Source organism: Quercus suber, unplaced genomic scaffold (genome assembly GCF_002906115.3).
Source record: "Quercus suber isolate HL8 unplaced genomic scaffold, Cork oak 2.0 scaffold_312, whole genome shotgun sequence".
Classification (NCBI taxonomy): Eukaryota; Viridiplantae; Streptophyta; class Magnoliopsida; order Fagales; family Fagaceae; genus Quercus; species Quercus suber.
The window spans coordinates 175,750-234,336 of record NW_027069768.1 but is presented as its reverse complement, the minus strand read 5'-3'; the positions used below and the strand labels follow the sequence as shown (position 1 = coordinate 234,336).

Below are 58,587 nucleotides of genomic sequence, written 5' to 3'. Positions count from 1 at the left end.
ACTTGAATCTTCAAGTGTTTTCAAGGTAGAGGTTCAGGTTTCAAATTCCCCTTCTCTCATTGTTATAACCATCAAATTATCAAATAATAATAATACAGTGAAATTTAGGACTTTAAATTTTTACAACTTTGTTTGGTTGGGCGGAAGGGGAGACAAGGAAAGAGGAAGAAAACATTTTCCTTTGTTGGCTTAGGATTTTCCATGAATCCCACCAATTTTTCACTTTTTGCTCTCTCCAATTTGGAAGAAAATGTCTAACTAGTCCATAAAATTACTCTTATACTCTTGGAACATTTTGATAATCTTTTATGATAATTTTTTCTTTCCAAATCTCTTTTTTCCTTTACATCAAAACACACATGGAGAAGTATGTTCTTTCCATATTAATTTCTCTTTCTCTTCCTTTACTCTTTTCTCTTCTTTTCCCTCTCAATTCATGCAGGCTAACATAGTGTAAGTGCGTGTTCAAATTCTACTTGAAAATTAGGAACTGAATGGGTTCTAAGTGCATTTAATTTCAATTATAACCATTATGAGGTGTGTTGGGTTATAGATTGACTCCAGTTAATTAATCCAACTACCCCAATTGATTAATTAGTCAAATTATATACATATCAGATTAAGACACAATCAATTTACCAAACTAAATTAAGTGCAACAGAAAATAAATTTGACACAACAACTTGATCACGATAGGGAAAACCCCATTAGGTGAATTTCAAGCTATCAATCTTGAAAAATCCACTAACAAGAAAACATAGTTACAAGTACAAGAAATCTTACCTTATAAGTCTATCTCCAAGTACCTACCTACAATAGAACCTACTAAGCTATATCAATCTCAGCTCCAAACCCCAATTAGACTATTGATCTTGTAGAAGACTTCTTTTTACACGAATCTTTCTATCCGTGACTAACTCCACATCGTCCCTTTTGATTGTTGTAACTTTGCAGAGTTCTTCAATCCACATTTAGATGAACCAAAAGTAGCTTGACACAAAACCCTATGCGCACAAATGTAGCAACAACTCCTATTATACGCGTGTCTCTCTATCTTTATAATGATGGCTATAAAATATGTCTTTATATGCGTTGGAACCCTAGTGTATGAATTCTTAAAAATCTAAGTTATCATGGGCCGAAAATAGAACTTTACATTTAGTTTTCTCGAAGCTCAATAGATTGAGAGGTGTCGAGCTTGGTATTGAATTCATTAACTCTTGATAGATCGACAGTTATCAAGCAAGGTATTGAGACCAACAAATTCAACTTTTCTTAAGTAGTTTCTTGAGCAATCTTGAGTCTTCATTAATACCATTTTTAAGTAGCATTATTACAGACTTAAATTTGAACTCAATTACATAAAAAGTTTCTTTTGATCTCAGATATTCCAATACATAAAAATATATTCCCCACCATTCTCCACTTGACTAATTAGCTAGACCAAGTCTTAGAAACTCATAACTAGGGGCGTGCATGGGATGGCTTGATTGGGTTGGAGAGTATTCCAACCAAACCCAACCTTGTCAAGTTGATAAATTCCCATCAAAAACTCCACCCATCACATGTGTAGAAATCACTCATATGGGTTTGGTTGGGTTTGGTGGGGTCGTTGAGTTATGTAGATGCATTTCATGCCTCGTGAAAAATTAGGTTTTCATCAATTAATTTAACTACTTTTTTAATAAATTATTATAATTCACATTATATACTTAAATTATATTTCAAATTTCCAAATTCATAGAAAGTAATTCTCAAAATACCAAAATCAATAAAAGTAAAAATGAAAATAAGGTCAATAAAATAAACTAATATATATGGTTGGTTGGGTTGGGTCAAATAGGTTGAAAGAACTATCAACTAGAACCCGATCCAACCCGAAACTCAAAATAAAATTCCAACCCTCCAATCCATGAAAAAACAACAAGAGATATCAGGTTGGTTTGAGTTGGGTTGGTTCATTGAGTTAGTGGGTTGAATGCAGACCCCTAGCTATATCCCATGCAAACGAAATACCTATTGATTATAACATATAAGTGTACAAAAGAAAAAGTAGTAAACTCCAAATTACCAAAGAAAACTCTCTTACAAAAACACACGACATGACAATAAAATTTACTTGTGCCATAGCTTGAAGTCCTTGTATTTGAAAACAACCAAAAGGCTAAATACAAATATGGAAAGTATAAAAACACAAAAATTTGACACATGTTGATGTGATAAATTGTTAGTAATAGGTAAAAAGTTATGTTAGTTGTGTGCTCAAATAAAAACCAATAAAAGCTTATCAACTCAACTAGTATGAAAAATATTGTCAAATTTTTTTGTGTTCATAGCATTATTCATCCACATATCTTCCTTCTTTTTTTCTTTTTTTTTAAAGATCAACAAAGTGAGCAATACCAAAACACCAAGTCTGATAGAAGTGGGATTTCTAAATTCTAAGTGCACCTTAAATTTAAGCCACGTATTAATTAAAACAAGAAACATGGCAGATGGCACTCTGCATGCAATTATAAAAAATATTCCGTCACTATCCTAACCATTTTCCTTGAACATTTGTTAGGAGTCCAGTATCCTCGTCACCAACGAAATATTAATGTTAATGCATGCTCAGCCAATCGAATGCATATGCATGTTGATTTTTCAACTGGTCAGACTGCCTCTTCATCTGGCTATAAACCAAAGTCATTCATTTCGATCAAGCTAGAAGATTGTAGTACATTCAAGCTTAATTTGTGTGAAAAAATGTTGAGTCTCCCTTATTTCTTCTCTCTATTTTTGGTTATAAACATAGCAGTGGTTGTAGTCCTAGGGGCTGATAAATTTAGCAGAGATGACTTCCCACCTGGATTTGTGTTTGGTTCTGGGACCTCAGCTTATCAGGTTAGCTTATTAATTAATGGTTTTATACTTTCTTTCTAATTTTTTTTCTTAGAGAAACTTTGAAAAGAACAGTGATATTGTTTTGTTATTTCATTACTAAAAGTAGAAAGAGGGGGAAAAAAATAAGAGGAGATTCTGATAGATATAATTAATATTCTCTCGATTTCTCTAGTTTCTTAAAAAAATGTTTATATATGAAAGGTTGAAGGTGCAGCAAACCATGATGGGAGGACACCTAGCATATGGGATTCTTTTGCCCATTCTGGTAAGCTTTTGTTTATTGTTCATTTTTTAAAAAAGTATATTCATGTTTTTTGTTAGAAGAGTATGTTCATGTTCTAATACAACCAACTTGTTGGTAATTAAGAGTTAATTCGTAATTACCCTTAATAGCAACCATTTTTTGTGAAATATTTTATTCTCTGGTAAATCTGTATAAATAAAAATGAGATTATTTGTATTAAAATATACTAGTATAAATAAAAATGAGATTATTCATAATTACCCGTAATTAGTGCTTATAACTAAAATTGCACATTTTCTTTAAAATATAATTGATAGCTGAGGGAGGGGGATTTGAGCCCTCGATCTCTCTTGAAAACATTACAAGGTTCCGATTGAGTAGGGGTGTCAAATGAGTGGGTTTGGGTAGGTTTTGGGTGGGCATAATTGGGTTGGATATATAAAACTTATTTACCTATTAAAATTCATTTAACTAAATTGCTTCTAACCCAAACTCAACCCAACCCAATTATTATGGGTAAACCCCAACCCACCAAATTACCCAATTATCAAAATTACCAAAATGCCCCTAAAGTGTGAATGACCAAAGTACTCTAAAATCTTCAAAAATGACCAAAATACCCCCAAAACCCAAGTAAATGACCAAAATACCCCAAAACTTGAAAATTACCAAAATACCCCTAAAACCCAAAAAATGACCAAAATATCCCAAAACCTTAAAATTACCAAAATACCCTCCAAAACCCAAAAAATGACCAAAATACCCCTAAAACTAAAAAATGACCAAAATACCCCAAAAACCCAAAAAATGACCAAAATACCTCTAAAACATAAAAAATGACCAAAATACCCCCGAAATTCAAAAAAATGACCAAAATACCCTTGGAACCTAAAAATTACCAAAATACCCCAAAAACTCAAAAAATTACCAAAATACACCCGACACATAAAAAATAACCAAAATACCCTAGAAACATAAAAATGACCAAAATACCCCTGAAACTTAAAAATGACCAAAATACCCCCTAAACCCAAAAAATGTCCAAAATACCTTAAAAACCTAAAAAATTACTAAAATACCTCTGAAACCTAAGAAATGACCAAAATAACCTCGAAGCTTAAAAATTGACCAAAGTAACTCTGAAAACTAAAAATGACCAAAATACTCCCGAAACCTCAAAAATGGCCAAAATAACCACAAAGTCAAAAAATTGACCAAAATAACATAGAAACCTAAAAATGACCAAAATAGCCCCTAAACCTAAAAATGACCAAAATGCTCCTTAAACCCAAAAAATGTCCAAAATACCTCCAAAACCTAAAAAATTACTAAAATACCTCTAAAACCTAAAAAATGGCCAAAATAATCTCAAAGCCTAAAAATTGACCAAAATAACCCTAAAAGCTAAAAATGAACAAAATATTCCCGAAACCTCGAAAATGGCCAAAATAACCATGAAGTCTAAAAATTGACCAAAATAACCTATAAACCTAAAAATGACCAAAATAGCCCCTAAACCTAAAAATGACCAAAATACCCCCTAAACCCAAAAAAATTTCAAAATACCTCCAAAACCTAAAAAATTACTAAAATACCTCTAAAACATTAAAAAATGGCCAAAATAATCTCGAAGCCTAAAAATTGACCAAAATAACCCTGAAAGCTAAAAATGAACAAAATACTCCCGAAACCTCAAAAATGGCTTTTAGGTTTCTAGGTTATTTTGATCAATTTTTAGGCTTCGGGGTTATTTGGGCTATTTTTTAGGTTTCAAGGGTATTTTAGTCATTTTTTAGGTTTTAGGGTTATTTTGGTAATTTTTAGGTTTCTAGGGTATTTTGGCCATTTTTTGGATTTTAAGAGTATTTTAGTCATTTTTAGGTTTTGGGGGTATTTTGGTAATTTTATGGGTTTTATGAGTATTTTGGTCATTTTTTTGGGTTTCAAGGGTATTTTGGTCATTTTTAGGTTTCGAGGTTATTTTGATCATTTTTGGGTTTCGGAGATATTTTGGTCATTTTTTGGATTTCAGGGGTATTTTGGTCATTTTTTGGGTTTTAGGGGTATTTTAGTCATTTTTAGGTTTCGGGAGTATTTTGTTCTTTTTTTAGGTTTCAGGGGTATTTTGGTCATTTTTAGGTTTCGGGAGTATTTTGGTCATTTTTGGGTTTTAGAGATATTCTGGTCATTTTTTGGGTTTCAAGGGTATTTTGGTCATTTTTTGGGTTTGAGGGTATTTTGGTCATTTTTTTTGTGTTTTGGTGGTATTTTGGTCATTTTTTAGATTGAGGGGGTATTTTGGTAAGTTTAGTAGTTTTGGGGTTGGGTAATTGGTACCCAATTAAAACCCAATAAACATTAGTGTTAATTGGGTTTAATTGGGTTAATATCCATTTAGCCCAACTAATAATTGAGTGGGTTTGGGTGGGCAAATGGGTTTGGGTTGATTTTGCCACCCCTACAATTGAGCGACAAAGCTCTTGCTTCACCTAGACTTCTTCCATAAAGTGAATGATTATGCACGGTTTTAAAAATCGACCAAACTGGACCGGCTTGTCCAACCGGTTGAACTAAGAACTAGCCACTAATTTGGTCCGGTAAAAAGCACTATAATCAGTCAAAAATCAGCCAAAACTTGTTAAAAAAAGGGGTAAAATAGAGAAATGGACCTAAAACTGGTTCTTTGACTGGTTTGGTTTTTAAAACCATGTGATTATGACTTAAATTAGAAATTTAACTGAGACATAATTAAGTTATTAATTATTATAAATTTTCCATGAATATAATGGTCAATAGACCGTGGGTATAATATACATACATACATATATATATATATATATATATATATTTATTTATTTATTAATAGCCAAAAGTTCAGAGAAAATCCAAAATTAGATTTTAAATTGAATTTCAATTGGAGTCTAATTTTCCACCACTTGTTCATTTAAATTTTTAATTTTTATAGCAAATGAATTATTGGATGCAAAAATCGAAATGTATAAAGCCAATTAAATTCTAAATCACCCACACACACACGCCCTTGATTTTAACACACATATATATATAACGAGAAACCATTATATATTTTAGAAATGTATGGTTTAAAAAAAGTGTAAGCTAATATCATATATAATTTGAACATCTTCTAAAAAAAAGGTATAGTTTGAACCGTATAATTGTGATTTTTTTTTTTTTAAATTATATCATGCATATGCACAGAACTACATACTACTTACATGAATGCTAAGGGCTTATAGTTCAATGGTATTGCCAAATTCTGCTCATGAGAGAATTTGGGTTTAAATCCCATGCTGTACTTTAAAAAAGGTCGTGCCTAGTGCATAAAATTTCAACCTGCCACTTTTAGTGGAACACTGCTTCTCTCCATTAGATGATTAAAATCTTTTATTTTTTTTGATAAATAATGTAATTTTAATCTTTAGTTCCTACTCCATGACGATTGCTCTTTCTTATTATGTCAAAATATTAATTAGGTTTTGGTTTAAGTGGTGGTGTTCAAATCTCAAATCTCTTGTTCGATAACAACAAACTTTACTAATTGAGGTAACTAGAACCAAAAATTAATATCATTTGGACTTACAAAATACAATCAGATATGCATTACATATTTGGTATAGCGAGCTATTGAATGGGCAGCCACGTTACAGTGTCTTCTCTGATGTTTATCCTAGAACCACCTCATGTTTGTTTGTTGACAGCCCCTGTGCATTGTCAAGGATATGTCCCACTGGAGACAACCTATGAGTGTTGTCCCTTTGACTCCTTCATTAGAGTTTCTGAATCGCCCTCAATGACAGCCTCTCTATCGTGCCTATTTCAATAGCAATTGCACTAACCATTGCTTGAATTTCCTCAGCTGTTTGGATGTACAAAACTCTTACGCTGAGTGCAGCTCGATCAGTCACCTATCCCTTGACCAAATTGACATAATTAATAGTTGGAAGAATCAAATTGAACTTTGCTTAATAGTTGGAAATTAAACTGGTAATTTAATCAATTCTTTTCATCTATCTTTCTCCACCAAAACAAACAAAGATGAGCATATATGGGAAAGACAAAAATCTTATTGTATTGAACTGTTTAAAATATTGTACAAGAGACTGCCTCTTTATGCAGGCAAAATATGTGTACATTACAAGAAATAGGAGTGTAGTACAATGGGCCTAAGCCCACTGGGCTTATATTCACCATATTCAATTCAACTCAACTAGGCCTTAATTCCAGCCTTATAAATTTTTTTCCTATCTAATCAAGGTATTTGAGAGAGAGAGAGAGAGAGGTAACCTTTTTTGTGTAGAAAACTATGCATAGAATGAAAAGAGAAATGTCAAATTTATAGTAATATGTTGAGAATAAGAAGAGTCAAAATAAAGGAAAACAAAAAGGTAGAAAAAGAATGATATTAAGGAAGAAAGTAGTGGGGAGATGAAGAGGTAAAAGGGAGGGAGAGTTTTGGAAAATTAATAATAAAATTAATGGTTAAAAGATATTTAAAATTTTCAATAATAGAGTTTTTAAGTCATCTTAAATGAGAAAATGTTTAAGAAATATATATAACAAAAATTGGAAATAAAAAATGATGATGAGGCTGATGATGTGGCTCAATGTGAGTGTAGCAACATTAAACACTACGCTTCAGTTTTTAGTAATATATAGATTCATGTCATTGGTCAAACTTGATCACTGGAATCACAAACATAAGCTTAGCAGATGGACACTTGACAGGAAAATGTGTATCAGGACTGATCTCCAACTCAAATTTGCAGGGAAAACGAATGGAGCAAATGGTGACATAGCATGTGATCAGTATCACAAATACAGGGTATGTAGAATAATTCCTTTCCTATAATTTTTTTTTTTTTTTTTGCTTGCATAGGAACAAAGGATTTGTGCAGGACAAACGTTCATTACATCATTTTTGTGCTCTGCATGATTAGATTGATTCCACTCTTGCAGGATGATGTCCAACTTATGGTGGACACTGGTTTAGAAGCCTATAGATTTTCCATCTCATGGTCCAGACTTATTCCAGGTATGATCACAAAGTTCTTTCATTAACCGAGCAAGAAGTGATGTCTTGTCCTTTTTCTCATACTTAAGCTTCTCATTTTCTAATGTTTCAGATGGAAGAGGACCTGTTAATCCAAAGGGTCTACAGTACTACAACAATCTTATCAATGAACTAATCAGCAATGGCCACTGTCCATTTCCATCAAAAATGATGTTAGTACAATTTTCTTTGCATTGATTGAGTACTTCCATTATGCACAATAACCCATGCCATTTTTTCCTGCTGATGTCATTTGTTTCTTGATCAAGCAGGAATCCAACCTCATGTTACATTACACCACAGTGATCTCCCACAGGCACTGGAAGACGAGTATGGAGGATGGCTTAATCGAAATATTGTGTATGGTTTTCATCCTTCATATAAGTCATAGACAACTATTATGCTTGAGTCTATATCAAAACATTCAGTGCACCAAGCAGAAAACATGGCAAGGAATGTGATTTAACAATCTAGATGTGATTTAACAATCTAGTCTTCTTCAGGAAGTTTGGTGATAGAGTGTTACATTGGACTACCATGAATGAGGGCAATGTGTTTGCGGTTGGGGGTTACATTAATGGAAGTCTACCACCTCAGCATTGTTCTCTTCCGTTTGGAGTAAACTGCACCAGAGGCAACTCCTCAACTGAGCCATACTTCGCAAGTCATAATATCTTATTGGCGCGCACATCAGCTGCTAGATTGTATAAGGAAAAGTACCAGGTATTATATAAGCTATTCATATAATTTATTGAAATGCCTTGGGCAATTTAATGAATTGATCAATGTTATGCCTTAACTAGATGGCCAAAAATGAAGATCCTGCTTGGGCATTTCAGCTTGATAAAAGAACCACCCTCTTCTGAGTACTTTATAATCCATAATTACCATTTAGGCCTTTGTTCTATAGATTTAGGGAAAAAAAAAAGCAGATTTAAAAAAATTGGGAACGTTAACATATACATGAACAGAATTACTGATCAGGAATACAAGTAAATGTTCTTTACGTAAGTGTGGTGTGGCCAATGCAGGACAAGCAGCATGGATTTATATGAATCAATCTCCTTGCTTTCTGGTTTATTCCTCAAACAAACAAAACTGAAGATGCAATTGCCACTCAAAGAGCCAAGGACTTCCTGATTGGTTGGTAAGTTGCACATTCACGAACAATGACCTTGACTTTTGTCAATTTATCATGGCATTTTTGGCAGTGTAATCTTAATATGGTATGACCCTAAAGCAAATAGTCATTACATATTTTGGGGTTCTTTTGTTATTTTTTATTTTTATTTTTTAATTGTTAAAACATTTGGTTGGAATTTATTTATTTTTTAGGCTATGATGATCTCCTTGGCATTGCAGGTATGCAGATCCGTTGGTTTATGGAGACTATCCTGATGTATTGGAAAAAATTGCAGGCTCAAGACTTCCAGCCTTCACCAATCTTGAATCAAATCAGGTTAAGGGTTCATTTGACTTCCTAGGATTAAATTACTACTTTGGGTTGTACATCAAGGACAATTCCAGCAAACTAAGCATGGAGGTCAGAGACTTTTTTGCAGACATGGCAATAGAGGTCTCAGGTATGTTCTTTTATATATAAAGACTCAGCACCATGTGGACTAATTTCACCAATTCAACCCTGCTTGTATGTAATTGAAAATTTGCTAATTTAGGCTTCATTATATTATTTTATATGTGATGCTCCTCAATAATTCACCCTTTTGTTACCAAGTCTCTAGAGATGAATCTGAAGTACCTTACTGCTTTTCCTATGGTGCAGATTTCCCAAAAAATATATCTGTAGTTGAGGTGAGAAAATGAGCATAGAGTGTGGAGATGGTTTACTTTCGATGGTGATATCAGTGTCCTACTAACTAGCTTGTTTGACTCAGTTTCCAATTGTGCCTTCGGCTTTGCAAGAACTGCTGCAGTATTTCAAGCAAGCTTATGGAAATCCTCCTATTTACATTCACGAGAATGGTCTTTCTCTCTCTCTCTCTCTCTCTCTCTCTCTCCCACACACACACACACACACACTGAATGTTTCTATGTGGGCTTCTTGCTCCTTTTAGTAGTGAAAAATAATTGAAAGTAATGCTAGTGGGAATTTAACACAGAATTTTCTTTTCATGATTTTAATCTACTTAAGATAAGTTTCACTATTTTACAAGTGATGCATATTGCTTCCTCATTTTGAATAAAAAATACTAGGAAACTACAAAACTACAGAGTAAATAAGCCTCTTCCTAAACGAGATGAATTTCTTTTTATCAGATACAACATTCAATTGGCAGCCTGCTTAGAGGACGTCTATTCATAAAATAAATGTTTGATATAGTGTTAAACCATTTTACTTTGGCCTTCAATGTTTTCACCATATAAAGTCAAAATGAACAAACCACGAACAATTGAGTTACTTAAAAAAAAAAACCTCATTGAATCTTTCATATTTGCTTCCATTCAAATGCCATTTCTTCTAACTTATGGATTATTATTCATGTTTTGGGGCATTAGGTGGCAAGGTCAAAAATCCAAATTTTCTTATCATTTTGAAGTGATCATATAATTGAGAAACTTAAATCTTGGTTGTAATGTTTTTGCAGGTCAGCCAACACGACGCAATTCATCAATTACTTGCATGGAAATATTGGGGCTTTGCTTGATGCACTGAGGTATGCCCATTTTCTATTGAATTCAGTTTAAATCTTATAATATAATCTGAAATTTATTAAGCATTATAATATTCACTATAATCTGAATGTTTGCAACTCTAGGCATCTTCATAGTTGATCCTACCTCAGTGGTTTAACAGAAAGATACAACTTGGTCACGTTTGCAGGCAATGAGAAAAGTTCAAATTTCATAAATTAGGGAGATCACAAAAGTGGCTCAAAACACTAATTTGTAATTCTCTGCCGCAACACGTGGCAAGGAGAGAAAGTTCATAAAACTGAACTCACTGTTGGCTAATTTGTCGACACAAAGTTAAACAATTTCATCACCTAAAGGCACAAGCTGTGGACATAATTATATCACACAGAAAAACATGGAAAGAGTCTAGAATGTTGGGTTGTGTCTGATGCTCCATGCACCCTCACACAAATTCAAGCCACATAATCAACACAATTAATTCCATTTCATATACTTGTAAAACTAGATTGATGGATTAGTGTTAGATATCTAATATGTATATTCCCTTTGGTTTTCCTTAAAACTAAGTTGGCTAGAATTTTTTGTACAAAAACAAAAAATCATCAGTTAATTAATACATTACAAAGCATTATTCTAGGTTTTTACATGTTTCTTTACATTAACGTATGGTTATTACTTCTTTGACATAACTCCTCCTCCTTTTTCTCTTTCTCTAACTTTGGAAGGAATGGATCAAATGCAAGAGGCTATTTTCAATGGGCCTTCTTGGATGTATTAGAGTTGTTGGATGGCTATGAATCAAGCTATGGCCTTTACTACGTAGACTTTGATGACCTAGATTTAAAAAGGCAACCAAAGCTTTCTGCACACTGGTACTCCCATTTCTTAAAAAGCGAAGTGTCAGCTCATATGGTTTTATCAAAATTGAGAAGAATTTGACTGCACTTTCCCATGATCACTTCTCTCAGTAGATCCTGTCAATCATTGATGCATATTTACATGATGGTCGACGTGGTGGTGCTTCTGTTTTTTGTTTTCTAGAAGTATATTTTTTACCATAATGCTAATTTACTGCCGTTGTTTTTTTTTTTTTAATCAAAACATATAATACAAATATACAATATCCTTTAGCTTTCTTCAGTCTCAATTCCAAACAACATATTACATGTTTCTTTAGGTTCCTTCAGTCAGTTACAATTATGTTACATCAAAATGTGTTGTTGCAATAGGTAATATTTTATTTTACATCGAACTATATTGTTAGTATAGTTCCTTACAAAAACAAAAAATCATCAGTTAATTAATACATTACAAAGCATTATTCTAGGTTTTTACATGTTTCTTTACATTAACGTATGGTTATTACTTCTTTGACATAACTCCTCCTCCTTTTTCTCTTTCTCTAACTTTGGAAGGAATGGATCAAATGCAAGAGGCTATTTTCAATGGGCCTTCTTGGATGTATTAGAGTTGTTGGATGGCTATGAATCAAGCTATGGCCTTTACTACGTAGACTTTGATGACCTAGATTTAAAAAGGCAACCAAAGCTTTCTGCACACTGGTACTCCCATTTCTTAAAAAGCGAAGTGTCAGCTCATATGGTTTTATCAAAATTGAGAAGAATTTGACTGCACTTTCCCATGATCACTTCTCTCAGTAGATCCTGTCAATCATTGATGCATATTTACATGATGGTCGACGTGGTGGTGCTTCTGTTTTTTGTTTTCAAGAAGTATATTTTTTACCATAATGCTAATTTACTGCCGTTGTTTTTTTTTTTTTTTAATCAAAACATATAATACAAATATACAATATCCTTTAGCTTTCTTCAGTCTCAATTCCAAACAACATATTACATGTTTCTTTAGGTTCCTTCAGTCAGTTACAATTATGTTACATCAAAATGTGTTGTTGCAATAGGTAATATTTTATTTTACATCGAACTATATTGTTAGTATAGTTCCATATGGTTTTTGAATTGCAAAACAGGTTAATAAAAAAATTATTATTCAAGAAAATGATTTATTTATTTTTAAATTTTTTTTGATAAAAAAATCAACCTCTTGCAATGAGATTTTTTCAACCTATTGCCTCAAAGTTTATTACAATGGCTTACACCGACTTTTTTGTCATTGCAATAACACCTATTGCAACAAGATTTTCAAAATAAATCATTGCAATATGTGGTACTTGTTGCAATGAAAATCTAATGTTGTATAAACCTATTGCCTCGGAGTTTATTACAACAGCTTGTATCGATTTTTTTATCATTACAATAACACCTATTACAATGACATTAGTTGTTATTGCAACGACTTATTATTTTGTATTAAATCTTTTTTCTTGTAGTGATTGTAACTTTTGTAACTCTTGGTGCTTCCAAAATTTCATATTGGATTTGATATTTCATATGTGATGCGCACGACATGTAAATCAGTTTGAGATAATCCAAGATACATATTGCATGGCTACAACTAATAATTTGCACTAGGTAGCTATTATTGTTATACGCTCCTGTTGAGCCACATCATCGGCCATGTCACTATTTTTTTTTTTTTTTTTGCTAACTTGATTTGGAGGAAAAATCATATTAATATATGCCTATTTTGTGTTGTTGTCAAGTTTTAGTTTATTTGGAAAAAATACAAGATAGTCTAGACAATATAATGAAGAACAGTTTGTACAGTTGAAGAAGATGGTCTTTATGTAGTTTCCTTTCACTGTTTATAAATATTTTGTTTAACAAATTAGCAATTATTATTCCTTATCTCATTGGTGCATTTTTTTAAAGATTTTTAAGAAAAAAAATTCAATTTTGTATTTAAAATTTTGTATTTATCTATTAATTATTCCCATATTGGATTAGATTATGACAATATTTACACAACACTTCTTCTTTTTGTCAAAAAATTTTGTCTACTTTTTCCTTCGATGGAATTGTAGTCTTGGTTTATTGATTTATTTTTACATTTTATTTATTTATTTTAATATTATTAACAAAAGAAATTTTAAAATCATTACATTTAAAGCTACAACCAGCACTTTGCTTAGAATCAACCACCTATTTCTATTGTGTAACTTCAAAACCTTATTAAAATTTTTAAATTTAATTGTGCATTTGATATTTGGCTTGATTACATCACATTTGATACGTTTTACATATTGGGAAGAAGTTTGATTATGATGTGAGTTTTATTTTTCTCTTTATCTTTTATTTTAAATTATAGTTTTGTTGAGTTTTATTAATTTTTTAGATATATTTTTTTGGTGTTTTTGGTGTGTAGGATAGAAGAAATTGGGTTTAAGAATTTTCTTTTTAAACCTAAAAGAATAATTTCTAAATTTTATATACTTTTTAATGATATACAAAATGTTATAAGCAAGTTTTATAAATAAAAAAATGAATATTTTTGCTAACTTACTTTTTGAATTTTTGGGAAAAATTGTATTGTTTTCATTTTTATACAACAAAAATTATATATTACATTTGTGATTTTTCCTATATCAAATGAAAATATTATTATAAAATATGTTATTCTTAATTAAATTAGTCGAATTTTCTATTAAAAAAAATTAAAAAAAAAAAAAAAAAAAAACATAGTGAGACCTCCCTAAAAGGATGATCACGCTCAACGCGCGGGGCCACGACTAGTTAAATTAATTATAATGTCAGTGCAATCTCAGTTGAAACTTTTGTCCAATTTCAAAAATCTTGAACTTCATCATTTTTCCTGTCCTTTGAATGGTTTGATTTCAAAATCAAGATCTTTCCATTACATTTATTTTTATTTTATTTTTAATTTTTTGATACAAGATAGAATTCTATTTTAGTTTAATCTAAATGTATATGTATGTAAAGTTTCTTCTTAGAGACTTGAACATTGATCCTTACTCCCACACCTTATAAATATTTATACTTGTAAAGTAACTACTGCACTAAAGATGCATGATGGTTTTTTTTTTTTTTACAATATTGGTATTATTCACTTAACCAAGAGGCAAGATCTGTTCATAAATTAAGCTGTCTTCAAGGTCTAAAGTCTAAACAAACCAACAAACACCACGAATGCAAGTGCCAAAATATTCCGTCATTTTCCTCTTTAACATTCGTAAGAAGTCCAGTATCTTGAGTCGGCAACTAGAACAAGTCGGTCTCTTTTCACATTTCTCAATGTACTAACTTTTATGCACAACAAATACGTTGCATGTCGATATTTCTACTGGTGGGTGGGACCCACTCTTTGTCTGGCTATAAAATTAAAGCTATAGAGAGGACAATAAACATGCATGCTTTGAAAGCATTGCTTTGAGATACATCACTTGCTGCTTCTCCAATTGCATCAACCGGGTCCTCATCCATTGCTTCTTATCCCAAGGACTCTTAGCCCCATCTTGAACCATACTCACCAATTCACATCTCAATTGTTGCATTAACTGAGCTGAACCATTACTAAACACTCCCTTCCTAGCCCTTTTATTCCTTGAAGAACTCCTTTCTTCATTATCATCCTCATCTTCATGTAGTACCCCATGCCCACTATGACCCCTAGAACCATCTTGATCCTCTTCATCCTCATCCTCGTCTTCATCTTCATCAGAACCATCATCATCACCATCATCTTCCTCATCCTCTTCATCTCATTTGTATGGTCTCTCTCATATCTTTCTGATTCTTCTGATACATATATCAGTGGTTGAAGTACGAGGGGTTGATAAATTTAGCAGAGATGACTTCCCACCTGACTTTGTGTTTGGTTTTGGGACCTCAGCTTATCAGGTCTGTTTATTAAAAAAGTTCTGGGACCTCAGCTTTTCAATTTTTTCTTAAAGATAACTTCTTCTTTTTTTTCTTTATAAATGTGCTATTTGTTTAGTTATTTCATTACTAAAAGTTGCAAAGAATTGATGATTTCTAATAGATAATTAATATTCTCTCTATTTCTTCATATCCTTCAAAAAAATGTTTATATGTGAAAGGTTGAAGGTGCAGCAAATGAAGATGGGAGGGGGCCTAGCATATGGGATTCTTTTTCCTATTCTGGTAAGCTTGTTTATAATTAGTATTGCATTTTAAAATCACATGCGTGCTCATGCACAAAGAGTTTGTCTGTATGTATGCTTCTTGCTCCCTTAGAACTGAAGAATCATTCATCGAAGTAATGCTAGAGGGCATTTTGATAGAAATATGGTTTTTGACGCAGAATTTTCTTTTCATGATCTTAGTCCTCTTAATATAAGTTTCTTTACTTTAAATGTGGCTCTTGCTTCCTCATTTTGAATCACAAATATTAGGTAACTATGGAGCGCATAATAAGCCTTTATTGGCAGACTTAGTTGCAAATGAGAAGAATTTCTTTTACTCTATCTTCAATTTTAATGTTTGTAAAACCTGTCACTAGTTTTGGTATATGGACTTGATAGATGGACATAGAAATATACCGACTGCCATCACAATTTGGCATTTTATAATACATTATCTGAAACAACAATCAATTGGCAGCCTGCATAGAGGATCAATATCCATGAACTAAATGTTTGATAGAACGTCAACCATTTTACTCTCGTTTTCAAATGTTTGCACCATTCAAAATAAAGTGATCAAACAATAAACAAATGCGTTACTTAAAAAAAAAAAGAAAAAAAAGAAAAGGAACTCCTGATTGAATCTTTCATATTTTCTTCCATTGCCCTCTCAAATACCATTTGTTCTAACTTATGATTTTTGTTCATGTTTGGGGGCAGTACGTAGCTAAGTTCAAAATCCAATTTTATTTTCATTTTAAGTGATCCCTTAATTGAGAAACTTAATCTTTTTTTTTTTTTTTTTTTGGTTAGGGAGAAGCTTAATCTTGGTTTTAATGTTTTTGCAGAACACCAAACACCACACAATTCATCATTGGAAGATGAGCCAAGGGTGAACTACTTGCATGGACATATTGGGGCTTTGCTTGATGCACTGAGGTATGCCCATTTTCTATTGATTTCTGTTTAAATCTTATAAATAATCTAAAAATATTTTAAATATTACCTTCACTATAATCTGAGTGTCTGCAATTCTAGACATCCTGATCCTATCTCAGTGGTCACATCACAAATTAGGGAGATAATAGAAGTGGCGCAAAATACTAACAGAACCCAAAACTTAATACATCAGAAGAGTTCTCTAACTTTCTCTTGTCTAATACCAATAATACAACAAGATATTTATTTTTATATTTCTCTGCCACAACATGTGGCGAGGAAAGAAAGTTCATAAAACTAAACTCACTGTTGTCTAATTTGCCTACACAAAATTTAACAAACTTATCACCTAAAGTCTCAAGTCCTGGGTATAATTAGTTGTCACACCAATTTAAGACACAGAATCATCACAATTAATTCCATTTCATACACTTGTAAACCTAGATTGATGGATGATCTGATTTGTATATTCCTTTATGTTTTCCTCAAAACTAAGTTAGCTAGCAAAATTTATTTGTACTAAAGACTAAAAAGTCATCAGCTAATTTATACATTGGAGAGCATTATTATAAGTTTCTTAATGTTTCTTTGCATTGATATATGGTTTTTACTTCTTTGACATAATTCCCCCTTCTTTTTCTCTTTCTCGAATCTAATTTTGGAAGGAATGGAACAAATACGAAAGGCTATTTTCAATGATCCTTCTTGGATTTATTAGAGTTATTGGACGTCTTTGAATCAAGCTTTGGTCTTTACTACATAGACATGGATGACCCGGATTTAAAAAGGCAACCAAAGCTTTCTGCTCATTGGTACTCCCATTTCTTGAAGACAAAAGGTGTCAGTGTCAGCTAAGATGGGTTTATCAAACTTGATAAGAATTTGACTGCATTTTCCAATGCTTACTTCTCTCGGTAGATCCTTCCATTCCTTTTTGCATAATGGTGTGCTAGTATACCTTGGTTCTGCACTGCTGCTCTTATTTTCTTTTCTTTTTTTCTAAAAATATATTATTTACCAATATACTACTTTGGAGCTTGTTTTTGTCAAAAAACTGTAAAACATCCTGTAACCTTCTTCAGTTTCAATTTCAAATAGCATAATTCAGGTTTTTCCAACCTCATTCAGTTAGTCACATGTGCACGCGCGCATTCACACACAGTTTCAGTCATTTGTTTGAAGATAATATGTTTAGAAGTATATCTGCTTTCATAAGACAGACAATGGTAGCGCTTATCAAACTGTCGGAGTTTTAGGTCAAGTACTAACTGTTAAGACAGGAACGAGATAGTCATATATGAGTGGAAATGGCTTCAAATTTGTACAAGAAGACAAACATACTGAACTCTGTTACACTCCTTTCTGTTACTACAAGCAAGCAAAGGTTTTGGAGATTTTTTTTAGGTGATGAACAAACAAGTAATAGTTTGTTGTACAAGGCTGTTCTAGGATTTGGAAAAGGAACTCGATTAAAATAAGCTTGGACATTCTGTTAAAGCATTAAAATCTATCTTGAAATTCTCTGATTTTTTTTTTAATCTATTTTTTATTTTATTTTTTAAGTTCAGCTTGTAATTCATTTGAAATTGAACAAGATAACCATTCTATCTTGCACATGAAAGATCGAGTTGGAGACTGAAATTTTAAAGCAGGAAAACAGAGTACCGAATAGTGCACTTTGTTTTCCGTTCGGCACTCATACCATTACAATGGAATATAGATCAATCAATAATTACAAATAAATTTATCATAGACTTCGACAACACTAAAAATCCCAAGAAACTCAAATTCCAAATACAACTCAAAAAGGTCTCTCTCTCACCACAACTAATAGTCCACAAAAATTCTTAATTCTACAAAAAGATGTGCCTAAGATCAGCGTTGTTTGTTTTCTCTCTCTCTCTCTAAAACAACCAGAAAGCAGCGCATCTTTTTGTGTACGAGGTTTGAAATTCCCTACTAAAAAAGACAAAGGTTGGTAAACGGCAAAATCAACATTGGCCAAAAAAATAGGTATGCTAAGTCGTGAAAGAGAAGCCCTAGATAGACCTAAATTGTTCATTTACGGCAGGCACAAAGGGCTCCTACCTCACAGTGTTAACGGTGTGCCGCCCCCACCGATCCAAAGACCAAAAAAAGAATTGCTCCTCCTGAATCGGAAGGCAGGAAACCCCTTGACATCGGAGCGCAATATAATAATATTCCTTTTTGAGGAACTATATGAGGTTCCACTCCGGACCCATAGGAATTGGGTCATTCCCCTAAAATGAAATGGCGAATCATAGGTATATAGCTAGACTCTCCAAGTTAGCTTAGAGGGTCTAACAATACAAGTCCCCCCTCTCCAGTGGGCGGCGATCGGAAATTATCCTCCCACCCAAAATAGTCCCTCCGGGGGGCAATACGATTTACCCCCTGTGGGATATGGTGGGCTTCTCTTGAACTCCTCAATCAACGCCGGCACTATGACGACGAGATATTGAATTTACCCATTATCTAAAGAATGAAATGAAACAATGAGGAGGATGGTGTTAATAGAAGAAAAAATGGTAGCCGAGGAGAAATAAAGGTTCAGGAGGCACCGAGACTTACACTAGCACGGGTGAAACAATTCCCTAACTCGAAATGTAATTTTGGGTGGGATCCTGAAGGCAAAAGACGCAGAAATCCGAGAGGTGTGAAGTGCTTTTGAAGAAGGGAACTCTCCGGAGGCTCTGAGCATAATCTGATTGTTATGAATGTGTGTAAGTGAGAAAAGTAACTGCCTAGAGAGACTTATATATGGGACAAATGGAGCGGTCTCATTCATTTCGCTCGAATTACGAGGGCAAACCCTACCCGTTTGATCAATAATCCACCGTTGGATGCAAGGGACACAGCCGCCTGAAGTAATTGATGCGCTACTTTGGGAAGGAGAGATTTACAGCGGCAATAATGAGGTGCGCGTCTCCATAATCTTGCGCGTGTAAACAGGGGCATTTATGACTTTTTACTTCTGTTGATTTCTTTTGTTTTATTTTATTTTCATTTTATCCATTCATTCCCCGGTATCAAATCAAAATCTTATTCTTTTTCCCGTTTGCGTTGGAAAAAATAAAATTTTGAGGGGCTATTGTGGGGAAAAAGGGGTCAGGCCCAAGTTAATGGCCGAATGCCCACGAGAGGACTGTTTCACATCCGAAAAGAGGGATGCGGAGAAGACAAGGCCCAGACTGGAGTGGAATCCTCTTGGTGAAGGATCATCGCTGCCCGAGGACATCTCCATTCCGAGGAGGACATCTCCTGTCCGAGGAGGATGTTTTGCTCTGATGTAATATCGAAGACTAATTGAGTAGGGGAAAAGCCTGAATGACAGCCCGAGGACTCACCTGATCAAGATAAGCTCAAAGCATATTCAGGAACGATAAGGATGGGGAAATATCTGAGGGAAAGGCTGCTGCCACCCTATTCAATGCATTGCAACAGCTTTTCTGGCCGTATTTATGTGGAGAAGACCTCTGAACAGTGCATCCTAACCTACCGCCACTCACACAGAGATGAAAAGAAGCTGCCTGACGTGACAAGTACTTGAGCAAGTTCATGGATGGGGAGCACGTGGACGATGGAGATGAGGGTAAGAGTGACTATAAAATGGAGGGGAGCACCTGTCAATAGGAGGAGGAGAAAAAGAAAGGAAAAAGGGAAGAAAAAGAGGAGAGTGTTAAAAACTATCAATGTATAAAACTGATCAATACACAGTTGAAATGGTGAAGATCCATTGTTATTAATCCCTTGCTAATTCTAGTTTTTGACCCATACTCTAAAATTAATTGTCTTTGGGTTTACATAAAGAATTTGAACCTACACATACCACTACAAAAAAATAAATAGGATTGAATTGAATTTCACACTCCAAACTTTTTGGTTTTGTGTTTTCAAGTAATTTTTCCCTTTTTTTTTTATTGTCAAATGCTATCATATTGCATTATAAAGATAGAATATAAGAATATAATGTTATTTAATTACATAACATGACTTGGATAATTTGGTATGACTATATCTTTTATTTTAACTATTCTTCTCATCTTATTTTCTATATATTTATCCAATTCAGGTCTCTCCCGAAAAATGTGATTATTCTCTTTTTCAATTATTTATTCTTTCTTGCAACTTAACTTTAGGTTAATGAATCATTATATTTTTTTTATAACACTATTTTGGGTTAATATACAATTTTATGTGTGTTTTTGAGTTCTCCATCACAAGCCTTCTCTCTCCCTCATAGCTTTTGTTTGATTTTTGTTTGACATTATACTTAGTTATTTTGAAAGTGAAAATTAGAATTTGTATTAAAATACAATCTCACTATGTATTTGAATGTGTTTCTCAACTATTTGAGTAATATCAGGTGTAATGTTGTGATGAGTTTTGATTATCATGATATCTTATTTAAGAAATGAGAATTTTGAATAATATATTTGAAACGAAAGATGGATAAATGAAAAATAATTTTAGAATTTTTTGATTTTTAGAGGGAACATATTATACATCGTACCACAATTTCAAAGTAATAATATATTCCCACACATTGCGTGGGTCTGCAACTAGTAATATATAAACTTGGTGCCCCTCAAATTCAAGCCACAAGGCAGATGACACTGTTGAGTCTAGATTTTTGGTTGGCAAACCGTGAACAAAAAATAATGTCTTATATTTTTCTAGAAGTATATTTTCTTAGACAAGCATATCAAATTCAAGTTTTTGTAAGTTTGATAGTTTTTGATGGCTAGTCGATCAATCAAGCTTATTTTAGTCCACTTCTCAAAAAAAAAAAAAGAAGCTTATTTTAGTCCATTTAGCCTATCAAGTGACTAGGGTTTCACGCATCTAAGTTTAAAGTATACAAGAAAACCTAGAGCACGTGGAAAATACTTTTAGAGAGCTACTTATTGTAAATTTGAAGGTACTTTGCCTCCTGCTATCAGTATTCGATACTGGGTCATTCATAGCATTACTATACTTTCCTTTTCATTGCGGGTTGGTTATTCGTCAGCACGGGTTTAGCTTACGATGTATTTGGAAGCCCTCATCAAACGAGTATTTTATAGAGTCGACAAGGAATTCCATTAATAACTGGCCGTTTTGATCCTTTGGAACAACTCGATGAATTTAGTAGATCTTTTTAGGAGGCCCCAATGACCATAGATAGAACCTATCCCATTTTTACAGTGCGATGGTTGGCTGTTCACGGATTAGCTGTACCTACCGTTCAAAGTCTATATTGGTGATCAGCTTGAAGAAAATTCAAAATGGGTGATGTTGAAATTGTTGTTGCACGGTACGGGGTCCGAGCCCTTTGGGCCTGGCCCGGCCCTGTGGTACGGCCCATAACCTCAACCCATTGTACGGGGTTGGGCCCCTAGGCCGCTAGGCAAGGGCCCTAGCCACATCGCAACGCCTGACCCAGTGCCCATTGGACCTATAATCTTAACCCGAAACATTTCAGGGGCCAACCGGGCCTGCCCCGACCAAATGCAGCTTGGACGAGAACGTGATTGCTCGAGTATCATATCTTGGCTGCCTGGCATTGCCTTGGAGAATATCGCTGTCGAACAGCCTTTTGAGGTGGGAACCAGTTCCAATGCCATAACTACTTCTACCATGGAACACTTACTTAGAAATGATGGAATTGGACCCCCATTCCCACTAATGATCAGGAATAATCATAACACCTCCACTTATCTCAGGCTATAAATAAGAGAATAGAAGAAAGAGAAGGGGTTGGCAAGTCTGGGGAAACACACAGTGAGAAGAATGGCTACTCCAAAAGAAAAGGGAGGGGCTGGAGAGAGAGAGAGAGAGAGAGAGAGAGAGAGAGAGAGAGAGAGAGAGAGAGAGAGAGAGAGAGAGAGAGAGAGAGAGAGAGAGGAGCTAGCAAAAACAAGAGTGACGGGGTCTCTGGGCAAAGGACTACTCATAGTAGAAACCCAAAGCCCACAATACAAATAGATTGTGAGCAGGTAGAGCCGTTAATCCTATTTTGGGTACGCACAGTTGCATATTCCAGAAATTAGAATGTTGAACCAGATTCTTCAAGCAAGTGAAGTCATGGATAGAGGTTCACATGAAATAAATTCTATAATTGAAGAGTCGTGAATTCAAAGTTGTATTGGGTAACATTATTTAATAAGTACTACTATAAGTTGTAACAATTTAGAAATAGGTAATTCTTCTTCACTATTTATTCTCTGCTTCTTCTTTTGTTCTTCATATTTTAGTCTCCTGCATTCAGTTTAGGTAAATGCTTTGTTTCCAACTTTATTTTGCCTTTTAATTTGTTGAGCCTAGTATGTGACAATGCATTGGAAATAACCAAAAACAAAAAAAAAAAAGTTTGACAATTTCTATTAAGGGTACTCTTAGAGCAATTGTTAATAAACTACATTAAAAAAGTTTTAACATCATTTTTATAGAAATATAAAAGTTATCAGAGAAATTTATTGCTTTATCAATTTCCAATTAAATGTTAACATTTCCCTCTAATTTATGATACACCAATGTTTTGTTTACTTGTGCCATTTTTGGCTTTTTTTATCGTTATTATTATTATTTTTGTTTATATTTTTTTNGCAAAATCAACATCGGCCAAAAAAAAAAAAAAAACCAATGTCGGGCAGGAGTGGGATTTCTGAGTCTGGATTATGTAACAAATTATAAATATCTTAAAGCTGAAAAGTAGTATTTATTGTTGCTATACTTTTGTTGAACCATATTAGCCACCATATCACTTACTTTTTTTTTTTTTATATATATATATATATATAAGATAGAATTTATACTCTAACTTAAACTAAGTGTATATATGTATAAAACTCCCTCTTGAAAACTTAAATATTACCCTTACTCCCCATACTCCACAAGCACTTATATTTATAGAGTGACTATCGCACCAAGTTGTGCAGTGTACTACTTATTTTCAATCATTTCTCTTTTTATTTTTTAAAATTATTTATTTATTAATTAATTTTGTAATTTATGGTTAATTTTCTCAACTTTTCCCATTCCCTTTTATCTTTTCATCTCCCACTACTATTAACATTAATATCACTTTTCCTTTATTCCTTCATCTTCCTTTTATTTTGACTATTCTTATCCCCACCTTCTTACTATAAATTTACTAATCTCTTTCACTCTATACATATTTTATCACACAAAAAGGTTATTACTCTCCCTTTCTCGTGTTTTTCTTTTTCTTTTGGTAGTTTTTTTTTTTTTAATATTTTTTGTATCTTTATTTTATATTGATGAATTTTCATGTTCTCTAGAACTCTACTATTATTCCCTCCCTCTCATATATATTTTTTTTCTTTTTTGTGTGGTTTTTTTTATGTTTTATATATTTACTTTAGGTTGATGAATTTGTGTGTTCTTTAAAACTCTACTTTAGGTTGATGCATACCACTACAAAAAAATAAATAGGATTGAATTGAATTTCACACTCCAAACTTTTTGGTTTTGTGTTTTCAAGTAATTTTTCCCCTTTTTTTTTTATTGTCAAATGCTATCATATTGCATTATAAAGATAGAATATAAGAATATAATGTTATTTAATTACATAACATGACTTGGATAATTTGGTATGACTATATCTTTTATTTTAACTATTCTTCTCATCTTATTTTCTATATATTTATCCAATTCAGGTCTCTCCCGAAAAATGTGATTATTCTCTTTTTCAATTATTTATTCTTTCTTGCAACTTAACTTTAGGTTAATGAATCATTATATTTTTTTTATAACACTATTTTGGGTTAATATACAATTTTATGTGTGTTTTTGAGTTCTCCATCACAAGCCTTCTCTCTCCCACTCATAGCTTTTGTTTGATTTTTGTTTGACATTATACTTAGTTATTTTGAAAGTGAAAATTAGAATTTGTATTAAAATACAATCTCACTATGTATTTGAATGTGTTTCTCAACTATTTGAGTAATATCAGGTGTAATGTTGTGATGAGTTTTGATTATCATGATATCTTATTTAAGAAATGAGAATTTTGAATAATATATTTGAAACAGAAAGATGGATAAATGAAAAATAATTTTAGAAATTTTTGATTTTTAGAGGGAACATATTATACATCGTACCACAATTTCAAAGTAATAATATATTCCCACACATTGCGTGGGTCTGCAACTAGTAATATATAAACTTGGTGCCCCTCAAATTCAAGCCACAAGGCAGATGACACTGTTGAGTCTAGATTTTTGGTTGGCAAACCGTGACAAAAAAATAATGTCTTATATTTTTCTAGAAGTATATTTTCTTAGACAAGCATATCAAATTCAAGTTTTTGTAAGTTTGATAGTTTTTGATGGCTAGTCGATCAATCAAGCTTATTTTAGTCCACTTCTCAAAAAAAAAAAAAAAAAGAAGCTTATTTTAGTCCATTTAGCCTATCAAGTGACTAGGGTTTCACGCATCTAAGTTTAAAGTATACAAGAAAACCTAGAGCACGTGGAAAATACTTTTAGAGAGCTACTTATTGTAAATTTGAAGGTACTTTGCCTCCTGCTATCAGTATTCGATACTGGGTCATTCATAGCATTACTATACCTTCCTTTTCATTGGCGGGTAATTTATAATTATTATTATTATTGCATTGATTTTTAAAACATTATAATGAAAATTGTGATATGAAAAATAGATTTAAAAAATGGTCTTTATATTTACCTGGACTATTTAAGTCAAATTTTATTTCTGTACTAATTTAACATATTTATTTATATTTATAATTATTATTAAATTAATTATAATATCCTCATGATTTAATCTCGGGTGAATCTCGTCCAATCTTAAAAATCTTGAGCTTCTACCTCTTACCGTCATTTGAACAGTCCGATTTCAAATACATGATCTTTCCACTAAATTTATTTTTATATTTTACAATATTGGTATTATTCACTTAACCAAGAGGCAAGGGCTGTTCATAAATTAAGCTGTTTCCGGGTTCAAAATATTCTGTCATTTTCCTTTTAACATTTGTAAAAAGTCCAGTATCTTGAGTCAGCAACCAGGACAAGTTTGTCTCTTTCCTCATTTCCCAATGTACTAGTTTTATGCACAACCAATCCTTTTTGCTTGTCGATTTTTCTACTGGTGGGACCCACTCTTTGTCTGGCAATAAATTAAAGCCGTTCATTTGGGTCAAGCTATAGAGGATACATGCATGCTTTGCTTTCAAAGCATTGTTTTGAAAAAAAAGAAAAAAAAAAAGAAAAAAAAAGAGGATGTTGAGTTTCTCTCATGTCTTTCTATTTCTTCTGATAAACATATCAGTGGTTGAAGTACTGGGGTTTGATAAATTTAGCAGAGATGACTTCCCACCTGACTTTGTGTTTGGTTCTGGGACCTCAGCTTATCAGGTCTGTTTATTAATAAAAGTTTCACACATTCTTTTCAATTTTTTCTTAAAGATAACTTTTTCTTTTTTAAGTGTTATTTGTTTAGTTATTCCATTACTGGAAGTTGTAAAGAATTGATGATTTCTTCATATGTGAAAGGTTGAAGGTGCAGCAAATGAAGATGGGAGGGGGCCTAGCATATGGGATTCTTTTTCCCATTCTGGTAAAGCTTTTTTGTAATTAGTATTGCATTTTAAAGTCATATTCTAAACATTTTCCCCCAATTAGTATAACTAACTTGGTTTATAAGTAGTAACATTTTTATGAAATAGTTTATTCCCTGGTATTTGTTTATTGAATAAAAATGAGATTATTTGCTTTCAAATTGATTAGTATATCAAAAGTACTATTAGTGCTCATAATAGTCCCATTTTTCAAGTGCTAGAAAATCAAAATCTCATCTATTCCTTATAATGCAAATGACTATATATCACTTGGATCAATAAAATTAGAACTGAAATGAGATATAATTAAGCTAAGTCTATTTAGACTCTGTTGAAACCCTGTTGAAAGACAAGAATAAAATAATTTAGAGAAGCAAACGCAAGAGAGATAGAGAAAATACAAGAGTTACGTGGTTAAGACGGTTTACGTCCACATGATAAAGAGCTAGCCATACATAGACTTACAATATATTGGGTCTTTTGGGCCATTAGATTAATAAAAACCCAATATCTTTAACAAATCTCTTGGTTGATTTTTATGTGGGCATTAATCAACTTTGCACACTAACCAATTATGAATTTAAATTTATTTTCAGTTAAGTAATCACAATATACAAGTCACCAATAATAATTAAAGTGCAGTGAAGTAAATAACTCAGTCAACTACAGGGGTTAACATAAATTTTTAAATTTTCAGGGAAAATGCATGGAGGCAATGGGGACATAGCATGTGATCAGTATCACAAATACAAGGTATGTACAATACTTCTTTTCCAAGGACTGTTTGTCGTGGACTATAGGTTAGTTTATCCCCTGATCGGTTTGTGTCTAACAAGTTGTGTGTAAAAGTATTTATCCATTAATATATTACCAATTGCACAGGTAGTGTTTTTAACTCTTTAAATTTGAGTTAGATTGGAAACATGATTTAAACTTAGCACCACTTTTTATAATACTATGATAAATGATCAATTGTCCCAAAAACTTAAGATGTTAGAAAATGGTAAACCATAATTATAACAAAATGAAAGTGTTCTGCATGACAAATGTTCATTCCTTGATTGGCTGTGCTCTGCCTGATAGATACTAATTATACAACCCATGACAAAATCAACTAATTATATGCTCATTTTATTTGAACCATCTAGTAATAGGACTATAGGACTGTGTTCTGTGTATGATAAGGTTGACTACACTCTTGCAGGATGATGTCCAGCTCATGGTGGACACAGGTTTAGAGGCCTACAGATTTTCTATCTCATGGTCAAGACTTATTCCAAGTATGATCACAAATTTCTTTTATTAACAGAACATGAAGTGATTTAATACTTTTTCTCATGCTTAAGCTACTTATTTTCTAATGCTTCAGATGGAAGAGGACCTGTCAATCCAAAGGGTCTACAAATGCAAATAAATGTCATGTAATTAACAACAGATCTGGAAGGTTATGAGTTATTATCATTTTCATGGAAGCAAATACTCCTTGTGAACCGAACTAGAAATTTCAAAACTAAGCCAAAGAGACTAGTGGATTTTGAATCACAAAACTTGTAATTTACAAAAATCTCCTCACCCTCTTTAAAGAAAAATAAACTCAAAGTCTCGAAAACATCAATTTGATGTTTTCAAAAAAAAAATCTCAACATTGTATTTCGGGAATAATTGTCAAAAAAAGAAAACAAAAAAACATTGAAAAAAACACCATGGGAACTATATATTTTTTAGTTTTTGTTTTTAATACTAGCTTAAAGCAGAATTTTAAATTATGAATCAAACATGAATAATTATGTTGGACTCTAAGACCACTACTCCTTCATGTCACATAATATTATACTATGTTAATTAAATTCATAATAGGACCTTCCATTTATGAGCAAGAAATGAGTATTAACACGCGGGATTTTGAATAATTTTCCATCAAAATACCCTTACAATTTCATCTTATATGCATTATTTTTAAATGCAAATCTAAGTAATAAACAAGCAAATCTACAACTCAAGTTGAGAAGTAATGTATCATTGAAGGATTTAGATACTCCCCTTGAATCAAATTTAGAAAAGCTCTAGAACCTGATTTTGTAACCAAATTTGCAATGAATCTCATAGTATCCTAATGACAGTGACTTATTCTAAGCAATTGGATTATGTCATAATTGTGTGAGTGTAGTAAAGTAAATGACCGATTTTTCTACCCAAAATTGGATTTCATTTTTTTTATTTATTTAAAAACTAGTCCACAACAGCAGATGCTGACGTGGCAAACACCTAACTATTATAAAAACCCCCCCAACACCACACAGACAAAAGCACTCAGACCATAGTACAAACCAAAAAGAACAACGAAAGTACTCTCTCTCTCTCTCTCTCTCTCTGTCTTTGTTTGGAACTAGGAGGAGAGAACTGTGAGAGCTGAGGAAAATAAGAGTGAGCGAGCGAACCGGCCGAAATGTGTCTTACCGGTACAGACTGTGCCGGAGGAACCGGAGGAGGGGTTTCTAAAATAAACGATGACGTTTTGCAGAACATTCTAGGGAGGTTGCCAGCCTTAACCTTCGCATCAGCTGCGTGCGTTAACAAATCCTGGAATCGTGTCTGCAGTCGGTTCCTCACGCGCCCTAAGCTCGCGTCGGCTCTCTCTCTCAACCCCTCTCTGCACGTAAAATACTCCACTCAAAAATATTTTTATTTTATTTTTCTCATTTTTTATTATTATATATATATATATATATATATATATATATATCATTTTATTTAATTATGACTTACACTTGGTTTTAATTTTCATTATTCTTATGGTTTCAATTTTTTCCATTTCAATGATATATGTTAGTTCTTTTTCAATTCTCCAAAAAGAAAGTTAATCCTCTTTCAATAAATTTTTTTTATTTGATTGAAAAAGTTAACTGATATCTAAAATAATATTTTTAGAAACTTTTTATTATATATATAAAAAATTGTTACAGTTTTTTTTTCATAAAAATAATGCTTTTTTTTTAATTATAAAATATCGTTAAGATTATATATTTTCATTATGTGTATATGGCCTTTTAAATCCATTTTTCATTAAAAAAAAAAAAAATGGTGTCCTTGGGCCACCAGTTAATAGAGCCATTTTTTTTTTTAATTATAAAATATTGTTAAAATCCTTGTAGCTGAAGTAATATATTTTCATTATGTTTATATGGCCTTTTAAATCCATAGCAAAAGACAATCGGAAATGGACGGAAGGACTATATTGAAAATAGATGTAAATTAAGAGGCTGAAATTAAAAAAAAATTAAAAAAATTGAAACTATAGTATAGAAATAAAAGCATGTTAAAGTTTAAAAGGAAATAATTAGTTAATTAATTACATCTGTTTAAACTTTAACAACCCTCAATTCCTCNAATGATCAATTGTCCCAAAAACTTAAGATGTTAGAAAATGGTAAACCATAATTATAACAAAATGAAAGTGTTCTGCATGACAAATGTTCATTCCTTGATTGGCTGTGCTCTGCCTGATAGATACTAATTATACGACCCATGACAAAATCAACTAATTATATGCTCATTTTATTTGAACCATCTAGTAATAGGACTATAGGACTGTGTTCTGTGTATGATAAGGTTGACTACACTCTTGCAGGATGATGTCCAGCTCATGGTGGACACAGGTTTAGAGGCCTACAGATTTTCTATCTCATGGTCAAGACTTATTCCAAGTATGATCACAAATTTCTTTTATTAACAGAACATGAAGTGATTTAATACTTTTTCTCATGCTTAAGCTACTTATTTTCTAATGCTTCAGATGGAAGAGGACCTGTCAATCCAAAGGGTCTACAATATTACAACAATCTTATCAACGAACTATCCAGCAATGGTAATAATTCAAAATTGTGGCTCACTGAATTTTTTTTTTTTTTTTTTTCATGTTTATTTTTGTTTTATAGGAAGCTGTGAAAGAGGTATTTGATAAGGTGCTCTCGGAGCCAATTCGTCCACAATTTGCAATTGCATTCATTGGCGTGCAATTCAACTTGAAAGAGACTCACAGACTTGTATTAAGTTTAACTCTGTTTTAATTAAATATATTTATAATCCAAATTTTGTTCTTTTTTTTTTTTTACTAATTTTATTTATTTATTTATAATGCTTTGTAGATAACAGAAAAGCTAGGCGGTGAGATTCCTATAATTACTAATGCTGCCAGTGGAATCATTGGTGTTGATGCTAAAACTAATGTGCTCAGAGAGGTTTGTGACTGTCTCTGTGTGGGTGTTTGTGTAATTTTATTCATTAATTTTTTTGAAGTACATTAAATATTATTATTGGTATTAATTTAAGGAAAAAAGTTTACTCTAATCTGGTCGAAAATTCTTCCAACCCACTACGTGACAATAACAAGACTATGCATGTGTACTTTTAGTCGCATGACATTTTCTAATGAGTCACGTGACTTGTTTAAATGATACATGTGAATGGTTTTATGAAATGCCAAGTATTGGGTTGGAAGAGATTCCTCCAAACTGGTTTGGAAAAAAAAAAAAAAATCCCTTATTTTAGTTTTTATTTATTTTTTAAATGCAGGTGAAGTGGGAATTAGGAGATGAGGATGGTTCTAATTGTGAGGAATATAATACTGTTAGTAATTTAAACCGAGGGATTGTTTTGGTCGTTGGATTTGTACCTGGGCTCAAAGTTGCTGCTGTCCCGCTTATACGGCCTAAGAAGGTATATAAATTCAGTCTTATATGGTACAATGATATGACAATGCAATTTTTATGTGTGCTTTATACTAGGATGCTCTCAATTCTGTTTTTAAAATGAAAATCGAACATTTACTAGATGGAAAAAGATCATTCCCCCTATCAAAAAAAAAAATTCCTGTTTCAAATTGATTCATTTCATGGTTGACATTAAATAGTACAAATCTGAACGTTTATGTGTTTAAATGATAATTTTAAATGGCGTGGTATCGTGTCCACTGTTGGATATAAGAAAGACAATCTTAAACCTGAAATAGACTTGGGGGAAATGGAGAGGATTCTAGCTTCATGATTAAAATTTAATTTTTCACAAGTTTATGGGTGAAAATGGATATTTAAATGATGTGGAGTTATCTCCCGCTATTTTTGAGAGGGAGTATTTGTGAGTCCTACAAATTATTTAGTAGGTTTGTAAATGTATGAAGAAATTGGCTTAGGCATTTCTTTTTCCAATGACAGGGAAATCAAATGGCCATGGTTGACAAGTTTGTGATCGATATTATGAATTATACAGCATCTGTTTCGGGTTGTACATCTGCCACTGGCATCATAATGTTTGGAGTAAGTATGAGTGTGTGTGTATGTGTGTGAGTTTTAATGGGCTATTAGTTGTTTCACTTCTAAAGAAAATACATGATTTTCATTTCTTAAAGTGGGGTTTAGTTCTTTTGTGTTTCTAACATTTGACATTTGTGATGTTTTAGGATCAAACTATTGACATGAAACCCGTTATTGCAAAGATGGGTGAGAACCGAGCTCTTCTTGATTCCATTTCTTTGTTTATACTTTTCATGGATCACATTGGAAATTTTGCAGTCTTTTCTGTGTCAATGATCAGTTTTCTTAGAGTTGTATGTGTGTATGTATATATTACTCAAGCACCTGCTGGATCTTGAATTCATGGTCTCACCCTCTTCCTTGTTTTTATAAGGAGAGTGTATATCCTTTCAGCTAGAGTCCATTGGCTGTATTGATTTAAGTTTTAGTTAGTAAATAGTAATGTAGTCTAAGGTTTTTAGATTTTCTTGTGAATTGCTATTCACATAGCTTCCAAATGATTAAATCTAACTGCTCTAATTGCAGATCACGCAATGCCTGAGGAAACAACCATCGTGGGTGATGCAAGTGGTTCCTTCTTGTTCAGAAGCGGGGATAGCTCTCACAGCTACAGTGGGGATTTGTACTTTTTTGATGCTGTTGCTCTTGTATTTGCAAGGGACAAAGAAAAGTCTCATGGTACTTCATTTTGTTCATAAATTAAGCCCCAAGCTTCTAGTACTTGTTTTGAAATTAAATTTTGTGTTTTTTCCCTCTCTTTTTCTGGATCATTAGCTACAATAAGAAACTTTATATTTTATCACAAATTCTCTAGTATGATATGATTATAGTACCTTTAATGTTTCTGATGCTCCATTATGTATTGTCTTCTAAAATTTCAAATTTCTTCTTTGACAAAACTATCAACTGGGGGGATTCTGTTTCAATAAGCAGGTGTAGGGGAAACTCAGTTCTATGTTACACTGTCAACTGGTGTAATTCCATTTGGTCCTCAACTCACGGCAGTTTCTGTGAGAGTGAAAGATCAAGGATGTTCATGGCTCTCTGCCAGCATGGAAGGATATCATGAGATTCTTGGTGGCCAAGATCTTTTAGACAGTATTAATGAAGTGGTATGTTGATTGAGTGTTAACTTGTATATAATTATTTTTATTCACAAAGTATTCTTCTTACACCATCCATTCTTAAATTATATAGTCTACATTTTTTTTTTTGGGACGCCCCTTGCCGTCAAATCTGTTACATATAATATAGTGTATTTTCACATTTTCTTTTTGATAAGTATAATGTATTTTTCACATTTCGAAGTTGATAATGATAAGTTGAAAAGCATTAAGTAGTTGTTATGTTGTTAAAATGCAATTGGTCTAGTGACCAAAATTTGATTTTCATAAGGTCTATTTTTCTAAAATTCAATATTATTCTCCCTTGTTCTCTATTTTGAGTTACTGCTCAGTTTCTATTTACTTTTTATCTTTTAAAGATCTTTCTTTTCCTCAAATGACAATGGATTTTGTTGCAGATGGATCAAGATGAAATCGATGAGTCTCCTGATTTGTACATCGGGGTCACACAACATAGAGAATGCTCCATTGGGTCAGTCCAATTGAGATCGGCAACATCCTTGGCATTTTATGAAGTTTTAGGGTAAGATATCATTTTTGCGCCCTAATATGTGGTTTACCTCATTTGCATTTGTGATGACTGTTCATTCAAGCTACAAGGACTGCCCATTGAGCATGTCCATTGACTCAAGTTGCATATCTTGTGTTGGAAATTTTCATGCTAATGTTGCGTTTTTAAGTCCCACATCAAGTAGTATTGAATATAGATAAAAGTGAGGAAATTGATATACTTGGCGGGACCCATTAGCTTAGAGCTTATGTCTGTGTCCCAACATGTATATCAAGCCCTGCAGCAACACTTGAATCAATGCTAATTTGCACACCACTGGTATATACTCATCTAATGTGCTTCTTCAACTCTTGAATGGTGCACAAAGCTGAGTAGGTTAAGTTCACCGTGAAGAAATCAGCCAAATACTATCAATTACTTGGTGATAATCAGATGACTTTTACTTACTGGGTTTAGTGCTTGAGAAGTTTAAAGTTTGAATGGATTCTGGTCTTGTGGCACATATGGTTTACTAAAAGACCCACAAATTTTGGAAGAATGGCCTGCGGTGTGCATCCATAAACAACGAGTTTCTGGAATTTTCATATTTGCACAAGGATTTTTTGTGGTGCATGTCCATAAATGATCACTTCCGGAAATCTTTAAGCAAAATAAAACAATTGTATAAATAATATGGTATTTTCATTTCAAAGAGTATTGGTAACATTTTCCTAGAGAACTTGTATTTTCGTTGAGACAAATGATTACCGATATACCTTTCATTCTTGTCCTTTTCCCCTACAGAAGGTTGAAAAGATTAACCAATCAAAAAACTGATTTCTGGGTTCCTATTGTATTTAACAGTGGAGATAATCAGTACTTTGTTGTTGATGGTGTTGGTATCAAACCTGGTGACTCTTTCCTATTCTACCATTCTGATTCTGAAACTGCATCAGCTTCTTGTGCCAATGTCTTTGAAGATCTTGAAGTTTTGAAGACAGGTTCGAAAGACAAAGATCACCGTGACGTAATAGGTGTTGCTGATAATGGTCCGAAGAAAGAAGTATTTGGAGGATTTATCTTCTCTTGCCATCTTCGTGGTGAGTCATACTTCGGACGCCCTAATGTTGATAGTGACCCATTCTCTTTGAACTTTCCGAATGTACCACTAGCAGGCCTATTTTGTACTGAGGAAATCGGGCGTGACTCTCCAGGCTCAAGTGCACAAAAGGAGGGTCAAGAACCGTCTTTTGGCCGATGTTGCCTGCATATTTATAGCACAGTTTATTTAGTGATGTCATATGTTCCTCCACCTTTGGAGCTCTGATCTTGTCCATGTTATTCTCCACAATGGTTGGAACCTTGTGGGAAAAAAATTACTGCTCTTAATGTATGCGTCTATGCGGATTTTGGTTTTGACAAGTAGTAATCTGAATTTGTTTTTCAAGTAAAAGCTGCTGATATTAGAGTATGGACTACAAATATTTTACTAGGAAAACTGTTAGTTTTTATATGCATATTGCCTGGAAAATTTTTCTTCAATTAATGCTATAGAGGTTGGAGAAAATTTTGTTTGAGCAACTTAATTTCAATGTTTATGCTGAGTTGCAAAACGGCTAGTTTGGTCTTAAAAGTTTGGTTTTAGCATTGTACTTGTTAAAATAGCAACTGGCTTTTGGCTTTACGTTCTTTTTCTTTCCTCGACCTGAAGTGCTGTACTTGCAAGCCCTGCACCATTGGTCTCCATTTCACATTATAAACCATAAAGCATAAGGAATCAAACGCTTATGGGACACCCTATGTGAGTACAAGTTGGATTCATCACATTATTCGTCAAACTAGGTTGTGGGCTGTTTTATCGACCGAAAGTAAGGTTGCCTTGAAAAGACTTTGACCCCACTTTCTTATATATATTTATTTTTTAAAAAAAGGTAAAACTTAGATAGATTACTTTATATGCAATATATAAGGTTCTTTAATTGAATTCAAATGGATTGCTTTGAATTTAAATATTTTTATGGGAGTTTTGAATTTATTTATTTTTAGAAAAAAAAAAAAAAAAACTATTCTTATCTTATTGGTCAATGTAACAAAGTGTTTGAATGTAATTGAAATAACTAATATGCTACATCTCAAGGTACAATATCTAAATTTTAACAAAAAAAGAAAAAAAATTGAAGCCATGTTTACGAAATAGTGTCTTATTGATAAAGAATAGAGTAGTCTCTGTTGAAAAGACCACTCCACTTACTTATATATAATTTGTTTTTAAAAAAGTAAAACTTATAGTAAGTAAATTAGGTTTCGGAATTGAATTGATTATATAAAAAAAATGGTTTCCCAATTAAATTTAAACCCTTGATTTTAGAAGAAAATTCATACACTTGTTGTTTTAAATTTAATTATTCTTGAAAAACAGTAACACTATTCTTATGTTATATTATTATTATATTTAATTAAGTAGATGTAGGACACTATATCATTTTATTTTTGAGAAGTACAATATCTTAGTTTTAGCCCCAAAAAAGAAAACATTGAAGTCATGTTTGCTTTAATTACAAGTTTGCCACTAGTTTAGTTACCATTTAAATAATTGAGCGTTTCTGAGAGAAGGGAAGTAGAGTAGAACGGGTAATTAACTTTTTTGGAGCTGTGAAGTTGATAGAAAAAATGAAGAAGGAAGGGTATGAACCTTACTACTACTATTAGTAGTGGTAGAGAATACTTGGAAAGCCTTATCAGAATCAGTTCTTACTTTCAAATCTATGAGGGATCACTGCAAATCTCAAAGTAAGCAATCTTGGTCAAGCTTTAGTCCTGATTGATACTTGATAGAATGCTTCCATTGACGATTTTAATCACATGTTGGTGTTGGGATTAGTGCCCTTAAATCCTATTGTATGATACTATATATGATATTATGTATGACATGATGTTTGACTTAATATTCTGATTAATAAAGTTATTTTATTATTATCTGAAGTATTGGTAACATGAATATTTGGACATTATCATATGGTCCATGAGATGAATAATATGTGATTTATGTGAAAAGTCACAAAAGACATAAATCACAGGTTTTTTGTAAACTTAGAATTTTAGTTCGTAGTCGGTGATGAAATTGGGCAAAGACTATAACATGTCAGCTACGATGATTTGTCTTGATCATGGAAGTGGTGACTTCTAGTTAATAGGTTGATATGTTTTAAAAGTTAAGACATATTGAACTTAACTGCTGTAAAATTTATTATTCTCCTAATGACTGTCAACTGAATAATAAATCTCACAACTTATATTTGCATGAACTCTAAATCCTGAGAGAATAATGGACCTGATCATGAAGTGTGGGTTGCTTTGATATATCAGGAGTGAGATCTAAAGTAACGGTCAAAACCTCAGTATGTTGAGCAGCCACATTTAGTGTTGATGGAACATATATTCTCAAAACGGAATTCATAGTCTCTTAATGAAGATATAAAATATTCTCATGAGATAAGTTTAATGAGTTCAGTTATTTAGAGAGTTAAGTCTAACCACTTTAGTAAAAAATTACTAAAGTATATATTTATGAAATTGGATTTCATAAATATATGGTGAATAACTTAAAAGGATTAAACCGGATACTCAAGGATTAAGATGTAGTAATTTACAAAGTGGCAGTCTACTTTCATAACTTTGTATTACTACGAATATTTTATGAAAGGGTTGCATGTATAATAAAATCTTGGGATATAATTTGTTAATAAGGCCTAGAGTGCAATTATATTTATATAGTGGTATTAAATATAATTAATGGTAACTTTAGACTTGTCAAGAGTTCACAGAAAGCCCAAGGCCCATTGGAGCTAGTGTCTTATTGGTCCCTTTTGGTCCCACTCCAAGCCACATACTAAAACTCAATTGGAAATGCCTAAAAGGCTAGCTCAATTAGACAATCATTTATTAGGAGAGAAACATACAGAATTTTAATATGACACAACAAATTTGAAAAATGGTGTGTATGTGTGAGTAAAGCCACTCAATTACTCTCCCTTGAAAATTGATTAAGAGACCACACATCTTTGGCAATAGTGGAATTTGAGTGAAGATTGAAAGTGTTCCTGAGAACTTCTAATCTTTGGTTTTGAAATTCACTACATCAAGGTACACTCTCTTGGTCTATATTCTGAAACTGACTTAATGCATGTTATCAATTCTGAATGAAGTAGATCCGTTATTTTTCCGCTGCGTTCATGCATATATCCAACAGTTGGGTACTCATTACCCTAATTAAACAAATGAAATCATTTGGCATGATAATTAGCACACAGAGATGACTCTATAAAAAAAAAATTGGGCATGGAATAGTGTATGATGCTGCGAGCTCCATAAATGCTAAAATCTCTAGTGTGATTCTAGACAAGGCTTGGAATTGGAGCTATGTAAGGTGTGATGATCTTGTTACTATTCTATGTAATTTATCATGGATTGCTATTGATGAATGTGATAAGGCAGTATGGATTCCCTCCAAATCAAGTACGTTCTGTATCTCAAGTGCTTGGGACCAAATTAGGCTAAGGAGGCTTACTATCAATTAGTGGAAAATTGTTTGGTTTAAAGGCATCCCATGGCATGCTTTCATTACTTGGTTGGCTTTGAGGGATAGATTATCTACTAATGAAAGAATAGTTAGTTGGGGAATAAGTCGTGACATTTTGTGTGTACTATGTAGAACAAGCATTGAAAATGGAGACCATATCTTCTTCGAATGCCCATTTTTTCAAAGAATTTGGAGGATAATTAAAAGATGGTGTTGTCAAGAAGGCCTTGATGATTAGGGGTGGCTCAACCATTAGGCCATTTATTCAATGGTGTTGACATCTTATTTTGTAACCCGCATTTAATCTCGCATGGAGGGTAAAAGGGTACTTTCACTTTGGAAATGTGCATCTTGATTCTGGCCATTAGATCCTTAATCTCATTTCACAAAAATGATCTTAATGTTGTAACGATCAAATTAACTGGTCATAAGCCCTAATCGGACCATCAGATTGAAAGTTATCATCAAATCAAGTTTTAATGACTGAGATACACCTAATTAGTTAGATAGTTAAACATTAATTATTCAATGAGTAATTTGTGCAATTATCTTTCAATTAAAGTAAATTTGGAACCAATTAAGTCTAAAATTGGAATGATTGGAGCCATTTAATATTAATTGGGAGCTAATTTGGGACCTATTAATGTTAATTGTGTTGGAACCATTTTCTATCAAATGACATCTTCTCACCATTTCCTCAATATCTCCCAGAATATTTTGAATCTATGAATGAGATTAATTTTTTCAGAAACTAGACATCTGGGGCTTCAATTTGAGCACAAGAATGAGACAATTCCGATCAAAATCGAGTCAGATATGATTTTTCGAAGTTGGAACTACATGCTATTACAGCAGCTACGAGAAAACCGAATTTTGGCTTTCTCCTCACTCCCATCAATCTTTCCATTTAATGTATCAGATTTTTCCCAAGACTGAGGTCTAGGTTTATGATTCTTTGTCAATCCTCATTAAATGGTCTTCCATTCATATTCCTTCCACCACTACTATATAAACCCTCATTCTCCTTTATTCCAAAGCATACCAAAGCCTCCTCTCTTGAGTTCTAGTGAAGTTGAGTAGTCTTGTCATATCTTGGTCTTCCTAAAACTCAAGATATTGAGTGAAACTCATTCTTCCTCTCCTAACTCTTATTTTCTTTCACCTTTAAGACCTCTACCAAGAGTCTCCTCCTCCACCGTATGGATATTGCATGAAGGTATAACCCCTTTTCCTAATTTGTTTTTTGTGATGCCATGATAAGAATTTAGGATTAAAGTATAATAGTAATTATTTAAATTCTTTTGAATATGTTTGAATGTTCTTATATGTTCTTCACATGTTCATACATAAACACTAGTTTTGATCTTAAATCCACATCAAAAATATGACAAAACATATTTGTTTCATAATTCTTTCAAGTCCTTAAATCTAGGATATTACCATACACACACATTCACTAGAATTTATTTTTCAATCCAAATGCAATGCTTAATAAATTGAATTAGGGTTTATTACATGCACACACTTTAAATTCAACATGTAAATTGATTGATAACATATTGGATGATGTGGTATGAATGTTGGCCACCATAGTTTAGAAAACTGGTTTTACCGGGTAAGGTGGGTGCCTAACACCTTCCCATCTTGTAACATAACCTCCGAACTGAGATCAAGGGTTAGTAGGTCAAATGCATATTCATGTAATTTTCGATTTTTAGATGTCAGGACATATGTGGTTCACTTGTTAAGAACATATGTTACTATTTTATATAGTTGGCTAATCCTTTAACAAAACGCACTTTACTTGTACTTTGGTAGATCTAGGATGTGTTTAATACTTCAAGAAACCTTGTTTCAAGTTCAAGTGTTAAAGCCATGCAAGTCTGTCCAAGAATCAAGTGAGAAAGTGCTGAATTTTAAAGCTCGATAGCTTCTCGACACATGTTCGACACCTGGCTATCTGTTGAGCTTTTCAGCTGATTCTTATCGCAATCTCGATAACTTCTCGATAGCTGGTCGATCGATCGAGAAAGCTTCTGTCCCCTCGACATCTTCTCAACACCTTCTCGACACCTTCTCGATAGCTTCGACACTTGCTCAACACTTCCTTGATAGCTGCTATCTGTCGAGGTTATGGGAATTCAGATTTCTGTTTTTGAGCCAAACTTATATATTTGAGTAGGGTTTCTTTTCTCACAACCCTAGACTTATATAAGGCTCATTTTAGAGGCCGGCACATAAGAGAATTCAAGGAGAAAAAATTCAAAAGGTGACTGATGTCTTATTCTCTCTGAAAAAAGTTACTGCGTCTTTGCGCCTTAAGGTTTTGTAACCAAGTGCTTCTTGATCTTCATTGTTGATGAAGTGAAGAACTTTGCAGCCAACATTCTTCTTCCTCAAATTGGTGAGTGAGTCACATACTGGGATTTGTGCAAAGCAATTAGTCACGTATTGGGATTCGTGCAACATCAAAGGGTGGCGTTCATATATTGAAGAGTTCAGAGGTTCTGAAGCAGTAGAAGGTTTCTGCTGTGAGTTCATCTACGGAGATTGTAGAGTCTAGGGATAAAGGTTTTGTACTAGATCTGAAACTTCTCTTTACTATAGTGGATTGCTTTCCGGAAAGGTTTCCCCCCAGGTTTTTTACTGTGAAACAGGTTGGTTTCATTGGTTTTCCTGAGTCATCATATCTTGTCTTATTTATTATTTCCGCTGCATGATTTTGACATGATATTGATGTTTATTTGTTATTAACAAGGTTTATTTATAATTAATCTAATTATCAACTTGGGTTTAAAACTTGTTAATTCTATCAACTGGGGTCTAAATTTCCCAACATTAGATTGTAATTAGAGAACAAAGTCATGTACTTTATCTTAGATTGTATCTAGGACCAAAACCATGTAATTTTCCTATGATCAATGTAAATTTCAAATTAATAAAATAAGGAATTTTTCAATTATGGTTTTCTTAGTTTTTTAATAATTAAATAAGTGGCGACTCCATTGTAAAACCCTTAATCTAAGGGGAAAAATATAACTAGTCAAATCTCCATTTTGAGAGGCAATAACACAATTCCACCCATTCACGCGAGTTTGGCACAACTTCCATAAAAAAGGGGGGCCAAAGGCGCGGTCTCTCACAAATGGCATAAACACCCACCCTTTCCCCACTCCCCCTCCCGGTGGGGAATTGAAGAAGGTCCCCCCCTTAAAGAATGTATTATATCTATTTGTCTTATACAATTGCAAACAAAAAAATAAAGAATAAAAAAAAGTAAAGCCTCTCACCTAGCAAAAAAAAAAAAAAAAAAACTTCTATTAGCCAATAGAATGCTTTGTCTATCGGCCTTACAATGTAAAAATTTTAATCAATGTCCAAAACTTTAATGAAAAAAATCATTTTTTAAAAATATTATATTTTTTCAAATGCTTTGCATTCTATTAATATGTTTTACTATATTTGCTGTAGCTTAAGAGCATCAAAATATTCAATCTCCCAAAAATTTTACTTTTCCTTTTTCTATCAATCAAAATTAAAATTTATCATTCTTCGGAAAAATTCATTATCGAAACTCATTGTTCAATACAAGTCCAATGTTGCAAAGAGAGAAAGTGACCATCTCAAACATGATAAACATTGATTTTTATTATTATACAGATCATTTAGATTTATTTTTAGAATTAAAAATTAAAATAAGTTTTATAAATAGATGAAAATAGTCCAATTAAAATATTAAGTTATGTATAAAGGCTAGATTCTTTTTCTAATGCATGTATTGCTTGCATAATATTAACTAATAATACATTTACATTTGCATATGTTAAAAGAAGTTATCCATAACTAAAATTAAAAAAAAAAAAAAAAAATCCTATTTAAGATTGACTATGTTACAAGAAAGATTGAGTGAATTAAAAAAAAAAAAAAAAAACCCAGAACATAAATATTATTCAGTTAATATTTAACATAAGAAAAAAGCCCACTAAAATTTGTCGCTTTAGGATCCAAAATGTGTTGCGTTAGTCCTAGATTAGGCCCAATAATTGCGGATTATGAATTTAAGCCAGGCCGTTTGAAGCATAATTGAGGTTTTTAACAAAAACAACGCCATTTAGAATTTAGAAGCTTTTTAAAATTATTTTATTTCATATTTAAAATACTCTATGCATATGAAAAAAATCCTCATACCAATGTGACCTTATATTGCATGAAAGACATTTAGCACGCCAATACCATGATTAATATATCATAATTTTGACATTATCTTCATGCTTTTAGTACAAATAAATCAATACAATTGAGCCTAAAGTCATAAAAAATAAACAAATATCAAATTAATGGCTTTGCAAAAAAAAAAAAACATTCAATGGATTAGTATTGGGATATTGGAAGAAACTATTTTCACATTGTTGGGGGTGATATTAGGGGAGTCAAGACCAAGACTTGACTTTAGGCTTGGAACATGCAGAAAAGGAAAAGGAATGTTTGAGACTAAGTGAGTGTGGGCTAAGGGGATGTGAGAGACCGCGCTCCTGGCCCCTTTTTATGGATGGTTGGCCAAACTCACGTGAATAGGTAAAGTCATGTTATTGCCTCTCAAAATGGAGGTTCGACTAGTTATATTTTCTCCTTTAGATGAAGGGTTTTACAATAGAGTTGCCGCTTATTTAATTATTGGGATAAATAAGAAAACCAAGATTGAAAAATTCCTTATTTTATTAATTTGAAATTGAATTTACATTGATCATAGGAAAGTTACATGACTTTGGTTCTAGATACAATTTAAGATAAAGTACATGGCTTTGTTTCCTAGTTACAATATAAAATTGAAAATTACAAGGATAAACATTTGATCTACTAACCTTTGATCTAAGTTCGGATGCTATGTTACAATATGGGAAGGTGTTAGACACCTACCTTGCCCGATGAAACCGATCTTCTAAACTATGGTGGCCAACATTCATATCACATCATCCAATATGTTATCAATCAATTTGCATGTTGAATTTAAAGTGTGTGCATGTGATAAACCCTAATTCAATTTATTAAACATTTCACTTGGATTGAAAAATAAATTCTAGTGAATGTATGTGGATGGTGATAACCTAGATTCAAGAATTTGAAAGAATTTTGAAACAAACATGTTTTCCATATTTTTGATATGGATTTAAGATTAAAACTAGTGTTATGCATGAACATGTGATGAACAACCAAAAACATGTAAAAAACATATAAGAACAATTAAGAGCATTCAAACATATTCAAGGGAATTCAAATGATTATTATCATGCTTTAATCTTAAACTCTCATCATGGCAATATAAAAAACTAGTTAAGGAAAGGGAGTCTACCTTCATGCAAGATCCATATGGTGAAGGAGGAGACTCTTGATGGAGGTCCTAAGAGTGGAGGAGGAAAAGAAGAGTTAGGAGAGGGAGAGTGAGTCTCACTCAATACTTTAAGTCTCAGGAAGACCAAAATATGACAAGACTACTCTACTTCACTAGAACTCAAGAGAGGAGAAAAGAGAAAGGCTTTTTGTGTGCTTTAGAATGGAGGAGATGTGGGGTTTATATAGTAGTGGTTGAGGAAATATGAATGAAATGCCATTTAATGAGGGTTGACAAAGAATCATGAACCTAGACCTCATTTTATTCTTGGAAAAAATCTGGTGCATTAAATGGAAAGATTGGTGGGAGTGGGGAGCAAGCTAAAATTCAGTTTTTCCGTAGCTGTTGTAACAGCCTGTAGAACCAACTTCGAAAAATCATATCTAACTCAATTCTAATCGGAATTATCTCATTCTTATGCTCAAATTGAAGTCCCGGATGTCTAGTTTCTAGAAAAATTAACCTCATTCACATATTCAAAATATTCTAAGAGATATCGATGAAATGGTAAGCATAGTTCATTTGTTAGAAAATGGTTTCAGCACAATTAACATTAATAGGTCCCAAATTAGCTCCCAATTAACATTAAATGACTCAAATCACTCTCATTTCAGACTTAATTGGTTTCAAATTTACTCTAATTAAAAGATAATTGCACAAATCACTCATTGAATAATTAATGTTTAACTATATAATTAATTAGTGTACGCAACCTCACCATAAAATGTAGTCCTAACCAATCAAATTATGACACATCATTGATCTCAAATTGATTACACTTATAACCAATTGAAATCAATTGTTCATAATTACATATAGTCGGATTCAATTTGTGATAGTGCATCTCAGCCATTAAAACTTGATTTGATGATAACTTTCAATATGGTGGTCCGATTAAGACTTATGACCAGTCGATTTGATTGTTACAATATCAAGATAATTTTGGTGAAATAAGATTGAGGATCTAATGGCTAGAATCAAGATGCATATTTCCAAGACAAAATTACCCTTTTACCTTCCATGTGAGGCTAAATGCGGGTTGCAAAATTGGGTGTCAACAGGAGAATGATTTATGAGCTTGGGGAGAGTTCAACCACAAGCAAAGTGACATGAAAAGCAAAAATTTCAAAAGAGTTGGTCTACGTTTTGTGGGCTGTTATGCTTACCCTTTTATAATGGTGTTTAGGGAGATATTAATTAACAAAAGTCCTAAAACGTAGGACTAATCAGGAGGCAGAATAGCAAACTTAATTATCCTAGGTTTTGGCCATAAATGGTAGATTTGATTTTGAGGCTACTTTGCTTCTTAGGGTAATATGACACATGGTGAGTATTTGGGGTAATTTTGCATTAAATGTTAAGAATTCTGAAGCTGAGTTTAACCAATAGGAGTAAGGTAGATATCAAGGAGGAATCCTAGTACTACAACTGAGATTTGGACCCTAGAAAATAGAATTCAACACCCCAAGGCAGGTGTCAAAATTTAAGTCCACTTTAGAGGGTTCTATTGGAGATTCTTTTATCCCCTTCAAACCACATGTTCTCAAATTTTCCCTTTTAGGATTCATGGGCTTGGTTCATGAATCAATTACATATATTTTTAGTAATAAAATAAACTATTTAGTTGAAGATTTCATGAGCTTGGAGGTCTTGGTTATGGCTTCCTTGAGTTGTGACCAAAACTTGGGGAAGAATAGTATTTATTGCCCATTAGCCTTTAGGTGTCAACCTCCGGTATTGTTCACGTCATAGTTGACAGTGAGACAGGTAACCAACTCCTAATTTGATTTGGGAGCTTAGTTGCTTCTTGAGGTAATCTCCAGTGGAAGGCAGAACTGAATGGAGTTCTCCTGCTGAGTCAGTTTGCACACATGGGCTATTATAGTTGAGACTTCATGTTGGGCTTGGCCATAAGGGCTGAGTATTTTGATGGGCCTTTGACTTGGTGGCCCTCTCCACTTGGGCCTATCCTTTTGCTTTCTCATTGTGAGACCTACAAAATGGACAAAGCTACCATATGTTGCCATGGATCTTTATTTCACATGAGCTTTAGTTGTTAGTAAAAATGAAATGCATTCATGAGATTTAATAAATATTTATGATAGGTTTTGAGTATTAGTTTCTACGGGCTTTAAATAACAATTTGAATAGTTTCTCATAATTTTTGTCACAGATTATTTTTTAATTGATATTTTCTTTGGGGCTTTTAAATAATGATCTCTAATATTTCTTGAGAATAATATTCACTATGAGTTTTAAATAGAGGTAATATCTATTGGTTTCAAATAAAATATGGTAACAACCACTATAGTGGAATAATGTGATATTCTCATGGGTTTTTCTATAAATAATCATAATATGCTTGTAAGGTGAATAATTATCATGAGTTTTGAAAATAGATATTATGAATGTTGTGATGTAAGATAAATAGTGACCATGGGTTCTTATATAAATTCCATGGGTTTATATTATAGTTGAAATAAATAATCATAACTTTCCGTAGGCTTTTATATTAGTAACACAAATTCATAATTCTCCATGGGCTTGATATATGTTTGCTATGGGTTTTGGAAAAATGAATAGTGTTACGTAGCATAAATAGTTACCATGGGTTTATAATATGGTATGGAATAAATAAATCTTATGGGTTTAAGATAAATTATAGGGATAATTACAAATTACCTACCTGTGGTTTAGCCCGAATTTAACTTACCCACCCATGGTTTTATTTTTGACACTTATCCACCCATGGTTCATTCCGTCTATGCTCCGTAGCCCACCTCTAATTTTTCCATTACTCTTACACGTTTCATCAAAAAATCGAACAAGAAATCAAATCAAACACTCCTCTCCCACACATTCTCTATGCTTGCTCACCCACTTGGGAAAAGGGACATTTGATATCAGCTTTCATAACAGGATTCACCATTTGTGAACACATGTGACACCAATACCTTGCTGCCATTGTTTCCTCCATTTTTTCTCCTCCCTTCTTTCCCCACCACCACCACTACCTTTAATAAATTTAAAATAAAATAAAAAAAATCAACACAATAATTTAATGAATAATAGACATCAACCATCCCTAACACAAAACTATCATAGTCAAACATTCATTCATAGGCAAAGAATCAAACAGTTTGCAAGTCTTTCACATATCTAAATCATCATCAACCTTTTCAACCACCACACCCAAAAAAAAAACCAAAAAAAAAAAAAAAGAAACGATGCAACACATGAAGAAAAAATATTCTCTCTTTCAATAAAATGCAACAACATGGGGCACTATGTGACCCATAAACAGTTGCATGAGTAGAGAAAATATTTGTACATTGATTATCCATCATATCTCTAAGAAAAATATTTTCTACAGTTCACACATAAGAAAAAGCATATACTAGAATGTACAAAACTCAAAATTAATTCAATTTTTAAATCAAGTTGAGTACCCAATGTAGCAAAGTGTATGCATGTTATGTGTGAAACAATGAGAGATATGACTGCAAAACTGCAAGATGGATACAAAAACAATGCAATGCATGTGAATCCTAAACACAAATGATGCATGAAAAACAATTTGGTCAAAAACATAGAAACTGAAAATTTTTCAGTTTCGATCGATCGAGAATCGATCAAACATCAATCGAGTCAGGTAGACTCAAACCAAAAATTTTAATCGCAATTTCGATTGATCGAAAAACAGGTTCGATCGATCGAAAGTCTGCAAAAATCAGATTTTTGAAAACAGAGCATTTTAATGCAAAAACTCCTCAAAGCACATTATTTTATAAAAAATGCATGAGTATGACACAAAAAGTTTTCAAAAATATTGAATTCAATCCAGATATTCCAAAATCAAGATTTTCAATCAATTTGTCCTTAAAGCACAAACGTTAAACATATTTTGCATTAAAATCAAGGAACTTTTAATCTTGGATGCCCACAACAAAATCACACACAATAAATGTACCAAGTTTAACAAAGAGTAACTTGTGTAGTGTGTGCAACTAGCAAAAGCTTGAGATACTGTGAGTGATATGTGAATAGTAATCAATCACAAAGTCTACAAAATTCATCACATAGAATTTAAAAGAGACTATAACCTAAAAAGTTACATTATATAACTCTCACATCTCCTAGAACATAAGCTTGCAATCATGTAAGTTTCTTGAATTTTGCCTCATAGTTATGTGAAATGGTATCAAGCCTAATAGTAAACCAATTTTAATTATGTGAGATGGCATCAAGCCTAATAGTACACACCAATTTTAAGCATTAAGCAATTAAGCCGAGGCATCACCTTATGTTCTTTTTGTGCATGTGCTACACTTTCTCGAGTACAAAATCTTATGATATGCACTAAGGTGTTCATGATTGGCTAGTGAACAGTGGTGAGATGGTTATTTATGCCTTTCTCAAAGGATCAAATCCGACAGTCAAATAACATGTGACTTCAAGATTAAGACAAAGTGATAAACACTATAAACATCTTTCCCACACAACATGCATTACAAAGCTTCAACTAGTAAAGTGTAATAAATAAAATCATCCAAACTAAACAAGGTACATAAACATGTTATGTAAAGGTAAGGTGGCCAACCTTGATTTCAAATCCATGATATGTAATACAAAACACAAAAATCTTTTTGGTTTTAAAAAATTTTTATGACCAAAACTAAAAGCAAACTTTATGCTAAAAGAACAATGCAAAGCTATGCATGATAGTGCTTAACTAAGCTATAGAGGGTACACAAAAGAAATATCAATTTCTTAATTAACCATGAGTACATATACAAACTAGTACATAAAGTCAAAAATAGCTTAGGACAAATATTCAAGTTTCTCCACATGTCAAGCATGTTCTAAATCAAGAGAGAGATATCATAACTCATGTAATCCTCAAGAAAAATAAAACAAGACTCAAAATAAAAAATTTGTCTTTTTGAAAATTTTTCAATGTTTTTGGATTTTTTTTTAATTAAAAAGAACCTAAAAAACAGAACAACCAAAAACAAAACAAGACATGTCCACAAACAATTGAAAGAATTAATTTAGGGACAAGTCAACAACACTCACCTTGGAGAATCTTTTCTCACCCATCTAGCACAAGTCTTCGGCTTTGTAGGTGAAAATTCATGTGAAGCAGAGTGTTTTGAGGGATTACACCAATCTTCTGAGAGAGAATAAAATCTTGCAAATTCCTTTCACAAGCCAACAAGCTTAAATTTTTCAAAAGAATATGAAACAATTTATATGGACTTATGGCAGGAGAAATATCATCACATATCCTAGATTGACATACAGAATGCTTAAATTTCAATTTATGACAATTAGGACGAATGTGACCAGAGACACCACAAAAGTGGCAAACAGGAACAAATTTAGGAACATTAGTATTCCTAACAACAGGTCTAGTCTCAGATTTAGGTTTTTGCCTCACCAAGAACAATTTGGTCTAATATGACCAACAACACCACAAAGGTGACAGGTAGGCAAAAAACAGATTTCTTTTGCACACTAGCAGCAGGTTTAGACATAAATTTAGAAACTTCAGCGTTAATATCAAAACTTTTACCTTGTCTAACCTAGCAAAATAAGCCTTTTCTTTATTATTCCTCTTGAAAGGAGGGATATAAACTTTTTCAGCTTTAGGCTTAAGAGAAACAGAAACACTTCTGTTATCATCAGCAAGCTTGGTACTAGTCAAATTTTCAAGTTTAGTTTGAGACTCAACTAACTCTTGTTCCAAGCTTTTCATCTTCTCATCTTGAGAGGAAATTTGATTTCTCAAAAATTCATTCTTTTTATTTGACTCATCTAATCTCACAATCAAATCCTCTTTTTCAAGATTAGCCAATTTTAACTCTTCTTTAAATTTCTTAGAAATTTTCAAAGATTTAGATAATTCCTTACGAAGAGTTTCAAAAGCATCAAAAAATCAACGGAAATAATAGTGTCCTTTTTATTCAAAACATCGCAGGCATCAATAAAATTAGTAGAAGCATGAGCAGAAAGACACTTCAAATTATCCATGATAACAGGGGTCAAGGATCATCTCTTAGATCAAAGATCTGCAACAAGAAGAGCTACCCGCTCTGATACCACTTGTTAGAAATTTAGACCCCTTAAAACACAATCAGATTGAGTAGCCTAGTTAATTAGCAAGTTGTTACTTAGTCAAATTATGCAATTCTAAGTTAAAACAATCAAACAATCATATCAATTATAAAGCAGCGGAAATATAAAGAACACAAAGATATGATCACCCAGGAAACCACACGGTAAAAACCTGGGGAGGATTTGACCCACCTATCCTCAAGGCAAACCTGAATCCACTATGCGAAAGAATCGAAGTTCATACAGAGGACTACAAGCTCCCCGCTTGACTTCCTAATGCTACCCACCAGTAGAACTTACTGACACGACCACGTGCAAGCTCCGAATCCACGGACTCCTTCTTTATTGGATTCTTCAATCAGCTACAAGCACCCACGCTTGTTATTCTTTAAGCTCCAATAGCAGCAACCTTGTTGATCATCAAATGTAGATAATATCTCTACCTTGAAAACCTTAAGTTTATGTGAAGGAAAACTCCTCAAGGATCTCACAAGAGATTCACATAAACCGCAAATATGAGCAACAAAGACTTAGAGAGGTTTGGGTACAAACCCTCAAAAATAAATGAAGGCACAAGAGGCACTCTAATCTCTCTCTCAAAGTCCCAAAAACGTGGCTTAGGGTTTCTTTTATATAGTGGAGAAATAGATCTAAAACCTAATCCTTTAATGGACTTGGGCTAGTTGGAAATTCTGCAGAAAAACATTCTGCCCGAGATTCGATCGATCGAGTCTTTCCTCGATCAATTGAGCCAGGCCGAAATGCACCAATGCATCTGCAGCCACTCGATTTCAACTTTACATGAAAGACCAACTTTGAGCAAGCCTAAATAAGACTAAACAACTTGTTTTGATCATGGTTTGCCAACAATACAAATTAGAGTTCTAAATACATAAAATCCTAAATTTTTAGAACTAACAACTCTCTTTGGCGACTCGGCTCGAGTTACAATATGTATCATTCGTATACTTTAATTTTATTTTACCTATAAAAAAAGGTACAAAGAGAGACACTATGGCAATTTTGCTCTCCTTAGTTTTGCAATCATAGCAGCTCAACTCTCCTCGGTTTTGCAATCATAGTAACTTTACTTCCTTCGGCGACTCAGCTCGAGTTACATGATGTATCACTCGTTACCTTCTCTCTCTCTCTCTTCTCTCTCTTCTCTCTCTCTCTCTCTCTTCTCTCTCTCTCTCTCGTTGTTTGTAGAATCACTCCCACTTTATTACTCTCATCTCAGTATTATGTTCTTAGTTTATCTCTCATTAGTACTATTTGCTTTCTTCTTCTTTCTTTCTTTCTTTCTTTTTATTTTTTTTAATTTTTTGAAAACTCTTTTTGCCTTTGGTTTTGCCCACTCCTAAGTTTTTATCAATGCATTTTTTTTTTTTATATATAGACTATAGGTGGGTAAAGTGTCAAAAATAAAATCATTCGTGGGTAAGTTAAATTCGGGCTAAACCATATGTGGGTAATCTGTAATTATATTAGTAATACGAATTCATAATTTTCCATGGGCTAGATAGATGTTTACCATGGGTTTTGGAAAAATGAATAGTGTCACGTAACATAAATGGTTACCATGAGTTTTATAAGATAGATTTCATAGGCTTTTAGTATTATAGTAATAGGTTTAAGAACTTAAAACATTGTTAATCATTGGACTTTAAGTGAAATACTTATGATATAGTATTTTGCCAAATATTGATAATTTTGGGCTTTTTACTAGCTTGGGTTTTTAATAATGCCAACATAAATTGAGTTTTTGATATTGCCAATAAAAATTGGGTTTTTGAAATATTGTCAAGCGTAAGTAGCCTTGGAATTTAAAAAAGAATGTGATGTGTGAATTGGGCTCAGCTAAATAATAATAATAAAATTAGACAAGATATGAGTTTTTTGGTTTATATTGTTACCCAATTTAGATAATAAGATATAAAATATTTGTGCTTAACATAATAATATGGTAAAAAATATTTGGGATTTTAAAAAAATTTAGGTGTAAAAAAATGTACCCTAATACACATAAAATAAATTAGGCCCTTTAGATTGTCGCCTCAGGCCCATAATGTGTAGATTGTTGATGATGAATGGGTATTTTATCACTTGGAAAGTATAAAATTGGAAAGAAAAAAGACTAATAGCAAATTGTTGCGGGCACAGTGAGAACATAGGAATAAATTTTAGGGGTTATAAGATGTTGGCGTGTGTGAGTGTGTTTCAAACCCTTAGCATTTTACTTTGTGTCTCACATTAGTAAGGAGTGAGCTATTTGATGTTTATAAGTCTTTGTTGCTTGATAAAATTCACTTGATTATTGAAAAAAGTATATATATTTCTGTTTATTAGTCTTGAGGATATATAAAAATTAGTCTGTTCTAGGAGTTAATTAGAAAAAAAAATGAATAAAACTATCTGTCATGTTAGAAACTGGAAAAGCAATTAGAAAGAAGACATCTTAGAGAAAAACAATAAGAAAGAAGACATTTTAGAGAAAAACAATTAGCAATAAGGCAAATTATGATTTAAAATTCATCTTAAACTATGGATGATTTTTCATTTTTTTTTTCTATTGTGTTACTTTAATTCATGAAAATTTTTAAATTGTTTATTATTACTGGTTTCAACTCCCCTTGTAAAATTGTTTAGCCTAGTTTAAGTGTACATATGTCTGAAGCTCCCTCCTAGATATACAATCTAAAAAATTACTTTATTTATTGTACCATACTACTTTACAATAGAATAATGTTAGAGATACAAACAATTTTACAAATTTTTTACAAACTACTGATGTGATAAGTGATTATTAATAAATGAAAAATTGATATTAATTGTAGGCCTAATGAAAACCAATAAAAGGTTGGCTATATTAATATTTTGGTAAAAATATTATAAAATAGTTTGTGCATATAGTATTACTCATTTACATTATACCCAACATCCAAACAATATTCTTTTATCACTTCATTTATATATTCCTTTTTTATTCTCTCTCTCTCTCTCTCCAAGCAACCACCACCTTGTACAACCAAAATCTCAACCCAGCAACCACTGCCATCAAACCCACCACCATTGCACCACACATAGCAACCACCAAAATGACCCACCAAAGAAAGAATCCACCACTAAAACCCACCACTAGTCCTAACCCAGCAACCACTGAAATGACCACCACCAATCTCAACCTAGCAATCACTGAAATGACCACCATCAAAACCAACCACCAATCCCACCTAAGCAACCATGAAATTTGCCACCGATTCAACCCAACCAAAAAGGAGAGAGAGAGAGAGAGAGAGAGAGTGAGAGATAATTAAATACGTAATTTTTTTTTTAGAGTCAAATATGAGCAATCCGGTTGTTGTATATTTTTAATGGTTTTGGGGTGTAAAATAGCAATTTGGGGAGTTTTACACCTCTTACTGTTAATGCTCTTAATGAATCAAATAATTGTATGACTAACTTGGACAATGGGTACCTACAAAAAAGGATATCATATGATGCCCAAGTTAGTGCTCTCCCTCTATATAAATTTTTTATAATTTTCTTGTTACCTTGATCATGACTTGAAAATATTTATAGTCTGTATTGAGGTTCTGAAAAAAAAAAAAAAAAAAAAAAAAAAATTCATGACGCGTTATGGGTGACTAAACATGTGNAGAAACCCCACAAAATTCCCAAATTAAAAAAAAAAAGCCCAAAAACACTGTTTAAGATTATAGAATAAAGGTCATAGATTTGCATACCCATTAACCCAAAAAACCAAAAGTAACACCCCAAAAAGCAAAAGAACCTGGTTAAAATTGTGAACAAAGATAATCTAGTAAGCAAAAAAAAAAAAAAAGTGTCTTTGAAATTTATATATCATAACAAAAATTGTTGGATCCGCAAATAAAGAAAAAGAAATGAGATTGAGAGAAGTTTTGCACTTACCAAGACCCATAAGAGGAACAAGAGAAAAGAGCGAGAGCAAGTCCAAAATTTAAATCTAAACAAAAGTTTATAAAATTTGGCTTTTGGGTATTGGATATCAAAGAAAATAAGGAGGGTTTAGACTCGGCAATTTATGTTTTTATAAAAACAGAAATTGCTGAGTCTAAACCCTCCTTATTTGGGTGAGCAAGCATAGAGAGTGTGTGGGAGAGGAGTGTTTGATTTGAGTTCTTGTTTGATTTTTTGATGAAAAATGTTAGAGTATAGAAAAATTAGAGGTGGGTTACGGAGCATAGACGGAATGAACTATAGGTGGGTAAAGTGTCAAAAATAAAATCATTCGTGGGTAAGTTAAATTCGGGCTAAACCATATGTGGGTAATCTGTAATTATATTAGTAATACGAATTCATAATTTTCCATGGGCTAGATAGATGTTTACCATGGGTTTTGGAAAAATGAATAGTGTCACGTAACATAAATGGTTACCATGAGTTTTATAAGATAGATTTCATAGGCTTTTAGTATTATAGTAATAGGTTTAAGAACTTAAAACATTGTTAATCATTGGACTTTAAGTGAAATACTTATGATATAGTATTTTGCCAAATATTGATAATTTTGGGCTTTTTACTAGCTTGGGTTTTTAATAATGCCAACATAAATTGAGTTTTTGATATTGCCAATAAAAATTGGGTTTTTGAAATATTGTCAAGCGTAAGTAGCCTTGGAATTTAAAAAAGAATGTGATGTGTGAATTGGGCTCAGCTAAATAATAATAATAAAATTAGACAAGATATGAGTTTTTTGGTTTATATTGTTACCCAATTTAGATAATAAGATATAAAATATTTGTGCTTAACATAATAATATGGTAAAAAATATTTGGGATTTTAAAAATTATTATGGGTGACTAAACATGTGGGACGACGATTGTAATTTTGGGCCAAATCCTAAGAAGCATATATATTCATTACCCCACATTTATGGTTTGTTTGAATTGAAGGGGAGGGAGGTGAAGGAGAGTAGAGTAGAGTAGAGTAGAGTACATTTGACACAAAATTAGCCTATTTTCAACCAACTTTACTCTAGTCCTCTCCACTTTCCCTCCTTCCTCTCTCCATCCAAACAGGTCCTTAGATCGGTTAGACTTAAGCCTTCATGAATCAAAGTCTTGCTCAATCATTTTGAACATGTTTAAGTTAGGCAAAGACCAACTCGAATGATTTATCTAAATTGGGTGCATAAAATAAGACTTGCTAGTTACACCCATATCATAGCTAATTTAAATCTCATGTGCACTGAAGGCCTTCACAGTCTAATAAAAAGGCAGCCCATAATGGTGACATAAAAGGAGTATCTATTTGTCAAAATGGACCTAAGATAACTCATCTACTCTTTGCAGATGATAGTGTGATTTTTTGCAAGGCCAAGGAAAGTGAATGCCAATGCCTACTTGATATTTTGGCTAAATATGAGAGTGCTTCAGGGCAACAAATTAATCGCACCAAGACTACTCTTTTCTTTAGCAAATCCACATCCGAAGAGGTGCAATCTTCAATCAAAAATATGCTTGGAGTTTCGGTCATTCAACAATATGAAAATAATCTAGGCCTTCCATCACTTGTGGGTCGAAAAAAAAAAAGGAGAGTTTCACCCATATCAAGCAACAAGTTTGGAAAAAACTAGTCGGTTGGGAAGCAAAACTCCTATCTCAAGCGGGAAGAGAGATCTTAATCAAATTCGTGGCCCAAGCTCTACCCACTTACACTATGACATGCTTCAAAATACCACTTTCCTTATGCCACGAGATCGAATCAATGATATGCAGATTTTTTTGGGGTCAAAAGGGTGATAATAGGAAAATTCATTGGGTGAAGTGGCAAGATTTGTGTAATCCCAAAAGCCAAGGGGGTATGGGCTTCAAAGACCTTGCTTTGTTTAATGATGCCCTCCTAGCCAAACAAACTTGGCGTCTACTTCATGACACGAATTCCCTATTCTACCGGGTTTTTAAGGTGAAGTTTTTTTTCCAAATTCTACAATCATGGAAGCAAAAAATCCGGCAAATGCCTCATATACTTGGAAGAGTATATTGAAGGGGAGGGATGTCATTAAAAGAGGTGCAACATGGAGAATAGGGTCGGGCCTATCGGTCAATGTATGGGGGGAGAATTGGCTGCCTACTAAACGTAATCCTAGAACCATCACACCTGTGGTGGTTGGATGGGAAGGTGCAAAGGTTGGAGATTTTATTGATCAGAGGCAAAAAATTTGGAAGGCTGATTTAGTTGAGGCAGTTTTTTATGATTTTAAAGCATTAGTTATAAAAAACATTCCCCTGTGTCGTTCCATTCAAGATGATGTTCTTATATGGCCATTCACACTGGACAGAAATTACACTGTCAAGTCCAGTTACCGTTTTTTACAGGAAGCCTCTAGAGTGCAACAACCGGGTCAGTCATCAACCCAAGCTTTGTCACCGCTGTGGAACAAAATTTGGGCTCTTGATGTTCCAAACAAAGTGAAGACACTAATATGGGGAGCATGCAAAAACTCCCTACCCACCAAAGCAAACCTGTTTCGACGCAAGATCACGCTTAATGGATGATGTGAGATATGCAAACAAGAAGATGAAGATGTTCTGCACGCACTCTACCGCTGTCCAGCCTTGCAATCTCTTGGAAACTCCATACCAGCGTGGAACCAAAGCTCTCTCAAACAGAGCACATGCTTCACTGACTTTATTGGTTTTATTTTTGCAGGTAAAGCAGATCTGACGCTCTTTTCCTTGGTATTATGCAACTTGTGGAATCGGAGAAACAATCTCCAACTCGGGAAACCAACACTCCCACTAGACAAGATACTGGAACACTCTCAAGAGCGACAATTTGAGTCCCATTCCAGCCCTATAATATCAGCAAAATAGAGGAAAACGCAATCAACAGCATGGACTCCGCCCCAAGATAATTGGTACAAAATCAATTTCGACGAGGCCACATTTGTCAAAGATGGAAGCGCAGGACTGGGTGTTGTCATACGAAACAAAGAAGGACAAGTTATGGCATTGTTGTCTCAAAAAATCCCCCTGCCAATGACAGTCATCGAGGTTGAGGTTCTTGCAGCACGGAGAGCCCTTGAACTTGCTATGGAGTTGAGTTTTGACCATCTCATACTTGAAGGGGATTTTGAAATTTTACACAGAGCTTTGCTAGCAGAAGGCAGGAACTTCACACCCTATGGACATTTAGTGCAAGACATTGTATACCTTAGTAGTTTCTTTTCAGCTTTTAAAACTTCTTTGTACGCCGTTCGGGTAATAAGTTAGCTCACTCTCTAGCAAGGAACTCAAAATCCCTCAATCATATGCAAATTTTGATGGAAAATGTACCACCAGATCTATCATTTGTTGTTCAAGTTGACCTTAGTAGCCTACCTTAATAATATTCAGTAACTTGCTTCTGAAAAAAAAAAAAAAAAAAGGTTGATTCTCCTATTCCTAAAATTAGCATTTGCCAATATTAAAAAGATATCTGTTGTTATAGGTTTCGAATAATTGTGTTTATCAAAACAAATAAAGAAAACAAAATCTTATAGGTGTAAAATGATTGTATTTATATATAAAAAAAAAATAAATATAGATCAAATTGCAAACTACACCCTTAACACATTTGAGTTTTATACCTTAAAACTTCAAAATTTAAATTTTATCCCCTAAAATTTTATCCCGTTTGAATTAGCAACTTCTCTATCTATATTTTTCATTAAGTATTGTATAAACTTGCCTTGTCCATTTAGTTTGTCCAATAATAATTTTAAAAAACTAAATAATTAGAAATGATGTGATATAATAAAAATAATGTGACCTCATTTTACTAACAAAAAATATATATAAAAAGGTTGCTGAAGTAAATGAAATACAAATTTAGATTCAAATACTTAAACTGGGTAAAATCCAAACATTGGCCATTGGTATCATTTGGCGGGAATAATTCCCGCGGAATTATATGTTACAGAGTTACATATAAAAGCACGCAGGCATTTAACAACAACGATGAGTGAGGCAGAGTCATCATCCAAAATCAAAACGCACCGTACGGCAACAGAGTTGTCGTCGTCGTTGTTCGCTCTGCTAAACGACGACGTACTGCAGAACATTCTAGCGAGACTACCTGCCTTGTCGTTCGCATCAGCGACGTGCGTTTCGAAGCTGTGGAACAGAGTCTGCAATCGCGTCCTCTCTCGCCCTAAGTTCGCTTCCGCTCTCTCTCTCGATCCCTGTCCCTTTGTACGTAAAAACAAATTTACCACTCTACCCTTCTCCTATTTCTCTGCTTCAAATTAGGGTTTTTTGAGTACATTGATTGCATTAAACTGAAGTGTGGATTTTGATATAGGGTGCTGTGGAAGATGTTCTTGATAAAGTGCTCTCGGAGCCGATTCGACCGCATTTCGTTATCGCAAACATTGCCCGTGGATTCGAGTTGCCTGAATGTTTTGGCCCTGTATGGATTCATCTTCATCTTTCTTTTTAAAATTAGTTTCTATTTTCTTCGCGAAAAAAAAAAATGTCACTCATTGGGTTTTTTTTTTTTTTTTTTCTCCCGTTAAAGCTAATTTTGCGAACATATTAGTTATGTGACCACTTTTGTATCTCGAGTTTCTAAAACTCAATTCAACTAGAAACTTTTAAAATATATATATATATATATATCAACCCATGATTTTCTGCATGAAAGTCGAGTATTTGAGACTTAAATTCCAAAAGTGGTCACGTGACAAAATCGGATATATAATTAATGTGTTTGGGAAATTAGCCTAAGGAGTGAAAAAAGCCTCATTTTTTCCATCCCATTCATTTTTTGTGAGCATATGTAACAGAATTTTAAAAAAAAAAATTTAATTAATTTAGGTAAATTTGTTCCTAAAATATCTTCAAGGTATTATTTTTGTCCGCAAAAACTTAATAGGAGTAGAGAGTATTATTATATTTCTAGAGATAGTAAAAGAACTTTTTAAATTTTAATGATGAAAATATAAGGTGAGCTATATTTTAGGGCCAAAAAGGATATTTTAGCATACACACGTGTGTATACGTATATGTATATAATTTGTTAATGTTATTTTAAGGCTGAAATATAATTTTTGGCCCAAGTTTGATTTTCGTTTCCAAAATTTAGAAAGTTGCACTTTTATCCTTGAAATCAGTCTTTTTTCTTTTTT

General features: G+C 33.0%; 3 protein-coding genes and 1 pseudogene across 4 annotated transcripts in view; all 4 read left to right on the top strand.

Moving 5' to 3' along the window:
* The first annotated feature begins 2,724 nt into the window (after window positions 1-2,724).
* LOC111984364 (beta-glucosidase 11-like) lies at window positions 2,725-18,310 on the top strand (annotated as a pseudogene).
* Window positions 18,311-26,008: 7,698 nt separating this feature from the next.
* On the top strand, window positions 26,009-27,850 carry LOC136071435 (hydroxyisourate hydrolase-like). Its single transcript, XM_065782733.1, has 5 exons — window positions 26,009-26,222; window positions 26,361-26,424; window positions 27,123-27,178; window positions 27,630-27,705; window positions 27,795-27,850. The coding sequence occupies exons 1-5, from the start codon at window positions 26,088-26,090 to the stop codon at window positions 27,848-27,850; spliced, it is 387 nt and encodes a 128-aa protein (XP_065638805.1). The 5' UTR covers window positions 26,009-26,087.
* Window positions 27,851-28,725: 875 nt separating this feature from the next.
* On the top strand, window positions 28,726-34,801 carry LOC112006483 (F-box/LRR-repeat protein At5g63520). 2 transcript variants are annotated; one of them, XM_024038762.2, is made up of 10 exons: window positions 28,726-29,081; window positions 30,361-30,468; window positions 30,571-30,663; window positions 30,998-31,141; window positions 31,636-31,737; window positions 31,881-31,920; window positions 32,260-32,412; window positions 32,668-32,846; window positions 33,257-33,381; window positions 34,213-34,801. In XM_024038762.2, exons 1-10 carry the CDS (start codon window positions 28,872-28,874, stop codon window positions 34,673-34,675), a joined length of 1,617 nt encoding a protein of 538 aa, XP_023894530.1. In that variant the 5' UTR covers window positions 28,726-28,871; the 3' UTR covers window positions 34,676-34,801. The 2 variants fall into 2 exon arrangements, with proteins under 2 accessions (XP_023894530.1, XP_023894529.1); XM_024038761.2 differs by having other exon boundaries at window positions 32,665-32,846.
* Window positions 34,802-57,302: 22,501 nt separating this feature from the next.
* Window positions 57,303-58,587, top strand: part of LOC112006473 (F-box/LRR-repeat protein At5g63520) — a 5,015-nt gene continuing 3,730 nt past the window's right edge. Inside the window, 2 exon segments of the mRNA XM_024038750.2 lie at window positions 57,303-57,652; window positions 57,762-57,869. Of these exon segments, the coding sequence (XP_023894518.2) occupies window positions 57,419-57,652; window positions 57,762-57,869 (342 nt within the window). The 5' untranslated portion in view covers window positions 57,303-57,418.

Coding starts and splice junctions, on each gene's coding strand:
- LOC112006483 (XM_024038761.2), top strand. CDS start 28,872: ATGTGTCTTACCGGTACAGACTGTGCCGGAGGAACCGGAGGAGGGGTT. Junction 29,082..30,360: donor CTCTCAACCCCTCTCTGCAC/GTAAAATACTCC, acceptor TTTGTTTTATAG/GAAGCTGTGAAAGAGGTATT. Junction 33,382..34,212: donor GCATTTTATGAAGTTTTAGG/GTAAGATATCAT, acceptor TGTATTTAACAG/TGGAGATAATCAGTACTTTG.
- LOC136071435 (XM_065782733.1), top strand. CDS start 26,088: ATGTTGAGTTTCTCTCATGTCTTTCTATTTCTTCTGATAAACATATCA. Junction 26,223..26,360: donor CTGGGACCTCAGCTTATCAG/GTCTGTTTATTA, acceptor CATATGTGAAAG/GTTGAAGGTGCAGCAAATGA. Junction 27,179..27,629: donor ATCAGTATCACAAATACAAG/GTATGTACAATA, acceptor ACACTCTTGCAG/GATGATGTCCAGCTCATGGT.